The 72,089-nt window shown below is 40.2% G+C and overlaps 1 protein-coding gene across 1 annotated transcript; it reads right to left on the bottom strand.

Annotated features, from left to right (window-relative positions):
• Positions 1 to 28,749: 28,749 nt before the first annotated feature.
• Positions 28,750 to 58,448, bottom strand: valopa (vertebrate ancient long opsin a). Its single transcript, XM_039784914.1, has 5 exons — positions 57,691 to 58,448; positions 52,001 to 52,211; positions 40,776 to 40,893; positions 37,821 to 38,054; positions 28,750 to 31,689 (listed from the first exon to the last, which is right to left on the bottom strand). The coding sequence occupies exons 1-5, from the start codon at positions 58,052 to 58,054 to the stop codon at positions 31,453 to 31,455; spliced, it is 1,164 nt and encodes a 387-aa protein (XP_039640848.1). The 5' UTR covers positions 58,055 to 58,448; the 3' UTR covers positions 28,750 to 31,452.
• Positions 58,449 to 72,089: the final 13,641 nt, after the last annotated feature.

The raw sequence follows: 72,089 nt of genomic DNA, 5'->3' as shown, positions 1-72,089 counted from the left end.
CAAACATGATGTGCACAGAGAGAGTGATGAAGTCAGAGATTTTTCTTTTCCAGCTCAAATTTTTGCTGCAAACTTTATTATAATCAAATGAATAACAAATGTTTTACTAGGTATAAAATTTACTTTGTATTCTGCAATCTCTTAATTGGAACATTCACAATTACATCCAGAACATTGTAATTGATCCAGTAGAATGCTGTGCCAAAGGGTTTCCCACCTCCTAATCTCTCAACACTAATTATAGGAGCCCAATTTAGCAAGTAGTAAAATTCATTACCTACTCCAGCCAAAAATCTATCACTGACTAACTTGGATTTATTTTTAGTTTCCATCTGAATCACCCAAAGGTAGCAACAACATGGCTCCCTTTCATTCAGGCTGGTTCACAATTTTTCCTTTTATTCAGGGATAAAATATTAACGCTTAAGCCTTGATAAAATGATGACATCTTATCAATTAATGATGGATTTAAAGATGCGGGGGAAATAGAAAGTCCTAATGTCCTTTTTCATCTTGTGAAAAAAAAAAGATGTGGAATATTTATACACCAGCAATTAGACCCCAGCCTTTTATTAAAGTGTAGCAGCTCGTGTGGCCGGGTTAGCTGAGTTGGTAGAGCAGGCACACATATATAGAGGTATATTCCTCGATGCAGAAGGTCCAGAGTTTGATTTTACCCCCACTCTCTCCCCTTTGATATCTAGCTGTCCTATTAAAGGCTGAAATGCCCCAAAAAAAAAAAAAAAAAAAAGAGTACCAGCTCCTACAAATCAATTATCATGTGAAAACGACATTCATAGTGTTGTTTTGTACAGCTGGGCTACCTCCGTTTCTGACTTATGGTAATGTCATAATTTGCACACAGAGATTCCCCTGCCTTCTTTATGTTTCACATATCTTTTTTTTAAGGCACTCACCCTGAATTAGCTTCAGATTCATAATTGTATTTAGATGTTGTACCAGAATAGTTTTATGTGGTTTAATTTAAAAAAACACCATATTTTTGTTGTACTGCACATTGCTGCAGCTCCTCATCTCACCCTGTGTGTTGAGCTCTCTGTTTTAGCTACAGAGTGAGGCATCTCACTTCTGTTCCATCTTTGTTGCACATGCGCAGTACCCAGTGTTGGGAAAGATCACTTTCTACATGAACTAGTTCAAAGTTCAGTACAAATTTTAAAATGAACTAGTTCAGTTCATAGTTCATACTCATACAAAAATGAACTAGTTCATAGTCTTTTTTCCATATGTTGCTGCGAGCCATTATTTTTTTTTAAATGATTGCCACAGCACATATAGAACCACAGACAACAATTATTTTATCAGTTTTAACACTGAAACTATGCGTCAGATTTCATCTTCATATCCAATCAGTTCAATGCGCCGTTTCAGGTTTGCTGTGGATGTGACTGAAGTGCGGATTTTCTTTTTGAAAGCCGGTGGGCAAAGTTTGCACAGAAATGTAAGATTTTTCCCAACCTTGTCATAAAACTCTTTAAATGATCATACGACGCCTCCTTGCTGCTGTCGCCTCCATGCTGTTTTTTGTTTTGATGGCGCATGCGGCGGTGCGACACTGGTGGCTGGTGTTGCCAGATTGGGTGTTTTTTCCGCTACATATTAAGGCCTGTTTACGGTGGGTTTTGGCCTGGAAGGCTCTATAGAAATCTGGCACCCTATTGAACGAAGTTAAACTGACACCAGAATGAACGAGTTCACAGTAACGTTCATCAGGCAGTAATACAGTAATATGAATGAGTTCATGAACACTGGCAGTACATAAAGACTGCTAGCTAGTCAGTTGCAGAGAAAGAGGGCGTGCCACGCTAGCAGCTAGGCAAGCATTATAACGTGTGTTACAAAGTGACGCATGTTCGTCACGGAAGTAAAGGCTGGACTACAATTGAGCTGTTTGGAGCAGTTTGTGAATAGTGTTTTCTGTTGGAGAAGGTAAATCCCTTTGGGGTGGACTTTGGGCTTTTTTTACTTTGTAAACCTATAATGTGCACAAAAAAGATATATAACACAATAAAGGAAAGGGGAAAAGCCAAAAAGCATAATATGAGCACTTTAAATCATCCAAAAAGAGAACTTTGACATTAAATGCTGTGTCTCCACCTTGTTGCAATACCCCCAGGTGGCCAAACTTAAGTTAATGCATGATTAACAGTTCTGCTGTTAACATAAAAAAAAGCAGGCACAACAGTTAAATGTTACTGCATCTCCATAGGCATGATGAAGGCAGCTAATCAACAAGGGAAGAGAGATTCAAGAGTATACATCGCATAAGGAAATACATAATTTAGTCCGTGTTACTATGAATTATGTAAGTTATTCATTGGGTTCTGTTTATAGTGGTTTTTTTGTCTTTAAAACTCTTATTACTTATTAGAGCTCTGAAGATCCATTTTACACCCATTGCAGCTGTGTTAAAAAGGCTGACATGGAACTGTGCCAACCAATTTGATGGGTGTTATGTTCATTGTGCTGTGTGTTGACAGGGTTTCAGCTGATACATTAAGCCAGCATTTTAATTGGGTTAACTCTTAACTAAAATGGAAGGAGTATCTTTCTGTATGTCTGTCCTTCGTTTTCTTGACAACCGTTCATCCGGTCGACTTCACACTTTGCGGGTGTAGAGCTCTTGTGATGTGCGGAACATATTTATTAGTAGTGCGTTATGTACTGTGGAAAAATGTAAATTACCATTACAGTACATAATGTGTAGTGTACTGAGAGGGATCCCCTTCTAACTGTTACACCGCTGAGCGACATCCTGGGTACAGCTCGCTCTCCATCGCTCGCTACAGTACATTTAAGAAGAGATGAGTAAAGTGAGACGCAAACTTTTCAATTAAAAGAGACTTAATTTAAGAGTAAATTAAGTTTAATGAACATGGTGCAAGATAGGTTTATATGTTAGAGTCTTTGGCGACTAGACTCCATCGCAATGTTAAATTATAGAGGTATAGAGGCCGTGGATGTATAGGAATTACGCCACCGATGGAGTCTAGACACTGGTGGTGGTGATAAATGAAGCCTGAAGACTTGGTTGGATGTGATGTGGAGTGGGGCTTCTGATGGAGGAACCCTGGGCGCTGGGAAATGATGAAGGAGGAGGGTTGCATCGATTTGCCTGTAATGACAACTGACAGCAGCAAAGAGTCAAACAGATTTAAAGTTTGAATGCAACAACAGGATAGCTCACAGAGATTGTGTCAAGTCTGGATGGTTTAACTGAAAGAGTAAAGGCCCACATTCAGCTGATGAGGATGCAGCAGATTAGTGTGGGAGAGAGAGAAGTGTGAAGCATAGAAGTCTTCCCGAATGAACTTCATTTTAAGCATCAGCAATGTAACTTTTGGAAGGAACGCTTTTGTTCCTGAAAATAGCCTGGTCTCAAATAGCTAGCTGTTAGCAAATGACGTAGCTAGCATTGCTAGGGGACGCAACTATGTCACTGCAGTTGTATTGCTCAGGACCCAAGGAAGCACAGTATCGAGTGTGAAGTTCTTGAGAAAGCTGCAAGCAGCAATACCACAGGCCAAGCCATTGGCCGGTCCCGAACAGGAACTGCATCAGTTCCTTTAATAACCACTAGTCCTTTCCAATTATACCTCAAACTGTACAAACTCAAACTCTGGATCATTTTGATCCAGAGTTTAAGGATCAAAATCCATGCATCACTAGCTGATATTGCACTGATCAGTCTAGTGACGGGCGGCCCATTACATAGTCGTATTTGTGATACTTCCGTTTTGAACTACACTAACAGACAGAATCATATAGAGTTGACCCCATACATACCCCTTTTACAGTAACTGTACTGCTCTATGTATGCATATCATTTTAGGGAACAGTGATCCATAACATTAGACATAATCTACAAGTGCTTGACAGAATAAATGCAACACCTGTTCAATAGAATGCAACGTGCAGTACCCCTGGAATAAATACTATATTTGTGAAGCTCATAATTTTCAAGTTTGTGTCAGGGAGGTGCTGATTAAATATTTGAAGCCGTAGTTTGTGATGTTTGTTGGATTGTACTGTACTGTACGTAATACCTGAAAGAGGGATGGAGTTGTGTGCACAAAGAAGAGAAAAGAGTCTATTGTTATGTACAATGCTTGAATAAACATTGAAGTTACCAGTAAAGATAATATCAGTGTGTGTCTCCCTAAAACGGAAGTTGAAATATATCCCCTCGAAAGTAGCTCTTTTTTCAGACTCAGTAGTTGTGTGTTTATTCAACTGAGGAAGGATTTCAGGTCTTCATGTAGCTGATAGCCAGATGTACAAAAGTGTAGCTTTTGAGGAGGAATTTTTGTCTGTCTGTAAATACCCAATAGATGATGATCAAAGTAAAGACTGACCGAATGTTAGACCTGAGCCATCCATACTAAGCGTGATGCTTCTATTTCAGTAGCTTTTCCTCTGCACTCCTAAGTACTATCCTGTCAAATATTCATGGTGCTAAAGACCAAATTAAAGGGATACTTCACCGAGTTAGCATTAAGATCAGTGACGTAACGAGCCAACACCAGGCCCCTATGCAGGATTATCAAGGCTGGCCCCCCTACTAACATGTGATGACGGCGCAATGTCCACGAGTAGGCTACCATGAATAGGACAGGATAGGATCATAGAGACACGGCATATAAGAGATGAGATGAAAATCAGGAGTAGCCTACGCGCACCACAACAACAACAAAAAAACACTGGTGAATGCGCACCATAACACATGAAAAAACACACAAGGGCAGTCCTTCCAGGATTTCGCGGCCTTTTTTTGAGATTGTTGTGGCCCAAAATGCTTGATTTCACGGGAGCTTTTGTAAAAATTTGCAATAAAAGTTGCAATGTCTTTTTTATATTTGCTGCAATGAAGTTACAGAAGACAGTGAAAGTTGCAAAAAAAAGTTGCAATTTTTTTTTGTATCGTTCTTTAACAATAAAAAGGAAACTTGTTTTGGGGAGAATAATAATTATTACTATTAATTAATTACTCTGGCTGAGATTTCCTAGGAACCTTACCAAAAAGGCTCAGGATGCTGCAAATCATTTACTGTTTGATTTCATTGATTAGTGCCCAGGTTTTGCAGCACCATCATACTGTTTTTCTCTCTGACTTCTCCATGCTGTCCAATTAGGTCTCATGGTGGATGATCAATCACAAAGTAGGTAGTAGCTTGTGTGCAGGGGGAGTCCCATTGGTTAATGATGAGGTATTTAATGTTGTGTCTTGACAGATCCATGAGTGCATTCAAGGCAGGCAGTGATTAAAGATGGAATGGTCAGGGGCGCAACCTTTGGCTGCTACATTCCCAATGTTAATAAACGCTAGCTAGTCTGTTAACATGAATATTTGCTAGCCTCCAAGCACAGATTTAAATCCTACCTGTTGCCTTTCACCATCCACTTATTTAACTGCTGTCCCTGTCCATCCCTTCACATTCCACCTCCTTTTCCCTCTTTCTTTTTCTATTTTTAGCACCTCTACAGCTTTTTTGCTTTATCCATCTTTTTCCATAGACGGGAACTCACTACTCGTACCTGCTCGCTCAGTGCTCACAGCGCCCCCCCTCCCTCTTCTATGTCAATATTCTATGATGGAATCTTGTGAGCTAGAGCGCCTACTCAAGCCTGTTAGTCCTCTAAAATGTTATATAGTCTAGATGGAAACAGTGGTCCACGCGCACCCCCCGGCTTTTTTTATGCCACCTGATTTTTTTAAATCCTTAATGTGTCTATTTTCAGAATCTGCCAGGTACCAAGCTGAAATAATGTCCCAAAGGCTTCATTTTTAACCCTTTGCTGCACCCGACCGGAACCCGAAAAATCTAAAAATTATATAGAAAGTGGCATAACATTTGAAGTAAACAACATACAGAGACAAATGAACACATTTTCTCATACAATTCTGACCCCGGGAATTTAATGGGATGTTTATTTTTAACATTTGACAACATATTGACCCTATTTCTGGACTGGTTTTCTCAAGCGCATAGGGTGATATATTTTCACACCCTGTTATTTCTTTATCATTCAAGTGTCTATTTTAAGATTAAATTGGGTACCAAGCTGAAATAATGTCCAAAATGCTTTATTTTTAACCTTTGCACCAAACCCGAAAAATCTAAATATGATATAAAGTGGCATAGCTTTTGATGTAAACAACTTACAGAGACAAATGGACACATTTTTCTATACAATTCTGGCCCAGGGAAATTATTTGTTATAATATACAACATCTTGACCATCTATGGTCAAAAACAGCAAAAAAAAGCTAATTTGACAATGTTTTTAAATGAAATGGGGTTTATTTTAACCTTTTACTGCAACTATCCCGAACCTGAAGAAATTGAAAATTGCTTTACTTTTGAAGTAAACAAAACAAAGCAAATTAACTTAAAAAAAAAAATGAAAAATTCCAAAAAGGTCCAAAAAGTTGATTAAGCATCAACTGCCAGTTTTGGAAAGTTGGGGCTTTGCATTTGGCAGTTGGTGGCCGTCGATTGGTACCTGCAGATCGCCATCTCCCACTGTGTGTGTGTGTGTGTGTGTGTGTGTTTATATATATATATATATATACACACATACATACATACATACATACACACATACATACACACATACACACACACACACCTTTGTAGTCATAACTTAAAGTAATTTTTCAACAGTTTTTACTATAATCATAGGCTTTCGGAAATCAAATCTGTATTCTTGACTAGCAGTGTTGGTAGCTTAGTTGGTCGCTAGCTAAAGTTTTAGTTTTATTTTCAGGCTCAATACTTCATACATACTTACCATGGAGAAAATTAAACATTATAAAACTGCTATAAAACCTTTACAGGGAAAATAGATTGTTTACAAGTGTCAAAGGCTTCTAAATCTGGTGAATCATCATCATTGAAAAAGGACTCTCTGCGCCATGTCAAATCTCTGTCAATTCAATCTGAAGGAGCTCCAAGAAGGTATTCCTTCTTTTTTCCCAATCAGTGCATTTTCTGTGACAAAGCAAAATCCAAGTTCAAGGGCAAAACTGAAGAGCTTACAAAGTTTCAGAGTTGGAAACACAAGAAATTAGCCTGTAAAGTTATTGAACCTAGGGCACAGGAATTTAAGAAAGAGGCTCTTTATCGCAAGGTGCAGGGCAAGGACCTTTTTGCAATGGAAGCTAAGTATCAGCAGACAACATTGACAGCCTGCAGGCCCAGAAGATAGCAGCACATAAGTCGTATTGTGTGGTAAAGGATTACATTCTTAGGAATGTGATTGAATGCAAAGAGGTTGTCCAGCTAAGATCTTTTATTTTTATTTATTTTTATTCAACCTTTATTTATCCAGGTAAACTGTTTGAGAACAACTTCTCATTTACAAACATGACCTGGCCAAGAGGCTACAGAAATAAATGGTAACATACTCTACAACTATACATATACATGTCATACACATAACACACAGAACAAGCAATTAAAAAATAAAAAAATAGACAGCCAAGAGAAAAAATAAAATAAAATGCTTAAGTATATGTGTATAAATATGGTTCATGTTTATCAGCAGGAACAGGAATCGACTATGTTGTTTTGTAGGTTAAGCTTAAAGGTGGAAATTGGGATTAGAGACGTAAGTTTCAGAGTATTTTGTAGTGTGTTCCAATCATGTACTGCTGCAAAGCGGAAAGCATTGCGTCCAAAGGTAGTAGAAGTAGGGGGGGGTGCTAAACTTAATAAAATTACTTGATCTTGTGTGATAGGTGAGCAACATGAAAAAAGATGACAGAGAGGTGTCTTGCCCAGGATTGTCTTGTATATGAAGCAAAACCAATGATGGAGCCGCCGTGTGTGAAGGGAGGGCCAGCCCACCAGTTTATACAGGTCACAGTGATGAGTATGAAAAGGTGCATTAGTGGCGAAACGGATGGCTGAATGATAGTGTGTATCAAGTTTTTTTAGGGCTGTATTTGGTGCTCTTCTGTAAATAGTATCGCCATTGTCCAAAATTGGCAATACTGTCATCTTAACAAGGATGCATTTGGTAGCATGAGTAAAGGAAGCTTTATTGCGGAAAAGAAAAGCTAGTCTAGCTTTGACTTTAGTTTGAAGGTTCTTGATATGTATAATAAATGACAAAGATGAATCCAACCAGATACGTAGGTATTTATATGTTTCAACATACTCTATAGCCATTGATTGTCAATGGAGTCTCAGTAACAGGTTTTCGGCTAAAAATTATCTATTTTTTCTTACTAATGTTAATACAGAGGTGAAGATTGTCAAAGAACTGTTCTATCGAGGTGAAGCTTAGTTTAAGATTGGAAGCTGCAGAGGTGAGAGAAGAACCAACTGCGTACAAAATGGTATCGTCTGCATAAAGGTGAATTCATGAGGTGCCAGCAGCTCTGGCTATGTCATTAATGTATATAGAAAAAAGGATTGGGCCCAAGATGGAGCCTTGAGGCACCCCTTTAGAGATGGTAAGTGGATCTGACATGATGGTTTCAGCCTTCAATTGCTGAACACGGTTGGTGAGATAACTGGCAAACCAATCACAGGCAGAGGTGGACAGACCAATACTGGAAAGTCTATGCAAAAGTATCCTATGGTCGATGGAGTCAAAGGCCTTGGTGAGGTCTATAAAGGTGGCAATACAGATCTGCTTACTGTCTAATGCTGTAATTACAGCATTAGACAGTAAGCTTCTCAAGAACTTTGGCAAGGCATGGTAAGATAGAAATTGGACGATAACAATTTGGGTCAGATTTAGAGCCCCCTTTGAAGAGTGGAAAAATGATGGCTGATTTCCAGTCAGTGGGGAGCTCAGAGAGCTGTGTGGACATATTAAATAATCTTGTGAGAGGAGCAGCAATAAAGCGGACTGCTGCTTTTAAAAACATGGGATCAAGACCATCAAGGCCAGCAGATTTATTTGTATTCAGCTTGATAAGTTCATCCTGGACTTCAGAGATGGAAAAAGGCGTAAAGGAGAAGCCACTGTTACTTGGTGGGGAAAATTGAAGATCTGCTGAAATTATAGCTGAAGTGTCCATTGAGACTGGGTTAGGATTTGAAGTTGACACTGTATGTATTGCATTAGTAAAATGAGGGTTTAAAAGTGAGGCCATCCGAGACTTTTCAGTGATAATATTGTCATTAAATAACATAGAAGTTGGTAAATTGGAGGAAACAACTTTATTTTCCATTATCTTGACTGTTTTCCAGAATGCCCTAGCATCACTCCCACATGTGGTGAGTTTCTCTTTAAAATAAGAGATTTCGGCATTTCTAATAGCCTGTGTTGCTTTATTTCTGCATTGACGGAAGGCCAGCCAGTCAACTGGAGATTCGGTGGAGCAGGCCTTTCTCCAGAGGGCGTTTTTACGATGAATAATCTCAGCCAGATCATTAGAAAACCAAGGACTATATTGATTTTTAATTCTAAATTTTTTCAGGTGGGCATGCTTAGTCATAATCGAGCTAAAAGTATTCCTTCCAGGGAGAGGAAGGAATTAATACTGTCCCAGGACACAGCCGCAACATCTTGGAGAAAAGCTTGCATGTCAAGGATTTTCAGGGAGCGCTTGGTTACAATTACTGGGGGCCTTTTAAATGAAAGGCCAAAGCGTATACATGCAATAGCGCAGTGATCACTTATTTGACTGAAAACTCCAGCTTTATAATTAGATGGGTTGTTAGTCAAAAGGAGGTCAATCAAAGTGGATGATGAGGGAGATTTAGGGTTAGGTCTAGTGGGCTCAGTTATAATCTGAGTAAGATCCATGTGCAACTTGTAAATGAAGACATTGGAAAATCAAGGTTTTCCTAATCCTGAATACCGCAGTGAGAAATTGGCAAGACGGTTACAAGGAGACACAGACATCTTGTGTAATCGAATAGACCAGCCTCTGTGTCTTCTCGCACTTTTCGCCATCAAATGTTCCAGTCACCACTGAGCTCAGAAATTGTATAAGATGCTCTGGAAGAAGCACGTCCATCTTCATAGCATCTAGCGCCTGTGCTGTCGGAGGCCATGGTAGCTCCTTTGACTCGTTGAATGCCTTTATAATGTGAGAATGGAGGGTGAGTGCTGCTTCTTGAAGTTGGTCAGCTGTTTGTACGCACATCCAACTGCTTCATCTACAGTAATGCTAGATCTGTATATGAGGTTCGACTCAATACACCCACGGTGTTGCACCTTGGAGAATGTGAGTTCATGAGAGATGTCTTTGTCTCCTTGTAACCGTCTTGCCAATTTCTCACTGTGGTATTCAGGATTAGGAAAATCTTGATTTTCCAATGTCTTCATTTACAAGTTGCACATGGATCTTAGCTGGACAACCTCTTTGCATTCAATCACATTCCTAAGAATGTTATCCTTTACCACATACGACTTATGTGCTGCTATCTTCTGGGCCTGCAGGCTGTCAATGTTGTCTGCTGCCTTTTCTGCCCTCTCCCTTCCACGCTCATGGGTTTGGTACTCTGTGTTGAAGTTGTTTCTGCATGATGGATGATACTTAGCTTCCATTGCAAAAAGGTCCTTGCCCTGCACCTTGCGATAAAGAGCCTCTTTCTTAAATTCCTGTGCCCTAGGTTCAATAACTTTACAGGCTAATTCCTTGTGTTTCCAACTCTGAAACTTTGTAAGCTCTTCAGTTTTGCCCTTGAACTTGGATTTTGCTTTGTCACAGAAAATGCACTGATTGGGAAAAAAGAAGGAATACCTTCTTGGAGCTCCTTCAGATTGAATTGACAGAGATTTGACATGGCGCAGAGAGTCCTTTTTCAATGATGATGATTCCCCAGATTTAGATATATATTTATATATATATAAATAATATTAATTATAGTTTTAAATACTTACTGAAATTTTTCAAAAACAGAGAACAGTGGGAGATGGCGATCTGCAGGTACCAATCGACGGCCACCAACTGCCAAATGCAAAGCCCCAACTTTCCAAAACTGGCAGTCAACTTTTTGGACCTTTTTGGAAAACATTTTGTAGTTTTCTTTTTTTTAAGTTAATTTGCTTTGTTTTGTTTACTTCAAGCAATTTTCAATTTCTCCAGGTTCGGGATAGGTGCAGTAAAAGGTTAAAATACACCCCATTTCAGGCTGCTATTAGTATAATAAAAACATTGTCAAATTAGCTTTTTTTTTTGCTGTTTTTGACCATAGATGGTCAAGATGTTGTATATTATAAAAAATAACAATTTCCCTGGGCCAGAATTGTATAGAAAAATGTGTCCATTTGTCTCTGTAAGTTGTTTATCTCAAAAGTTATGCCACTTTATATCATATTTAGATTTTTCGGGTTTGGTGCAAAGGTTAAAAATAAAGCATTTTGGACATTATTTCAGCATGGTAGCCAATTTTATCTTAAAATAGACACTTGAATGATAAAGAAATAACAGGGTGTGAAAATATATCACCCTATGTGCTTGAGAAAATGAAAAAATAGTTGATCCTCTACACATCTTTGGCCATTTTTTGCTTTTTTTGTCCTGAAATAGGGTCAATATGTTAAATGTTAAAAATAACCATCCCATTAAATTCCTGGGGTCAGAATTGTATGGGAAAATGTGTTCATTTGTCTCTGTATGTTGTTTACTTCAAATGTTATGCCACTTTCTATATAATTTTTAGATTTTTCGGGTTCCGGTCGGGTGCAGCAAAGGGTTAAAAATGAAGCCTTTGGGACATTATTTCAGCTTGGTACCTGGCAGATTCTGAAAATAGACACATTAAGGAGGCATAAAAAAAGCCGGGGGTGCGCATGGACCACTGTTTCCATCTAGACTAATATAACATTGAGGAAATGCAGAAATGATTTAGAAACGCACAACAACAGCAGATACATAACAGCAGAAAAAATAATTGCTAATTTTTATTTCCATTTTTTACCATCGCTTTGGCGCCCCCATGGTGCACCCTATGCGCAGCATATAGCACATGCCCACTTTTTGCGCCACTTGGGATGGTCACCTATGTGCAAGAAATGAGAGAATACTTGCGTATCAAATGTTTTGACCTGTAAAAAAGCCAAGCCCCTGCACATGTTTTCTCCCCATATCTCCTGTACACAGCAGTGAGTGAGCCGTGCAGTGTTGTTAATTTGGCGACTTTGACACTAGGTTTAGTGACTTTATTTTTAAAAAGTGGCTAGCGACAAATTTAGCAACTTCAGACTAGCAAGGGAAAAGTGAGATGTATTGTAATTTATTTCCATACCTTTGGTATTTCATGACTTTTGGGGAATTACGGCATTTCCCCTCCTCATGCCCAAACTGACAATGCGCATAAAAACAGGTGATCGAAATGCACCTTTTTGACTAAATGAGAGTATGAGCAGTTATAATGATTCATCAGAGGGTTAAAAAGCTCCCTGTAGATAAATTATTTAGAGTTTAGTGGAGAAGAGGGTCACTCCTACAGTTAACTATCGTCATGAAACTAAATAGGTATGGATGGCATTGTTTTGTTTTTTTAACCTGTCCATGTTTATATTTACATGTGGATGACATGCCTGTCATAGTAGTGTCATTCGTTTTATGTACCTTGTCTCCACTGTCCCCTCTTACAAACTTTCCAAGCCAAAGCACACACTGTTTTAAGCGGCTTTTAAAAACCCATCTTTATAGGCAAGCCTTTTTATAGATCTTCATTTCTGTTTGTTTTAGCTTTGTCATCAATCATTGTGCAGTGTTTTTATCGTATTATATTTTTATCATATAAAAACTGCATTAAAGATTCACACCAGCATGTCTGTACTTTTAGTTTCAGTGGGGTTATACTTTTTTTTCACAAGTCAAAGAAAGATAATTTGAGATTTTGTAATTCCGTGCTTTTCAGTGTAGGATTGTTTAAATGTTTAATTTATTTTCACATGAGAGTCAAGCGGTAACCTATGTAAATCACCAGCTAACATCTGGAAAGCCCTGTGATGTTGGTCCTACTAGACCTCTCAGTTTTTAGGCTACATCCGCCTTTACCTCTGGGACCGTAACCTCTGCAACTATGTTGTGTGTCATCCTCTTCTTTCTTCTGCTCTGTCTTTGCCTGCACCAACACTTTCATCTCAGCTGTCATCCATGGCTTGTGGTTTGACAATCTTTGTAAATATTATATATATATATATATATCATCTGCATGATGGATATGGAGTCACTGGTGTCACTATGGCTTCAAAGGAGAGATTGAAATCTTCCAGTGGGTAGGGGAGGGAGAAAAGACCACTTGAGAGCAGCAGAGTTGCTCATCAATAAAGCCCCTTGAGCAAGGCACTAAATCTCAACTAACAGCTCAGTCAGTCCACAGAACAGCCCTTTTATCTGTGCGCCAGTCTAGAAACATAAAACAGACTTAATCCATAAAACAGACTCAATCCACAATTACTTGAAAGGAGAAAAGAACAATAACCCGGGGACTAAAAAATAGAAAGCAGAGAATTCTTGAAAATTTTACCATTTGCCATTTACCATTGTTCTAGGCCATAGACTGTATAAAAGAAGTGGTCCGTAACCACTGTGACGTAAACCATTGGTTTTAAAGCCTCAAGTTTGGCATTTTGGCCGTCGGCATCTTGGTTTTTTGACCATATTTGGACGAGAGGGAGGAGCTAGGGAGGAGTGAGGGGTGGATCTGACTGAGAACACAAGGACACCGTTGTGGTAGTGACTTGTCATTCACAAGGTAGCCGGGCCCAATGTAGCCAGGCTCAAGTAAAAAGCGTAAAATAAATGATAAAGCATACCCTGCTTTATCATTTATTTTATTTTTAATTTTTTTAAGTAAAATTTTAAAGTTAAAAGCACATAAATAAAGCTACAAGGACAGCACTCCAATTTGATAGAATGTATTGCCACACAACACACATTTTAAATTAACCACTTAAATTGACAAAAGGATAAGTTCTAGCTGATTTTGTGCCACAAAAAAGACTACTGGTAAGAAGCGTTTAAACATACAATATGTAATTTTCTGCCGCTGCGTGGAATTATGGGAGTTTTTATTGCTAAACACTATTGTCGATTAGAATGCATCTGTTCATGGAAGAGTTTACCCATTCAAGTTTATTCACGTTACGTTTAGTAACATTTATTCATGTCATGCTAATAAAATAGCTGCAGTTTCCCCAAGATAATTAAGTTTTGATTCAATCTGTATTGGTAGTTAGCTGACCAGTTAGTTAGTGAGCCAGCAAGCTAACATTAGCGGCTAACGTTAGCAGGTTTTAGCTGCTGGCTAATGATTAGCGAAAACCACACTATCACAGTATATTTCACATGCCAATGTCACCTTTTGAATTTTACCGGGCGGACGGGGTTTGTTGTAACGCTAGCTAGCTACTCAACAAGGCTGAGAGATGGGTGCGGGTTAGGGTGACCAGATGTCCCGGCTCGACCGGGACAGTCCCGATTTGACCGGGACAGTCCCAATTTGACCGGGACAGTCCCGATTTTGAAATTAATGTCCGGAGTCCCGACAAAAGCCTGTCGGGACGCTAAAATGTCCCAGTTTACACCAGGGGCGGCGTGACCCGATTTGGCCGGGGCTTCAGCCCCAAATGTTTTGAGTGTAGCCCCGAATGTAACTTTGTCCAGTTTATTCTTCCGAGGTGAATACAACGGGCAGCTACATGCGGGGTCCGACCATGCTGTATTTGTTGCTTTCACTTAGCAACCGTCTCTACGTGACGAAAGCTTCTTATATACTGTCTATGGACGAAAGCTGTGAAAGGTTAAGTTTTCGGAGGAGTCATAGCCAAGTCAGTGTAATACCATGCCATCAACACAAAGTTTAGGAGTGCAATACTAATGATTTAGTTTGAAGTTCCTGTGACGTGACGTTTCCAGTCTACGGTTCAGACTCAAACACACGGAGCTCTGAAGCAGACCTGTGCGTCGCTTAGTGTCCACTCTCTCTGTAAAATGCAGGGCAGCTTCAGGTTTATGGACGCGCTCAGCTGTGGACATGCTGCGGTAGATGTGTTGTGTTTGTGCTCCGTGTATTTCTGCAGTAGTTTCGGGTTTCCACCTTCGATGTAGAGCAGTGTACAGGAACTTCTCTAGCTAAACTCTTTGTCTCATTCAGACACCCAAACGGGGCTCTGTGCCTGTCAGAAAGTCTGAGATCTACCGTATCAGCAGTGCAATCACGTAATGCACAGCAGACTATGGTGCAGGTAGCATATAAATTATTTTCTGAAATATAGTGACTTTATTCTTGTAATAACCTATTATAACTTTATTTTTCTCAAAATATCACGACTCCTCCAAACCTCAGAGAACACAGATATACTGTATTTTGAATGTGCACAAAGTTTTGGACATTGCTCAAACACATCTTTAAATATTACAGTCCAGGGGTTTATTAATACATTAACAACAAAAGACGGCAAACAGGAGGGAGGAGTAAATTATGCTAGGCTAAATGTGTGCTGACTCAGATATAATTAGAAAAGTCGATCTACAGGAGAATACATAGTTGAAAGCAATACAGAATGCCTGAGAGCCTTACAAACAAATTCACCAGAATGCAGGAAATTAAGTGTTTAATGCTCAAAATTTTCAATAAATCATTTTAGTTCTTTTGGAATAAATAACACTTCAAAAAATCTTTTTTTTAGAAAAAAATCTCAACATAAATCTCAAAATGAACTGAAAAAGGCTGTTGCTGCAATTTTGTTAATTTTAACGGAAAAAATACTTATTATTAGATGAGGAGCCTACGATCAAAATAATTTACTGTTAAGTTACTGTCTGTGTATATGTCTGACCTGGGCTGGCACATGTTCATGTTAAAAAGCGTGTGCGTGCACAAGCACTACGGTCACGCGCAAAGTGTCCCAGTTTTAGCTCCGGGAAATCTGGTCACCCTAGTGTGGGTGGGGATTGCAGGGGGAATCTCCAGGACGGCGAGGATGTTCTATTGCTGTTGTCAGCAGCAGGAAAACATCTCCCAGCTGCCTGATCTCCCCCTTCACTTTTCTGTAATCATAACTATTCGTTTTGGTGCTTAACCCACCTTTTGTCGGGTTAATTTAGCTAACTGTAAAGACAGCTAAATGCGAAGGGGGGAGAAATTCGGCAGGGAGGAGATTTTTGGTACAAACACCGGTAGTGCTAACGAAGACGTAGCTAGCTAACATTATGGATGGCCGATGTTGTGACTAGGATGCCTGGGTCTGATATTCTCTGTTTCCCGACGCTTCATTAAACTGCCGTTAGCGTCGTAAGCACCCGGCACCAGCTGGGGCTAACGGTAACTAGCGATTGCTACATGTCCCGGCTGTGTTGTCAGCTATCATCCCAAATTAAGTCTCTTTGTGCCGGGGGAGTGAGGCAGGCAGACCGGAGTGTGCTAGCTGGCTAAATTAGCATTAGATTAATTGTCTATCTATACAGCTAACGTTAACGTTACTAGTGAACTTATTCGTGGGTTAGCGCAGTGCTGCTTTTATCCATGGTCAAAACAATCATACTACTAATAACTTTATGAGGGTGTTGAACGATGTTGTAACCAACAAGCATTAGCTAGCATTAACGTTAGCTACTTGTCAACCAGCACATACATTGTAGTAACATTAAGCTGGATTAATATTGATATGTATCAATAAATAACATTTCTGCTGTATTACAGTGTTGCAAAGTGGCATGTAATTAATCACAAAATGATGCCTTTTGGCAGAAAAAGCAGTGTTACCAGTATTTTTTTTTGTGACATTGTATGATTTACAATAACTCTCGAATGTAGCATCTGGGTGCCCGTGTTTTGATGGAAGTTACAAGTAACTAGCTAGATGGTGAAAGGTTAAATGACGCCACTGACAGGCGACTCAAAATAAAATAACAGATTTCTCTGGGTTTGCCATTTGATGGAAACCTTTGGGATAGTGTAACTACACAACTCAAAAAAATATATAACATAGGTATGGTCATTTTTAGACATTTTAATGCAGAAAAGTTACATATTGTAACTTTAAAAGGTGCTTAACAGCAAAAAGGGAATGCACACAGGTCAACAAAAATTAACCTGGACTTCAAGGGTTAAAGTCAGATAGATTAAGTCAAAAATGAGTGTCAGTCAAAAACTTATCATGAGTAATTTAAATAATATCATGTATAAAACAATTCTCAAAAGACAAAAAACAATCCTTAGTGGAACAGCTTCCATATTCTTAAAAAAACATGAGGCACTTTGCTCTTTCTAGTTTAGAGAAAGTTGTGATTTTTTAAGTGGTTACAGTACAGTATGCTCCAAATTTCACCTTTACATATATTTATATATATATATATAAACAGGCGAGAAGGTCACATGTTGGTTGTTGCTGTATGGATTTGCGTTGACTGTGCTATTGTAAGTCTAAATACACAGATCTGCTTCTCTTTAGAGTTGGAGAATGTGTGAACAGTGCTGCTTTACTGTGAGGACAGGCTCACTGTTGTGCTGCATGCACTCTGCCAGACTTAAAAGGTCCCATATCATGCTCATTTAAGGTTCATGCTAGTATTTTGGGTTTCTACTAGAACATGGCCACATGCTCTAATGTTAAAAAAAAAACTTATTTTTCTCATATTTTTTTTTTTTTTTTTAAATATACCTGTATTCACCTAACTTAAAGGTGCTCTAAGCAATGGGTGATGTCACTTCTTGTTGACGTTCGAAGTATTGTCAAACAAGCTCGCCCCTCCCTCCTCCTCATCCCGTCGCCCTCCCTTCCGCACATGAACCCCCCAACCCCCACCCCCAAATCCTTCTTATCGGTTATTGTCTGGAACACTGTTTATGTTTCGTGGTGCAGGTTGGCCCAGTTTGTTTTTGTTGCCGTTTGTGGAGCCTGGTCTGTCTACAGAGACCACTTTTTTTTTACAGTGTGTTCAATGGACAGGCATCTCACGGATAGTGAGGAGATGTTTGCTGTATGTGACAAAAAATGTTGTAGCTTAAAGAACGCATCACATCGCTTAGAGCACCTTTAAAGCCCCATCCCGAAAAGGTTTTATAGCATTTTTTTAGCATTATCTGGTCTTCCGCATCGGTGCTCTTGGAGTCTCTGCACCGTCATTGCAGACGGGGAATGGCTGTAATAGCACTGTAGCGGCGCTTTCTACCTATATATAGTATAGCTGTGACATCACAACCATGCAGAAGTCCTGATGGCTCGTTTAATGGTAAGGTTTCAGATTAAATGTCTGTGGATTGAACGTTTTGATACTTTCACAGTATATGACCTCAACCTGCTTGATCATCAAAAAAGACATGTAAATCTCACTTTTTAAGGTATTGGACCTTTAAGCTAGCTTGTGATGCTTGATAAACCATAATGTCTTGTTTTCTATCTCTAAATGTGTTAAATGTTTGTGAAAGCAAGGGTGTATAGGTTTGGTTTGAATTTAATTTTTAATTTAGGTAGGAATACTTTTTGTCAGATGGCCAATATGCATAGTTATGTTTGTGTGTATTTGTGCCACTCCTTTCATATGCACACACGCTTACACACACAAATGGCTTGACTCAAAATGTACTTTTACATTTATTATGTATTTACTACATTAAAAAAAAAAGCTCTAGTTCATGTGTTTGGAAATAAATCAAAAAACTGTAAGATATCTAATCAATTCTAATCAGGAGTTGTGCGGATAAGATTATTTTGTACTAGTAACCCAAGGACTGCATTGTGGGAGACGCTTTTCTGTTTTTCACCGTGTTTTCCTGCCGAAACCTCCGGTGAGTTTTTGTTGTCTCAACGTGCTCATGAGCTTACCATATTGCTAGCTAACATGAGGTGATGCGATCAGTAAACACTATGAGGTTTTAAGATCTCATGCTATTATTAAAAAAAACAATCAGAGTGACATGAGAGTATGGTAAGATGTTTATATTGCACTTACCTCATGTGTGAATTTTTGTTTTACTGAACTGAGCATTCAGCTAAGTACTGTGTTCTAAATGTGGTTCACTGACGTAAAATGACTAATGGGGGAATAATGCATTTATTTAATGTTGTTTAATAGTTTAATAGCATACAGTTCATTATATGTTATGATTTAAAAATGCATAAATCTTGTAAGGAACATAATTTATTTAGGAAAAGAAATGCTATTGTTTAATTTTGTACCATGTTTTGACTTTGCCAATGCAAACTATGGTCTCTAGTCAAACAGACTTGTATGGGGCATAGTCGTAGTGTGATTTGAACAGTTCTTTATAACCTTAGCTAATAGGTTTAAATGTGTAACTGGTTTATCGAGAAAAAGAGTAAATAAGGTACCATATATGGAAAGAATTATTTATCTATTCTGTACTGCCACGTACAGATTGGTTTTTATTCTGGATTTAGTTTGGTTCCAAACCATACCGACTTCGATGGCGAGCCTGTCCCAGTGAGTGATACTCCACTGAAGGAACGTTTGGACGCAGTGTTGCCAGCTGTGTCGGATTCTCTTCTGCGGAATGACTGAACTGATTAGTATTCAGAATTCGGATATTGGATTCCATGGATTCCAGATAAGGAAACTTGAAGGTTTTTGGTTTACTACCCAGGTAGAGTGACTTTCTATTTTGCCAAGGACTATTTATTTTGTTTTCCTAATTTTTTTAAATGAAAGAGCTCTATTTTATTTTGGGGTATTTTCTAATGTAATGTAAAATTCTGTGAATAGTGTTACACTGTGATTGTGTAATAAACCTGCCAGCTGTTCTGTTTAAAAAAATTAAAGTCTCCTTGTGAGTCTTGTCAATTACTGCTCAGAACCTAGGTAATACATATATAGCTATCATTCTAATTCCAGTTAGAGGTGCTACACTTCCGATGACGTAAAACTACGATTTTTGCCTCAATCGGAAGCTTTTTTGCCCAGAGGCAATGGACTACAGCCAGTAGTAGTGCTACTTCTGCATGTTTTCAACCCGCCCATAGGGGGTTGGACTGTCGTCTTTACCCGAGGGTTGCCGACGCAAAACGAGCGTCAGCCATCTTGAATCTTCGCTAAACAAGCTTCTCAGCAGAACATTTTTACAACAATTATGTGCATTCAAACTACCGCACGTGTACCACCGGGAAACTTTATTACAGACGGAGTACTCGACACACTACACGAGCTTCGCCTGCTACCGGACCAGCATCTCAGCCTGCGGTGTCGCCCGATGAAAATAGCCGGGAAAAGGGACAGCGGTGAAACGCGGAAGAAGGGCTGGACGGGGCTGGACTATGAGCTAGCTAGGTGGAAAGCTAACGCTAGCCGGCCACCTGTTCCATCAATCCTGCTTGCAAGTGTCCGCTCATTAGACAACAAACTGGACTACATCCAACTTAAACAAAACTCCCAACGTGAGCTCAGAGACTGCTGTGTTTTTGTTGTGGAAACATGGCTGAACAACAGTGTACCGGACTATCCCGCTACCAGGCCTGCTGCTCTGTCGCCGGGTAAGACTAGTGGAGGTGGGCTGTGTTAACACGGACTGGTGCAGAAATGGGGTGATTTGTATCCAACTAACTGCTGGTGTAGTTTGACTGTTAAAAGCCAAACCATTCTACATTACACGCACATTTACGCCTGTGTTAATACTCTGTGTTTACAGCCCACCAAGCGCTAGTATGTGTTAGCTGAACCTTACGGTGCCTATAATGTGTGCACTAAATGTAGCCTGTTTCGAATGCCGTTTATATATAGTTGTTTTTATATATTTTAAATGTGTAACACCACTTGAGCCGTGGTGAAACGTGTTTTCGTGGTAGAAATGTAAAACACTTGAGTTGAATGCTGCCTCACTGTAAACGGTAGGCGTGGCTTGGGAGTGGACTGTAAAGCCGCAAAGCGAGTGCATTCTGGGATTTGGTGGCTTTCATCCATATGAGCCAAAATACACATTTATGGCTTATAAGTTTCACATTACTACATAAGTGACCCAATTTAAAGATACATTTGTCTTAATGATACCAGAAATTTAGTTCTCCACTGACAGGGAAAAGGACCACGACAACTTCTAAAATTATTTATAACAAATAAAGCAAAACGATAAAAATAGATAGCAAGATTAAAAGAAATAAAAAAAAAGACAGTAGATTTTAGTCCAATCTCAAGCCGCCATTTAGGTCCATTGGCTTCAGTGTGTTAGTCGAGCAGGCCACAGGAGGGAATGCTGATTCAGATGGGGCAGTCTGGCCTTTTCGTCCCTTCACGCCACTCCGTGATCTGATAGAGTAACCCCCAGAGGCACCGTGGCTCCATCCGGTGCTTAGCTCTACCCAACACTATTGTGATTGGTAAACCAGAGCACGTTTTTGTCCTATCCAGGAATGTTGTGTGAAAGGGCCAGACCTTCCCCCGCAGCGCTCTGGAGATAGGTCCGGCAATGCGAGACTAAGGCCCCGTCCACACGTACCAAAACGATCTTTTTTTTACCCGTCTTCCCTGGATTCGTTTCAAGAAAAGTTGCGTCCAAACGAATCCACTTGTAAATGACTCAACACGCTACTTCATATTCCAGGCCTATAGGCGGCGCTGTTTCTGCTACAGAAATTCACAAAAAACGGAGAAGAAGAGCATAGTCATTTCCACTTCCTATCATAACATGACCAGATTATAACGTTCTCTTAATACATCCGTGGACTATAATCACTTTCACCACTGCTCATTTTATAAAGGCTGCCGCAAGAAAACGTGTCTTTGTTTACATTGTATAATGTGCTGTTGGATTGCCTTTTATTTTGCATGATTGCAGCGCGCTAGTAGTGAGCGTACTACGGCGCTAGCTAGTTCTTCAACATCGGCAGTCAAACAAACATCAATGATCCATGAATGACGTTGGCTACATAACGTTAGCAATATATCTTGTGTAGAATCCAGAGGGAAGGGTCAGGGAGCAGAGACACAGTATTTAGATGAAGTGAGCTGGTTTGACCATGGAGATGGGATGTGCTGGCTTAGCTTTAACGCAGTTGTGTGCGTCAGCGGCCGTGGGAGAGGGTGTAAAAGAGGGGTGTGGTGATGACATCATCGATACGGATCCGTATTCACCATCCATACGAAGCCAAACGAGAGCCGTTTTCGGATTTTTTCACCCTGAGACCAGGTTTCAAAAAAGTGCGTTTTCAGGCAGTGCGTTTGCAGGATTCGTCTGGACGGTCGGCCCAAACGATGCAAAACATGTGCGTTTGCACAAAAAAACGTTTCCGTGTGGATGGCCCCCTAGTCTAACACAAAACTCAGTGCTCTCACACACCCACGAGTTGCAGGATAACTTTTCTTTACTTAGTTCAAATCAGGCGTTGAATCGACCACATGAATATCTGCGTCCCTCTGCTGCTCCGCTGTAGCCTACAGGACACAAAACCCTCAGATCACAACACACCGAGGGGTGAATCACACGCATTCAAACAACAGTAAGCAGAGCACTTTCCTTCATTTATCTCCATTAATGTGTTGTACTCAGGTCTGCGCCCACTACCTGTCAAACTGTGCTTGCTTCGATCCATCGCGGCGATCGGTGTTCTGGCCCATATGTTCGGCCAGCCCACTCTCACTCAAAAGCGTGGCTCACGGTGTCCTCTGCCCTCCTGAACGCCTTCCTTCTTCTTCCCCCTGTTGCTGCTCCTTGCTTTCTCTTTGATTGCTCCTCGCTTGTCTCTTTTCACTCACAAAGTCACGTTCCACCCACACCTGTCCTTAATCAATCCATTAGTCTGGGCAGCTGCCACTGTCAGAGAAAAGGGGTGTGGTCAACTTATAGTTGTTTGTAAATATTTAGCCCCACAATTAAGCGTGCAATGGCGCAGAAATCGATTATTAAAAACACACATGCAATTAGTAATTAAAAACACACGAAAAAAAAATGAAAAATCACTACACAACAATACACATGCAAAGATGAAATAAATAGATAAATGGCACACAGGGCGTTCTACTATAGACAGGGAGCTGTTCCACATTTGACATTTACATAACACACTTATTACAAAATGTAATAAGGGTTAAAGGTAGTCATATAATGTTTTTTAGTTGACTAAATTAAATTAAATTGCCTTTGACAACAAGGTCACAGATTCTGATTGATGTCATTTAAATGTAAATGGACTGTATGTATATAGCGCTTTTACATAGTACAGGAACCATTCGCTATTCACACACATTCATACACTGTGGCCGAGGCTGCCGTACAAGGTGCCACCTGCTCATCAGATAAATATTCACACTCCGATGCGTAGCATCGGGGGGCAACTTGGGGTTCAGTGTCTTGCCCAAGGACACTTTGACATGGGACTGCAGGGCTAGGGAGCGAAAAAATAGCCCCTCCACATCATCACATACCCTTCACCATACCTAGAGATTGGCATGGTTTTATTTCAGTTAGCTTAATAGCTGGTTTGATTTGCATTGATAGATGATTTTATGGAAAGTACCCCATGCCAATCTCTAGGTATGGTGAAGGGTATGTGATGATGTGGGGCTACTTTAATTCCAAAGGCCAAGGGAACTTTATCAGGATGCATAGTATCCTGGATCCATTAAAAATGACTGACCTGCCTACCTCTATGGGAATTTAATATAGGGGTGTGTATACTTATGCCCCCTGTATTTTAAGGAAGAACATTTATTTATGTATTTACATTATTCATTCACAAAGAAAATTGGTGTCCTTTTATTTTTTAATTAAGGCATTAAGATCAATTTCCAAAAGATAATTTTTTAGTCAACTTTAGCATGGGTTCATAAACTCATGAGCAGCACTGTACACTATGGCTATAGGGATGGCTCAGGTTGCACGGAATGACCCTCTCATAATGGCCAAGTTGCACATGGCTGTCTCTAGGATCTTCACCACCTTGTTGACCAAATATCAGAGAGATGAGCCTGTGATGCCATTCATCAGTAAAGATCTGGCTATTCTCATGAAGGTAATGTATAATATGCCATGGATAGATAAAGTGTGTGAAATTTCAATTTTAATTCAACAATTCCCCTCCAACACTTTTTTTATTTGTATTGTTATTTATATATGTTGTACTGTACTGACATGTCAGAGCCTGCTGAAGAGGTTCATCAAGGCAGAGATCCTTAATGACATCACAGCACTGCAAATGGTCAAACTGGACACAACTGCCAAGGAAGCAAGGGCTCACCTAAAGGATGTGGACATTGGATTAGGAGCAGAAGTAGTCCTAAAGGTAAAGGCAAAGGTGTCAAATATTAAAGAGTGGTTAGGGTACAGGAAATCAAAACTTTATGCATAAAACATTTAGTCAGTCTCAGAGGCCCTCCTCCCCTCTTCCTGTTAGGAACTCCAGAGTAGCCCCAACAGCAGAGTAGGCGAGCTCAGTGTGTTGGCATTTAGAAAGGACTGCATGGACTGTTTGACTAACATTGTCAAGAAAATGCAAGACAAGAACCCACTGAAGTACACCATTCTGAGGCAGATGGCATGTTTGGACCCAACGAACATGTTCTCAGACCGAGACTTGTGCTATGAAAGAATGAAAGGAGTTGTTCAGAGGTTTCTGCATGATCACCAGCTGTCAGGAGGCATCTCTGCTGGTACTTAAGATTTAGAAGTCTAGCAGAATGTACATTGTCACACTTACTTAATGTGTTTTTTTTTTTTTTTGTGGTTTGTCTGTGTAAACGTTTTCATTACACAGATTTTCTGTTTCACGACAGGTGATATGATTGTCCAGCAATTTGGACATTTCTTGTCTCTGGAGGCAAAAGATGAATCATCATCAAGACTGGATGTTTTCTTGCTTGGGCTCCTCCATCAATCCTACCCTGAACTCTGGACTTCCTCCAGGAAACTTCTGCTCCTCTCCCATGGCCAAGCAACGGTTGAGAGGGGCTTTTCGGTAAACAAGGAGATAGAGGCTGATAACATGAAGGAGGACACAGTGGTTGCTCAGAGGATGATATGTGACTACGTCTCTGTCTGTGGGGGGGTTCTCAAAGTACCTCTGACAAAGGAGCTTTTGGCAGCTGCAGCTTCAGCGAGGTCTCAGTATCGGCTACACCTGGACCAGGAAAAGAGAAAGCATGCGAGCAATGCACAAAGAGAAAAGAGAAAAGTTGCAGAAGACCACCTTGAGCAGCTCAAAAAGAAGAAGATGATACTGATTGAGGTAGCAAACAGCCTAGAGAAAGACGCAGACAAACTGGCAGAGCAAGCTGAGGGTCAATCAGGCACACTCATGGCCCAGCTAATCACCAAGTCAAACATACTCAAAAAAAGATGCAAAGAAAAAATCACAGTACTCAAAGAGGTTGAGAAAGCGCTAGAAGATAAATCAGCAGAACTCAGGCATATGCCATAATGTGTCATCAGGCATTTCCTACAGACTGCCAAGCACAGTGACTGTGTGATGAACAGCTTAAAGTAATCCGAATCATGTCTTACATTCTCATCATCGCTGTCGAAAAGCTCTTGTACAAGCGGCGCTACATTTTGTATCATACATATCGATAGGAAAGTTTTCTCTCATCCATTTTAACTTAACACTGCTATTTAGGGGAGGTGCCTGGGTAGCTCACCTGGTAGAGCACACACCCATATACAGAGGCTAGAAGTCTAAGCTGTCCTGTCAATAAAAAAATGCCTAAAAATGCCAAAACAATTATCAATAACACTGCTTATTGTGATAAAAGTGTGCATTTAGAGAAGCACTCCACAACAGTGTTGGGCAGTAACGCATTACTTAGTAATATATTACTGTAATTGTATTACTTTTCACAGTAACAAGTAGTGTAACAATTTCCAAAACAGTAATTATATTACAGTTACTAATCGAAGTAACGCTGCATTACTGCATTCCCCGAATGTGATTTTATTTTTTGTCCAAGGTAGGCTTTCTTATATGCCTTATACAGGCATGCCTCTGTTTCAAGTGTTCATATGTTCAGTTGTGCACATGCACATTGTTATAAATTGGTAATTACATCTTTTGGGAAAGCTTTCTCAAGTGCCAAAGTGTTTTGTTTATTATTATATAAAAAGGATTGTTTTCCAAGTATATTCACAAAAGCTCAGGAGTAGACATGAACTTGTGCACAAAAATTTGTCACATAGACATAAGAACACACACACACACACAAACACACACACACACACACACTTATTCCCACACACCTCCGCAAAACACTCTTACACACTGCTGTCTACTCTCTGTCCATGATGAGTCCTCCACAAACTGCAATCCATCCATCTGAGTTTCTCTCTCTTTCTCTCTCTCTCACACACACACACTCTATTATGTAAATGTCTTCGCATTTTAAAAGCAGCTGGAATTGTCATTTATTTATTCATGTTATTTTATTTATTTTGTTCAAAAGGAACTTTTTTATATTTACTTGATTTATAAGTATTTGTTCATTGGACCTAAATGTTCAGAAAATATTGTAATAATAAATATAATTTAGGACAGTAATGACATTTTTGTGTTATCCTTTCGCATTACACACATTTAGTCAAAGTTCTTAAACTCAATTGATTATTGTCATTTTACCATATTGTTCATTTTGAACAGACTGTGTGTTTACTTGGAAAGATTACTGTATATTTCCACTTTTGATTTGTATTTCCATCGTAAGTTTGGTCTTAAATTTAATTTAGAAGTGGTATTAAAAAGTCTTAAAAAGTCTTAAATTTAACTTGTTTATACCTGTAGCCACCCTGCTTACAGCCTTTTTACAAATTATACAGCTTGCTGTTGTTTCATTTTCGGCCTGAAAATATAACCACACAACGATTCTCTTCCTCTCTGCCATTCTTCTGCTCCATCTCTGTCCTGCTTGTGTGTGTGTGCTGCTGGCTGCTGCCGGGCCTGGCTGCTTGCTTGCTTGTTTACCTGGCGCCGCTGAGTCACGTGACCGTACACCATCAAATCACAAGAGGGGGGAGGAGGAGCAAAGTGTGCCTGCTCCGCGCTGTGACAGTAGCGTCACTTAAGGCTGATTTATGCTTCTGCGTCTAATCGACGGCGTACCCCCGCAGACCCCTCTGCGTCGCCGCGAAACCCCCCTCCGAGCCCTCAGCCGTAGCTCGACGTGCACCTCCAAGAATTTGTAACTTATTGTCGAGGCGACGCAGACCGCAAGGACTGTGATTGGTCAACTCGTCCTGTGTGTTGATCGTCGGTGTGTCAAGCAGCCTACTGTGGGGAGTAGCAACATGCTAGTTCACTGATATAAGCTTTGCAAATAAACTCAGACATGTTTTGGTTCCAATGACGGGGTTATCCGTTAGTAAAGTGTCTATATGTCAGTAACGTTTTGAATTTAGCACTTCGCCAGCAAGCAGTACATTGTGGGCAGTTGTGCTGAAGTTTGCTTGCTAACATAACATAAACTCGCTGGCAGACACCTCGCAAATCACCTCAGACTTATCAGCCCCTAGCGTTATGGCGGTGAAATGCACCACGATGCAAAGCAACCCCGACGCAGAACTCTGAAAGGGTCACGACGTCGTAGGAGCGACGGCGTAGCTAAGGCATGGAGTTGACGCAGAAGCATAAAACAGCCTTTACACAGACACAAACAGCCAGCTCGCCTCTGTGATGAAACCACAGCAGTGCACACTGAAGAGAAACTTAAACTAAAGTATCGATCTCAGCGTCACACATGCAGCAGTCCCATTCACTGCCGACCGGAGGTACACATTATAACAGAGGTTGTAGTAGCATGGCCCTGCTGTGCCACGCTACATCCTGTAACACCCTGCAGTGCCCTGCTATGACATGAACTACTACGACTACCATTTTTTAGTCACTGTTCCATTATCTTCATTGTGACTGTTATTGCCACTGTTCATCACATCCCCAACTGGCACCGTCAGACGCCGCCTACCAAGAGCCTGGGTCTGTCCGAGGTCTCTTCCTAAAAGGGAGTTTTTCCTCGCCACTGTGCTTGCTCTTGGGGGAATTACTAGAATTGTTGGGACTTTATAAATTCTAGAGCGTGGTCCAGACCTACTCTATCTGTAAAGTGTCTCGAGATAACTCTTGTTACGATTTGATACTATAAATAAAATTTAATTGAATTGAATTCATTTTGGTTTTACTAAGAAATTGTGTAGCGATGACGTCAATAGCACGAACAGAGGAATAATGGTATTCTTCGGTAGCCTGAGTAACTTTAACCGTTGTTCATTTGAAATCTCAAAGACAGCCTGATGCTTTGTTTATAGACTATTTGTGGGTGGCTGTTTGCTGTTTGACCTATCAATTCCTGTCGATAAAGTATAATAGGGTAAATCCTGTATAGTGCATACACTTGTAGCTCTTATGTATCTTTGTAAGTCATTGTAAGTTGCAGTTCCACCCCCACCCCCCCACCCCCTCTCCGCCCCTCCCAGTGGGCTCCCCAAAAGGCCAAATTATAGTTTGAACACTGGATCTCATTACACTGGTATTGATAAATAGCAATACCAACGTTGGTATCGATATTAGTATTGATCCGCCCACCACTACTACCAAGTCTGTATGGATTGAGGACCCATGACAAGTGTGCACAGATCTGGAGAATCCACCAGCACTTAATTGCCAATTATACAGTGGGACAACCCTGATCCTCCAGAGATTTAGTGGGAATGCATAATCTGTGAGGGCTTATGAATTAGAATTTTACCTCAAGCCGTGCTTAATGGAGCACAGGAAGAGGTGGAGTGAGTCCTATCCAGAAATTCTAATCACACCATCAATGAAAAAGTACTTCCCATATACAATATAATTTTTGTACCAACAGCACAGTAGGCTACATCATTGCTTTTCAAAAAATATACTTTAATACAGACATTTTTATTAACCAGAGTGCATCTACTGTAAACTTGTAAACCCATGTAAATCAAGACAAAAGTACCAACGACACAAAAGAACATACAACAGAACCAGTCTTGACATGCCTTTTCTAAGTACATCACAACATACAAGTGGAGTGGTTGATATTCAGGGTTGGGAGGTGAGAAATAGAACTTTAACCCATGTATGTTGGAAGTGTTCCCTCCCCTTATCAGCATGCAGTGCAGTCTGTAATCCTTGCACCAAAATGTAACACTGGCAGGTTTGTTTGATTTATATCCTGTCAGATGTTCAAGGTGAAGTCCCTACTTCGAAAAGCCCCCACACACCTACCGTATGACAAGCCTGTATGTATGTTTTTTTGTATGTGTGTGTGTGTGTGTGAGTGTATGTGTGTCGGTAGTGGGAAGGCTTGGGATAGGTTAAATTAATTGGTATTGGCTGGCGAAGACAGAGTGTGTAGATAGTATGAGTCGCTGAGGAGTTGTGATATTGATGCACGGAGGTTAGCTTAGGTAGGCAGAGCTGTGGTTGGAGATTTTCCATTGAGACGTGGCCTTGTCATCCAGAAATGAGCAACTTTCAGGACACAAAAACACAACAAAAAAATGAAGCATCTTCTGTTCTGTTTGCTGGATTCTTCTCTTAGACTTCACAGTAACCTTGGAACAGTTTTATTTGTTAAACCAATGTATTACTGAAAGCTGGACCATGATGTGATGGACAGGGTGCTTGGAGCATTTACATCTTTTTGTTAGCTGTGTGTGTGACTCTGCTTGTTTTATTGGATGAAGCCCCTGGCTCACTGGGAGATTGGCAACCACATGACTGGTTGCCTCTGCCTCATGTCCATGCATTCATATGTACCTTCAAAAATCGAAACTATCCCTGTGATATTGAATTTGGAGGACATTTATGACATTACACTGGTTATTACACTGCAGAGGTCAGAGTGAAAACAATTTAAGGCATAGTTCATTGTCACTTTTAAGTATGGCCTTTTCTTGTCCTTCATTTCCCACACTGTTGTGGTTGTACACTGTAGGCTACCTATATACTTTATACACATATATACTGCACTATTATCTAAAAATGTTTAAACAGATTATACAACAATCCCTTGAGGCAGCTGGTATAGACCCATTTGCAAGACAAGTTGGAATTGTTTGAATGTAATGGTGATAATGCCAACAATTATAAAATATAATTAAAAAGGGAAAACATTGTCAAACAACATGCCTATGCTGGAATTTAACATTTAGTGTTTTTTTTTTCCTTTTACTTTTGCAAACAGTAACAGCTAATTGTGACAAACCTAGGATATGGCTTGAACATTGTAACATCAATAAATTAAGTATTCAATGTTGACATTGGTGTAATTACCACAAAAAGAGGCCATCTATGAGAATATTGGAAATATCTACTGGCAAGTGAACCACATTTCACATTTGCAAGAAATTTGGATTGACGCCATAAAATAGGATGTTTCTGGTAATGGCAGAATAAAGCTTAGTATGGTGTGAAATAAAATGGTCTCACGTTGTTATGCTAATTATATCAAGGCATCAGAATTCATTTGGCACAGATGATTCTTATAGAAGCAAGATTTTACTCCTAACAGACTGGCCGAACATGATTGGAACACACAGTACATTGCAAACAGATACCATACTGTTGCTATTTTTAACATGGTGAATCACTGTGCAGCATAGAGAATACAACAGTGTTTTGACAAATATCCAAATATATAACAAACATGCACCACAAAGTCAAGTAGAAGACATTTTAACACTCACTCCTACAGCTACTGTACAGTAATGCTGAAGTGTTCAACTGTGTGACAGTATTTAGCTTTGATATTGCTGTTGACCTGTGCTTATGATGGCAATACTCATTGCTTTTGTACATGGCTGCTTAGCTAAGCCACTCTTGTATTTATTGTTGCATTGTATCATCACAGTGCCTATAGAGAGCGCATTACGTATAATACAGGAAGTGAACTGCAATCTGTGTGTGTGTGTGTGTGTGTGTGTGTGTGTGCATAAAAGTGTATGTGCATGCCTGTGTGATGTATCTATGTGTTGCTTGTAGTTGTGTGTATTTTTGTGTTTGTTGATCCCCTGCTGGCACTTCATATATATGTTGTCCTACATCTGCAGCAGAGGCAACAGGAGACTGGCATCTCCAAGTCCCATTGGCCATCTTCTATAAAGATAAAAGCTTTGACCTAAACTATGAACTAAAGTAAAAAGTATCCAAATTCAGAAGACTGCTCCGTCCTCTTGACGAGCGAAGACGAATGAAGATGCACTGCCAAAGTGAAGTACTGAAACAGCATAGAAAAAACAACGCTTTCTCAACAGGCACCATCACAGGGCTTCAAAGGAGAAGGCGAGGACGAGATAAAAGGCTGAAAAAAACTGGCTAGCCCTCAACTCACTAATGTCAAGGTTTGGTCTCTTTTTTTCATTGGGATATGAAGGCAAAAGCTATCAAGTCTAATCAAGTGCCCTGACACATTAGCAGATATATATAAACATATATATAATGTTTAAAGATCTGTCCAAAATGTTTTTTGAAACACAGTACATCTAGATTATAGAAGGTTATTATGGACTATGGGTGTCAGAGGATAGTGAGAGAACACCTATTGGGATTAGTTTACCGTTACATTGGACACACTTTGTTTTCTGGGATCGGCAGTTGGACAAACGAGCCACATTCAGTTGGAGAACCACCAGACTTGGGTGACATAGAGCCACTCTCGCGTATGCGGGCCGCAATGGCTGACATTTCTCCTATTTGACTCTCTGCAGTAATTCCAGGTCGCTCTGAGGTCTGGTTCATATTGCTGTCTGGGATGGTCACCTTGCCGCCGAAGAGCTGAATTAGGCACTTCCTGAACTGGAAAGAAAACGAGAGAATTAAAAGCAATTCGCTTGATAAAATTTATTTGCAATTACATTGATTTAGGGACCATGGTTATACAACACATTCTCACTCCCAACTCCTCAAATACTGACACTTGGTCAGGACCCCTTGGCGGCACTTTTTAATGCTGTTGGTACCCACTTCTGCATCATTTTTCAATGTGCTTGGTCAGGACCCACTGGCATCACTTTTCGACACTCTGGGTATGCCTTTGGCATAATTTTTCAACGTGCTTGGTCAGGACTCCTTGGCGTAATTTTTTAACGCGCAGGTTAAGGTTGTGAAAAGATTGTGGGTGGGGTTAAAAGATGTACGTTTAAGTGACACACGGTACACCAACAGGACACAAACCCCCGTCTCCTGGGTGAAAAGCCTGTGTTGTCATCTTACAGCGCCGCCATCGAGCAGTTGCTCTGCCCAGTGGCCACATGGAAGTGAGAACAGCTTGCTTTATTGGACATGAAAAATGTCTGTAAAGAAATAGTGCGACATCTTGGGAAATGTGCTTATGAGAGGATCGATACCACTCGCAATTTAGCGTAGCTCAGCTTGGAAGCAGTGGGGAACAGCTAGGTGACTCTCTCTAAAGTTAAAATATACAACTACCAAAACCCTTTAAGGCTCACTAATGAACACTGTGTATCACATTCAGGTAATCTGAAACAGAAATGTAAAACCTGAAAATTAGATTTTTAGAGGGAGTTACATGTAACACAATATCTACAGTAGCTTGTAGACATTGGAGAAGTCAATGGGTTTTATTCCCAAAGAAAAAGTTACAGCACGTATCTCATAAAACCACAAATTTCTGTTTACTGTTTTTTATTTGGAACAAAACACACGTTGGTAGGTATTTGTTTTTTTACTTTAGACGGAGCCAGGCTTCTCCCGCTGCTTCCATTCTTTATGAAAAGCTAAACTAATTATCTCCTTTCTTGCATTCTCATTCTCACTTGCTCAAAGTTAGCTTCCATGCCCCTTAGGGCTATTGGGTGGCATGGCAGTGTCTACGGATGCACACTGACCCACTGAATCAGTGTCATTTGTCCCTGTGTATAATACCTGTCTCTGCATGGAGCGATAAAATCATTTATTCCAGAATAAAAATGTTTAGTGGTCAAAGACATTTGACCATGCGAGACAGTGCGAAACTTTTGCATTTCTGACTTCAGCACTTTGTATGCTACACTGTGATTTGGTCACACAGCTTACCCTAAGCAAAACTTGTTTACCTCTAACCCAGCAGCTTTTTTTTTTAACTCTGCCTAAAGCATGAAAGCAAAACATGTTTGCCTGAGGCAAAACTATTTTCACTGACTGCACAGGCCTGCCATGGTTAGCACAGCAGGAAAGAGAGAGAGAGAGAGAGAGAGAGAAAGAGGGCACATTCAAAATATTGGATTTTAAACATTGGTTTACTGTCGGGCAGACACTAGAAATCTGTGGTATTATAAAAATACCACAGATTTCAAATAACAGTAAAAACATTTTGCTTTGACTTTTTCCTAAGGTTTGTAAAGAGTCAATGGACTAAGATACGGAGTGCTCTGGTCACACACTGGGACGGGTGCTGCGTCTGGAGATGAGGCTGATGAGAGTGAATCTAAACAGTAAAAAGCTGAGGGAACTGTAACATTACGTCATTTTTTCTGTTACTGATATAAATATATATGAATTAGTGCAGCTTTAAGATTGTTTTTGGAATGCACTTGATACTGTACTTCTAGTCTATATCGACGACGGTTCATTTACATGGTAGTTCCGGTGCTGCCTGAAGTTCTGCCGGATTACCCTCAATTTCCCTTTTCTTTGAGTTAACTTTAAACTCTGGTCGCATCAAGCAACGTTAACCGAAACCTCTGAAAAACGTTACAGGCTTAAATGGCAAGTTTTATGGAAAATTTGGATTGTACAACAAGGCATGCCTGTTTGGTTCGTTCGGGGAATGATTGTAAAGATTCACAAAGAATAATGGTCACGGCGTTTACTCTCTAACTGGGACGTTTTGGGACCGACTGGCGGGGATTTGCTATGGACAAAATACACATTACGATACACTGGTAAGAGCAAATGATGTTTAACCATGTATCCTGCTCATTTAAATAGCTCACATTACTGTATTGTGTGATACGTTCACTTCAGTTAATATTGTATAAGGGGTTTTCTTCTGCGGGTCACAAATGTTCCACCAAACCAAGTTCCTTCCCGAGACTATCTTGCAGAGCCACCGCTGCTGTGTCCGGAGCTTAGCACCGCCCAAGAATTTTGTGATTGGTTTAAAGAAATGCAAACAATCCCTGAGCGTTTATTCTCCTATCCAGGAATGTTGTGTGGACTAGACAGTATCTCTTGTCAAACAGGCCAGACTTCATTATCTTACATGCATATTTTAAGATCTTTCCTACTGATCAAACCTCATGTGAAACCGATTTTAAATAATACCGGTAGAAGTGATAAATGGATATTCCTAGAATGTTTTTTCACCTTACACCTTTTAACCTAAACTATACCAGCAGGCTGTCTCATGGATGTATAAAGAGACATACAGACCTCCAGGCGGAACCTCCTTTATTTCCTATGAGAATTGCTAAGTGACGCATGACGCCAAAAAAGTTCAACTTTAAAATAAAACCCAGATGATAGGTGCTGCCTCCGCACTATGGGGTCCATAGAGCAGGCGCACTAGAGACCTCTGGCTAACAGTTTAGCGCTCCGCTAACTTGAATGGGGATTATATGATTTAATCGTGCGCCCCTTCTAGACTTTCCGAATCTTATTGGATCAAATGGAACAAATTTGAACCGTGAAATTAGTCTTTTCGCTGGGGTTGTGACGCTCAAAAAAAATGTATCCACTGATTTACAGACATCTCTGTAAAAAAACAAATAGTTGTTTTGGAAGTTGTATTTCCACTGTTTGGCCGCTATGTCAAATTGGCTTCAAAGCCCAGCTACTCTAAGAAGCAGTCGCCATGCATCATGGGAATCCCCTGCTAGTCTGGTTCACCTCACCTTGTTAGGTAACTTAGAAAAAGAGAGCGATATCACAATCAGCACTACTGTAGAGGTCAGTTGACTTCTACAGTATAAGCACTTGTAGTTTGGCTGTAGCTGCTAGCTGTCCACTGGATGTCTTAGCAGAGACACATGGCTGACTGGTGTGAACAGCCAGTGCAGCTCCAAAGGGGGGCAATCAGATGAACATGCACAGTGCTTTCAGCTCCCTGGCAATGGAGGTCTAAATCTAGGTGTCGTGCCAAGCACATATAGGCCTACGCGTTGTAGGACTTCTACATGCCTATCTGAAAATAGATCACTTTAAATTGTACTGTCGGCATATTAGGTCATGTTTGTCATAACTGGCCTTGACGGTTTTAATGTTAGGAAGAAGAACTCTACTGGCCAGACTGTAAAGAATCTATTAAAAAAATAAAAACCTGTCATGTACAATAAAACTTGCCACTGACAAAATGTGGTGAAATACATGTTAACATGAAAAGGTAATTAAAGGAGTTTAGGAGACTTCAGTTTTATATGAAGTGTACAAAGGAGCTTCACAAGACAACTTGGTCACTTTGCACCAAACTTTGCTTGATTTCCTCATGAAAATCATAAAAAAAAGTGTGCCTTTACTTACAGTAGCATCACAATTTCCCAGCACAGCTTATTCGCCAACGGGAAAAAAAATCTGTTTTATGTATTGTAGGTGAAGTTACAGCAAGTCATCAGCTTGTGTGCCGGTTGATGGAAATGACAGTTGCCAGTGCAATCAAGAAATCTAATCTGTAGCCTGTATCTGCAGCTGCAATTTAAATCCACATGATTTACATTCAGCACACCACAATCAAAGTAGTGGAGAAAGGGAGACACAGTTTACTGTAGCACTCAATTGATTGACATTCGAGCAATACAGAGACTACAAGATACACCCATCTTGTTTTTTCTACTCAGTCTCAATAGGATGTAGTCTAGGTGGGACATCAAGTCTCTACTATCAGACTATGCTGAACTTGAACATGCATTTATCTCATCTCACACTGACTATCGTAACGCTCTTTTCCCCTCACTTAGTATGTATGCTCTTAGGGCCTGTTTACAGGAATACCCTCGCGGCTGAAAATGACAAAATATTTTATCAGATATTCCTTTCATTTGGATGACGATGGCATTTTGGGGCTTAAAAACGCAAAAAAGTGAAACCACCTTCCAGAGTGGAAATCTTAAAAACACTCCACCGTTGTGTTCCCATCTAAAGGGTAAAACTGCACTGTCCGAGTGTGTGTGTGTATGTGTGTGTGTGTGTGTGTGTGTGTGTGTGTGCCGTGTGTGTGCGCCGCATGTGTGTGTGCCGCGCGTGTGTGTGTGTGCGTGCAGTGTGTGTGTCTGTGTGTGTGCATTGTTTAGGGCAATAACTCCACCTCCTCGTCTGTCCAGACAAAATTGTCAGCTTTTGTTGTGCATACTACATCGAATTTCACACGCTTTTGCGTCACCATATACAAGCAGATTTCCCCCCCACAACGCTCGTCCAAACGCGGAGTAAAAAGTGAGAGCGCAACGCCACTTTTGCGTTTTCTCTTCAGATCGTTTCCGTCTAAACATAGCCTTAATCACCTTCACTGCCGCAAGACTACTCACTAGGTCAAAACTACAGTCTCACATTACCCCTGTTCTGAAGTCTCTTCACTGGTTCCCTGTTGCATATAGGTTTCAGTTTAAAAATTCCCCCTTTTACATACAGAGAATTACGCGGTCAGGCTCCTGCATATGTGGCCGAGCTTCTTCAACGATATTCCTCAGCTCGCTCCTTTAGATCTAATATGTTAAGTTTACTGTCTGTGCCCAGCCTAAGACCCGTGATGATCAATCTTTTGAGTCTGCAGCATCAAGACTTTGAACGCTTTGCCGCCTTACTGAAGACATTTGCAGTCTGCATTTCTGTCTGACTGACTTAATAAAGACCTACCTTTTTAGACCAGCATTTGGTTGACCTGTCTGAATTTTATTTTTTATGTATTACTTTATAATTTTAATTGTGTATTGTGTTATTAATATGTATCCTATTGTGTGCTTTTATGTAAAGCACTTAAACTATTACTCTTAAAAAAAAAGAAACTACTAACTTACTTACTCTTACTTCACAAAATGTGCACTCACTGTGAATACCCTAAAATTAGGAAGTGCTATATAGGATGACTTAAATTAGTTTGTATTTGATTAAAAGTGGCCTTCATGTCATTGGACATTGCCTAGATTGAAACACTACTCAAGCTCCAGTAGCAGATTTGTCTTCTAATGTTACCATTGCCTGACCTTTTTAGCGCACCTGCCTTGAATAAAGCACTAACTAAGTCCCCCACAAGGCACATTTGCAAATTAATAGGTTGTTAAATCCAGTTATTTAGATATTCGGTGGAACACTATAAATTACCCAGTAGTGAGCATAGGGGAAAGTGTCAGCACAGCAAAAATGCAAACTTGCTTTGAATAAAGATTTCTTGTTTTACAGAGAAACTGCCCAAAATGGCAATATAGCTTAAACTTACAATGAAAGTTATTCAAATGGAATTTATAAACGTGTTTCACGTGTGTAAGAACTGCACATAATCACTCTTTTGTGTGGGCTGCTGTCATATATGCTGTAGTCGATCTTTATACAGTCAATGATGATTAGCCACAAAAAGTGTGTCTCAGTTAACCTGAGAAAAAGACCTGGACAGCACAATGTAAATGGCCTGAAACATTGCAAGCCTTACAAGCATACCATAGGTGGCTCATGTATTTTTTAACATAGCCACGCACGGAAAATTGTACCCTCTGGATTCCATGTTTCATTTATTCATACATCATGCATTATTGAGAGACAGGCTAACACCCAACAACAACAGAAAAAAAAAATACATCTCAGTATTCTGCAGCAGCTTTCATCTACTGCATACAGCGAGGTGTCTCGACGCTGGCGTAGGAAGGAATATGGCTACCTTCCCTCTATGCTGCTAGTTTGGTACTGGACAATGCTAATAAATACTGGAATAAACCAAGCAAACAGGATCAAAATGGCTGAATCACGTTGTATTCCTTCCTAACATGAAAACTCTCAGTTACCTGTTTATTCATGAAGACATAGATGACTGGGTTGTAGGCAGCAGTGGTCTTGGAAAAGAAGGCGGGGATGGAAGCCAGCCCGGGGTCAAGTTTGATGGTTGGATGAATTGTGACCAGTATGGAGAAGGCTGCGTACGGCGTCCATCCCACCATGTAGGCCACAATCATCACAACCACCATACGGGTCACCTGCCTCTCTGGCTTCTTGGCTCCAGCCACACGACCATGAGATACCTGTAGGAAACAGAGAACCATGACTAGCTTGCCAGTACTTTGTAATTTAACAGACGGCCTATTAGGATGTAGTCTACAGTATATCCACGACGTTCCACTTCCGGCATTGCTCTGTTGCTGCCGGAAATTCCGCCGGATGTCCTTCTTTTCGGCCGGATGTCCGTCACCTTCCACTTTCTTTGTGTTGTAATTTTAAACTCCGGACGAATTATGAGGACTATGGTTAACTGCTCCTCAGATTTCTGCAGGGTAAATCCAGACAGCTAGCTAGACTATCTGTCCAATCTGAGTTTTCTGTTGCACGAGTATAACAACTTTTGAACGTACGCGTTCCACCAAAACAAGTTCTTTCCTTAGGCTATTTTGCAGCGGCACCATGGCTCCGTTCGGCGCATAGCGCTATCCAAGATGATTCTGATTGGTTTAAAGAAATGCCAATAAACCAGAGCACGTTTTTCTACCCTTTCGTTCCCACTGTCTTTACACATCCACGCCTTTGCCCTGTCCTGTGCACATGCATGAACGGAATAGATGTGTGTCGCTCAGTCCGGGCTACATAGTTTGTTTTCCATTTAAAGGTGCCCTGCCACACGTATTTTATTACTTTGTGGTAATGTCTGAAGTTCTACCATGGACTCTGTAACATTTTGTGGAAAAAATGCCTTGGTTACCTTGTTTCAAGCCATTCTAGCGTGGTATAGAAAGCCTGCAGGAAGACTCAGCTCGATTTGTGCCATTTCTCATTAATATTCAATGAGCTAAACTGCTTGACTCTGATTGGCTAACAGCTAGCCAATGAGAGCCTGGCTATCAGCATCCTTTACCCAGCGCAACTGGGCCAGCTCATGAATAGTAATGAGCTCAGGCTCAGACCAGCGTTTGTAATTGGCCTGATTTCTCTGCTTATTTCTTTTCATTGGCTAGAGCTGACAGAGGAGGTAGCAGTTCATTCTCACATTCACAACATAACACAAACACATATGGACCTAACAGATGGTGGTGCGGCGGGGGGAGTATCAATGAAACGGCGCATTTGTGTGACGTCCTGTTGTGTTCTTGACCCCCCCCAACAAAGCACAAGTACACTTTATATTTCACAATTACTGTTCAGCTATTACACAACTCCCGGGCAGTTCAGTGCTTGTGTTTCGTGTTTTACCCTCCATAGTGTTTTAAAACTTTCTTGTGGTAGCGATTGAGGGAGTGATGTTTCCTGTTTACAATACGGGACTCTCACACCGCCTCAAATCATAGCTCAAAACACACTGACAAGTCTGATATCCGGTTACATGATTGGCCACCGCAGCGTGACGTGGGGTTGCCTTTTCCAAAAGTTGAGTCGGTTTCAACTTTTTGCCGCAGGCCCGCTGTGTTTTTTTGGAGTGTCCCCCGGCGGCACCCCCCGCCGCATCCTAAATGCACTACCCCCATTCAAAATTAATGGAAATACCTGCATTTTTGCTGGACCGTTATACGGCCGACGCAGGCTGTCTGAACGCGGCCAACAGATTATTTTTCCGGACGCACACAGAACGAACAGTTAGTGGGCAGCAGCTACCAGTGATGTGACCAATACCTGATATTTCCCAGTGGTGTAGTCTATGTGATACACAGGTATACCCAGTATACCCACTAAGAAAGCTCCAGGATTTCCATATACCCACTTAAAAATGCCCAATGACACGTAACAACATACTTTGCATTGTAATTTTGATATATTTTGAATTGTCATCTGTTTTTTCTTCTTCACATATATAAATAAAACTAAATAAAGGTTTTTCCACCGTAAATTGGTGCATAAAAGTGTGTCAGAATGCAGGAAATGAAGTTGTTGATGCTCAAAACTTCCCTAGGGGAGGACACCCAGACACCCCCCTAAAGGCCCATTCTGGCCCGTACATACAGTGTAGGCCCATACATATACAGTACAGTATACCCACTACAATACATTAGACTACACCACTGATATTTCCTGTAATAAAATCCCCAAATGAGTGTACTATTTTCAGTAAACTGCTGTAATAATCCTCCCATCAGCACACTACTAAAGGCCAATTTCTTTCACTTTCCCTTCCTGGTCTCTGCTGCTGACTTCAAAGTTTCTGTCTCTCTAAACAGATGTACCTTTATGTACTGTATGTACTGTACATACCCATCATTTAGCACTAACACTGGTAATCTTTACACAACATATTTTAAACAATTATGAAACTACCCATTCATATCACCAGCTAGAGCTGGGCAATAGGGAAAAAAATCAAATATCAAGACATTTTTGACCAAATACATCAATGTCGATATTGCGGTGATATTGTAGGGTTGACAATTGATACTTTTACAAAATATTTTCACAATGAGAGTAGATAAATAATCATCAATAATGTGAAAACAATGACTAAGTGGGTAAAGGCAAATAATAAAACAGCTACTAAGTATGGTAAGTTCAGAAAATGACATCACTTTACTATACTGCAGCCATTAAAACCAGGAAAAGACAATAGACAAATAGACAAAAGATGATATTACGATATCTAGCCTCATATATCAATGTCGATATGATATCAATATATTGCCCAGCCCTACCACCAGCCCCCTTGATGTTTCTGATGTATTTAAAGAAATAATTTAGGTTAACACATTTTTTCTTAACATGACTGAAAGTCTGAGCTGCATTTTTAAATGAATGATTTCCATGTGTGTTATGTCAAAACTCATACTGACCTTCCTGAGCTTCTGCAGGAGCTTTCCATAGCAGTAAAATATTACTCCGAGAGGCAGAATGAAACAGGTGATGAAGAAAACGATGATGTAGCTGTGATCGATCAGGCTGGTTGAATACCTGTTCAGAGGTGGAGAACAAAGATGTTTAAATTCACTTTAAACTGGGTAAAAAACATACATGTTAACCTGACCATAATACAGTTTTTAACCGATAATTGTTCGCTTCCAATAAATGTAGTGACACGTAGTGAACGATCATTAACATTAGATATAGATCAATCAATAGATTGATGCAAACAGCAGACCATTTGTTGGAAAACACGTGTGTCCCTTTAAGAACAAAATGGTTAACAATCCAATAATTTCCCAGCTAGGAGGTAAATGTCATTTTGACATTCAGAGGCTTTTATCTGGCTAAAGAGAAAGATGACAGTTTTGCATCTCATTTGAGCTTTAGTTAAAAGGGAAATTTCACAGCTGAGACAAATCTGTGACACAATTAGGGTCCCGGAGGCCACTAATTCATTCTAATTATGTAATTTCCATGAGAATACCTACTGCCATCGGATGAAACAAGCTCCAGATTAAAGGTAGACAGTGGCGTGTGTGTACACAAGTGTGTGTACCTATATAGTCACGCACCGCAGTCCTTGCTGAACCAAGTGTGGCATGCGTACACCGATTCACATTGATTCACACCTCATTCCTCATGATTTTATTGCCATTTGGTGACACACATGCAAAATAGTACTTTATAGTGCATTAAGATTTGCTCGGTTTGTTCAAATTGCTTTTTTGAACAAAACAAATCACTGAGGCCAGTGGGCAGTGCCATGCTGTGTTTAAAAGACAGCATAGTTGTGAGGGATTTGTTATGTATATGTGCACAAAATAACTCTGAACACACAGGGTTACTGCTAGAAATTCTGGGTCTGTGATAGAAGCTCACACGAGGCTCTGATATTGGAATTATCTGTAATCCCTAATATGTTAGGACCCATTTGCACCTCTGGGCCCATGGAATCATTCAGCTTTTCTCCCTTCATTCAGTGCCCCTGAAGGCAGGACATGAAAATACAGTGCTTTTTTGTTTTCTAATTGCACCCCTACAGACAGCCATGCACCATTTGGTTGTGCTCAAGTGGCTCCCCCTGGACTCAACACGTCTGCCCTCTTTTTTATTAAAAGATACTTTATTCCTGTGGCTACCTCCTGCCATTAGGTTTGTTTCTATGGCCCCTTCTGTGTGCAGAAAACACCATAACAGGTCTTTGATCTGTAGATGTACATAGTTGCATTTGTTCATCTAAGGTGACATTTCAGCTGTATGACTGAATAGGTCAAAAAATGAAACATTCGGTTCCCCCAGCAGCTCAGTCCCGGCGTCAGGATGAAGGGAATCTGGGGACAGTTAAAAATGGCAAAAGTACAGTAGGTTATCATCCTGCTATGCCTATTTCTGCTTTTTTTTTCATCCTGCAGTTGGCAGTATAGTGCGTTTTGACTAGATGCGAACAGTTCCCAGCCCTACGTTGTCCATGTGTTTTGAGCATCATGGCCATAATATGAAATAGAAATAGGAATATTTGGGGCAGATTGCCAGGTCAGTGTAGCCTAGAAATCTAGACGCACCCTAGCGGCAGAAAATTTTATTTGCAGCCAGGGGGCTTATGGCTACTGCTACTGCTGGGAACAGCGGTCTTCTGGAAGACTTGGAGATAAGCTTTTCTTTGAGAAAAGAACAAAGAACGGCACTGAAATCATTCTTAAAAAAGGAAGATGTGTTCTGAGTTTTTACGGCAAAAATTGAATCTATCAACTAGCTTCGCTACCTTCTTCGTTTGCTCTGCCTGGTTGTAGCACTATCCTATTGCGTGCAGAGGGAATTTGAAAGACAACCGTTTGGCCCGCCCCTCGGATTGAGCCCTGTCAATGGTGAGCTCCTAGACTCAACATCTTGATGTGGGTCTGGCTTGTCAGGCTAAGGTCAGTGAGGTCACCACCTGAAATTTGTCTGGTGGTAGGTTCAATGAAATTGATTGATTTAAACGTACACCATGTCATTTTCTGCTGCTAGGGGTCTATCAATCAAAACAATAACAAAAGACGTCATTGCAGTCAGGTTCTCCTGGTTAGAACTCCTTCAGTGTTTATCGTTCAGGAGGTTTTTACAGGGAGACAAATTATGCGCAGAGATCTCCTCCTCTTCAAAACAGTCCGAGTGATATAAATCGGTAAATCAGATACAAGTTTAACAATGAGTGTTTCTCCAACGCTGTTCGGCTGGTCCGCGGAGGGGCTGGAGCCGAGCTGCTGCTAGCTCAGCATGTTTCTCTGATAACTAAAACTAAAAACGTCCAATAACTAAAATCCTTTATACGGTTAAAATATATAGGCAAATACGACCAAGACCAAAAAATGTAGCACAAAAATAAAAGTCAATTATGGTAGCTTCTGGCAGACCCTAACGCTGAACCTGCTCAAAGGGATATGACGCCATTGACAGACGACGACTACTAAATGACACGGACTTGAATAAAATTACAGATTTCTCTAGGTTTGAACATTGTTAGAAACATTTGGCATAAGTACGCAGTTCAACAAAATATAAAATATGGGTGTAGTCATTTTTAGATTTTGTTATATATTTATAATATATTTAACCATGCAAAAGAGTCTATAGGCTAAATAACAACAACACAAGAATACTGCTTCAAAATCAAATAATACATGTATTTCACAGCAGCAATGAAGCCAGAATTAAACCTAAGTGTACTTTTGGGTATCGGATCATTAGCAACGTAGGTCTACAAGACGCAAAATAATTGAATTCATGAACGAAGAGATGACTGCTAAAATCATCAAAATAATAGCCAACAGCGTTAAGGGCATTAGGTACTTAAAAAAAGATAGTTCAGATCATTTTGTCTTTTTTTTCTGCTAATCCCAAGTAGCTCTCTCGCTGTCCCCCAGAACTGGGGGACAGCGCTGTGCGGCCCTAATCAAATAGCCTAAATGTATCTGTGTCCATCATGCCAAACCAGATAACAAGCTTCAAATATTCAATGGGAGAAAACGTTAAAGAAGGTGTATCATGACACTCGTATCTCTGCCAATATTTCTGTTGTTTTTGCTATTTTTCTAAATGGCATGCCCGCAGCAGCTCCACCTTTTGGTCAGAAGGCCAAAGTAATTTGACATTCAGTGACTTAATGAGCCATTTTGGCATTTAAATCGTCTCCAAGAGTGCTGTTGCCTGCCAAACTGTCATTTTTGATGAGGTGTATCACATGAACCAGTCCAGCCGATTTATGCCAACAGCCTGTCAAAGTAAAATCTCCTCATTTAAACTGGGAAGCAACACTGACTTTTTTTGTTTAACACTACCACTGGGCAACACCGAAATATAAAATGTTAAAATCCTTTCTTTGGGTGCCCAGATAGCTCAGTTGGTAGAGCGGGAGCCAATATATAGAGGTTTACTCCTTGACACAGCGGCTGCAGGTTTGACTCCGACCTGCGGTCCTTTGCTTCATGTCATTTGCCCTCTCTCTCCCCTTTCATGTCTTCAGCTATCTTGTCAAAAATAAAATGTTAAATTGTTCGTTTTTTAACATATATATATATATTACAACCTTGTATTTGATCAATGCTGTTAAGCTGCATAAAATTTACATGAGCCACCACTCTTACTTCTTACAAAACAGTGGAAGTACTAAATAGGAGTAATATTTAACTAATGCATGGCTCATGATGATTTAATGCGTGAATCACTGCTGACTGTCATTAATTCCTGTTGCTTACTGTTATGATATGATAGGTTTAGTTGTAGGGCTGCAACCTATTTTCATAGTTGATTCATCTGTTGATTATTTTCTTGATTATTCGATTAGTTGTTTGGTCTATAAAATGTCAGAAAATGGTGAAAAATGTGGATCAGTGTTTCCCAAACGCCCAAGATTACATCCTCAAATGTCTCGTTTTGTCCACAACTCAAAGATATTCAGTTTCCTGTCACAGAGGAGAGACGAAACTAGAAAATATTCACATTTAAGAAGCTGGAATCAAAGAATTCTTACTTTTGTCTTAACAATTACTCAAACCGACTAATCGATTATCAAAATAGTTGGCGATTAATTTAAGAGTTGACAACTAATCGATTAATCAGTTAATCTTTGCAGCTCTATTTAGTTGTGTTATTAATTTGAATATGCCAACCCAAATTGTTAACTGTAATAATACACATAGCCATAACACCAGATTTGCTAGTAATGGTCATATTGTTGTACCTAGCCTAAAAAAAAACTGTTATGTATCGAGCCATAACAAACTGGAATAAGTTACCCCTGAATATTCGGTTAATTAAATATAAATCATCTTTCAAAAAGTATATGTAGAGGCATCTATCTGGCATTCAGATGAAAGATTGAATACCGGAAGGTAACTGCATTTGTCTTAAATTGTTTTATTTATTTTCATTATTAAACATTTCATCTCATAATTTGTCTCAGGATTACTCATACTCCACTAAAAATAGTCAGGAGAGGTGATTGAATGATGAATTATAGTATGCTCCTTTTACCACAGCTTGTTCCTAAACCAATCCGTTCCTGAATGCATCAAGTTTAAAGCCACGGTGCTGAGGCAAAGGCTTTCTGTGCCTCTATCGCAGGTTTGACGCATACGCCAACGCTTACGTAGATTTGCGCATGTGTACCGCTCCGTTATTCTTTTCCTAAACCCAACCGCCCCGTTCTTCCTGCGTGTCATGGAAATGTAAGCCACATAAGCCCACCCATGACGCGTTTAGATATGACGCTAAGTGTCAAGAAACAACGACAAAGGCACCTGCCCAAGATGGGAGTGAGAATCTGTTGTTCTTAGGATGGAGAAGGCATGTCCCACCCTACTCTGCCTCTGATTGGCTTATCTTGGTATTCTTACCCTAACCAATCTCGTCATTCCTCATTCCTAACCAACCAACTAACCAATCAAACCAACGAAGGCAACGAGTACTAGCCAATCAGAATATCCTTAATAACGCAAATTCGCACCCTGAACTTCCCTGTAATGGATATTTCATACTTTAAAGTGCTCATATTATGCTTATTTTCAGGTTCATAATTTTATTTAGAGGTTGTACCAGAACAGGTTTACATGGTTTCATTTTCAAAAAACATCATATTTTTGTTGTACTGCACATTGCTGCAGCTCCTCTTTTCACCCTGTGTGTTGAGCTCTCTGTTTTAGCTACAGAGTGAGGCATCTCACTTCTGTTCCTTCTTTGTTGGGAGTTACACATGTGCAGTAGCTAGGTAAGGACTAATAGCCAGTCAGAAGCAGAGTATGAGGGCGTGCCACGCTAGCAGCTAGGCGAGCATTATAACGCGTGTTACAAAGTGACGCACGATCGTCACGGAAGTGAAGGCTGGACTACAATAGAGCTGTTTGGAGCAGTTTGTGAACAGTGTTTTCTGTTGGAGATGGTAAGTCCCTTTAAGGTGGACCTTTTCACTTTGTAAACCTATAACATGCAAAAAAAGAAAAAGCCAAAAAGCGTAATATGAGCACTGGAAAAAATTCTAAGTGCCCCCTTTATAATCTATAGTTATAAACAAATTTGACACCAAGATGTCCCTCTGTTTTTTTCATCCTGGTGAGCCGTCACCATACACTGTGTGGTGTGTGTGGTTATGGTGCCATGCGCTTTTGCGCATGTTGTAGAAGTGTATATATAAACTGGCTCTCTCTCTCTTTCTCTCTCTCTCTCTTGACACAAAGGCTTTTATTGTGTTGTGTGCTAGATGTGTCCATTGATTAGGTTTGATAGTCAGATGTGGAGCTATTGCACAGGCTGTCCATGCGTAATGAACCTAATTTGCGTAAACGTAAAATGTGTTAATACATAGGTCACTGCCTATCCGGACAAATAATCCACTGCACGTTACTGGTCAGAACTGATTTGACCGATTTGTAAAACAATTAGGGGGGTGTTGTTGGTGACTCAAATTAAGCCCAGAGGCGGCAGGTGTGTGAGATGCGATCGGAAGGAGAAGTTGAGAGCTTGAAGCAGCAAGACGAGAGACAAGACACTATTTAAAAAAACTGTTTTGTTTAGCCGACAACACGACTATTTGTAAAGCACTTTTTAAAACTGAACTTCGAGGAGTGGGCTGGTGCGGAGCCCCGACGACTATGGAGAAGACGCTATAAGGTGGAACAGCTGTCGTTTCCGAGGAGGAAGCCACCGATAACCGAGTCAACACAACACAACCCCTCATAATCATAGGGAGGTGTACGCTCATCCAGGCAAACTAAGGTCTAATTCTCACGTTAAATGCAACACGCAAGGGTGTCGGACTGGGGTTAGAAATGGGAATGAGTACCCAGGGCCCTCATGTGAGGAGGGCTCAAATAGATGCTAGAATGAATAGGTGTGGATGCGGGGAGGGGCCCATAGAAAACACCTGTCCACACAGTAACAATAACTAACCACACCTACTCCCATAAAAGACCTATTATATCATAACACTCACCATTAACAAATGATCAAGTCATCATGACTGATTATTTCACACTTTACAGATCATCTTTTTTTTGTTTTGTTCTACTTGTTTTGTTTTGTTCGTTTTATAATCTACCCTGCCCTGTAAAGCGACTTTGAGTCCATGAAAAGCGCTATATAAATTCAATTTATTATTATTATTATTATTATTATCAATTAAGGAATGTTAATTCACCATTACTTTATGCAGCCAAATTAGCTGGATTCCACTTACATAAAAGTGTATTTCAGACAGATGCATTTAGGTCTCCCTGAAAGCAGGCTAACTATTCTTATAGAAATATGACAATATTTTCTTTTTTCTCAATTTCAGTCCATTCTCCTCTAATTTGTCAATTGGCACCTGTGCATGACCATTTCAGTAAAAAAAGCTTCATATTTCTGTATGTTACTTTGATTACGTATCAATTAATGTATGAAGTAAGTACCACATGAACTCATATTGACTTGATCATTTGTTAATGGTAAGCAACAGGAATACATGGTACATCCTGCATTAATTCATGCATTAAATCACCATGAGTCATGCATTAGTTAAACACAGTGGTGTAGTCTAATGTATTGTAGTGGGTATACTGTACTGTATATTGGCCAGAATCTGCCTCTGGGGGAGGAGCGGCCATATCATAGAAGGGGGTCTGGGTGTCCTCCCGCAGGGAAGTTTTGAGCATTGAGCATGCTCATGCATGATTGATTGATGCACATTGAGTAATGACTTCATTTCCTCCATTCAGATACACTTTTATGCACCTTTATTTAGCCTATTTGAAGAAAAAAAACACAGATGATTCAAAATATATCAAAAATATAATGGAAAGTATGTTGTAGCGTGTCATTGGGCATTTTTATGTGGGTATATGGAAATCCTGGAGCTTTCTTAGTGGGTATATTGGGTATACCTGCGTATATCATACACTACACCACTGGTTAAACATTACTTAACTATATGAATTGTACCCTTACTATCGAGTGTTACTTATTTTACAGACTTCCTACACACGACTGCAGTGTTAAACCTTAATCTCTGTGTGTATCTTTGTAATAAATGTCTGACAACCTGAGCACGGGAAGGGATTTGGAGGAAAGTCAGCAGCATAGTAGATGCGGTAGATTTCATCCACACCCCTAACCATGGATACAGCCACCTACTGACAATTCTCCTGCAAAATCCTTCAAAACCTTGCAAATATGCTTTTAAAATTCCGAAGCCGTCCAGTGCTGAATATTTCCATGTATCCAGAGATAAAAAGATACACATAAATGAGGTTTTTAAAAATGCATCAGGCTGGGCATGTGGCAACATTCTGGACCTGGAACACCTGTGCTGGTAATGCTCCTGCTGTTAACCAAATGTTTTCTGACAGAACTCATGCTGAGGTGGAGTGGGTCATCTATGCGCTGGGTATCTCCATAAGGTGATCTCTTAATTGTATTATATGAACCCTTCACGCTCACGTGCTTCATTTGAGCAATGGTTCCCTTACAGGGCTTGAGGCAAACACTCAGTCCTCAATCTGCACACCTTTGATCAAAGCAGCTAAATAGCATTACCCAGATGGCACCCTGAGGGCCAAGGTCAGAGCCCAACTCTTTCTTGAATTTTTCCGTAAGACATTTTCACACAGTGTGAGCTAATACAGCTTAAGCAGCAATGTAGATCAGAGCCACAGGACTGAGTGTGGAATGTCTAAAAACCTTATCTGTTTGTGTGCAAGGTGTGTGTGTTAAAGGTGCCGTGGGTAGGATTGTGACGATCCAGAACATTGACAACTTCTCAGCCCCTCCCCCCTTTCTGCTAAAGCCCAAAACTGTCTCCTACGCCCCTCCCCCCACAAGGGAGAATGAATGTGTGTGCATGAGCAGTGATTGACACGCAGTTAGACACTCCCCCTGGCCCTGATTGGTGCATCTGAACAGGGAGCGGTGGATTTTTGCAAATCGCACTACAGGCTGTAGGTGGTGCCAGAGGAGCCGGATTGTTTTTTAAATGACCTGCTTCATGTAGTTCTACTGGAACATAGGGTCAGTTTCAGCAAATATGACAGAAAGTTAGTTTTATAACTACTGCAACTTTAACAAAGACAATATATATAAGGCTGCAACTAACAATTATTTATTATTGATTATTTTCTCAATTGATTAGTTGTTGTGGTCTGTAAAATGTGTGTGTGTGTGTGTTGGTGTGTGTGGAAGTGTTGATCAGTGTTTTCCAAAGTCCAAGATGACCTCAAATGTCTTTTTTTGTACACAACTTAAAGATATTTAATGTACTATCGTAAAAGAGTGAAGAAACTAGAAAATATTCACATTTAAGAAGCTGGAATCAGAGAATTTTTACATTTTTACATCAAAAATTATTCAAACTGATTAATCAATTATTAAATTAGTTGCCGTTTAGTTTAATAGTTGACAACTAAACTATTGATCGTTGCAGCTCTACAGGGGTATTTATAAAGGTAAGGTTGAATCACCAGGGTTAGCACAAGGTTAAAGTCTGGTATAAAGATTAGTGTTAGGAGTTAGTTTAAAGCTGCCGCATTCAATATTTTTATAGTAACAATGGGTCAAATGACTGTAATGTAAAGTTGTCGCTCATAGTGATGAACCCACAGAGAATTACCAAACAACTCTGCAGTTATGATCTGCTCTACAGCTAACAACTTCACTGTTTTGGTTCAGTGAACAACAGACAAAGTTAGTGACTAGATGATGGACAAAGTGGAGCATTCAGCAGCTAAAGAGCCAAATATTTCCCTTATGAGTTGGTGGAGACCAAATGAATGCTAATGATGCTCCGTATCTACTGGATGTGCAAGTAGACTTACAGTAGACTTAAACCGTTTGCTACCATATTAGCCGTATCAACTGGCGGTGGCCAGTAGATTCCTCAACTTTGCCACAGGTTTGTTGTTGTTAGTTCTTTTTGTGGAACTTAATACGATCACTGTCCACAATAGTGATGTTTAAGGCCTCGTAGCTCGACACCTTCTATGCTCACTTTGTTCTCCTCAACAAAGGGTTAGCTGCTTGGCCTTAGTAAACAGGACAAACATGCACAACAATAAAATTAAGGATGACGTCATTTTGGGATATGTGTTATTGTACTTTTTTTTTTTTTTTTAAAGGTTGCATCTACCTCAAATAATCACTGATTTAATACTCCACCTGCATGCTAAGTGACCCAAGTCAAACACATCCATAATGTTGCCAGGTGCACGCTTGGTCTGGCTAACTTCTGCAGTCAACTAGAAACTTCTGCCTTTCTGCTGTTTTTGACAACACCTATTGCATTGTGACTGCAGAGTCTGATGCAGCTCAAAATGCTTGAAAGCTTTGAGGAGTGCACTGGGAGAGAGGCTGAGTTAATGTTGGACAGTCTGGCGAGGTCAGTGACTCGAGTCTGTTCGGCGTGTTCCGTGCCGTCGTCCGTCCGAGGGGCCGTCGGCCTTCATTTTGGCCGATTTGACATGTACAATCGGTGGGGCGGGCTCTGCCGGCAGTCGGACTGAGCGTGACTAGAGTCTAAAATCTTTTAAACTGACCTTTGTTGATCTGAAATGAAGACAGTCTATTTCGCACTTAAAATGTTTTCAGAAACACTTTTCAGTGAACTATTTTAGTACAATATGAGATCGTATTCTGAACAAGCCGCCATGACAGTCTGGCTTTGAATTTCCAGAGAAAACAGACTCACATGACGCGTTCGTCCAATCAGCTGCCAGTTTTCATTTTTTGGGCAACAATACAGATTAGCGCCGCCTGCTGTTATGGAGACGTATTACGTCTCGTCTCTTCGGTGTGTTCTGAAGCATTTTTTTGACCAACTCGGGGAGACTGATCAGTCCGACTCGCTTTTCTGCCGACGGTTGGCCGTCTGGTGGATGTGTAAGCAGCTTTAGAATGACTAAGCAGAGAAGTTTAACCTAGAGCAAATTGCATGTATGCATGGTTCAGTCAGGTGAACACAACCGTGTGTGTGTGTGTGTGTGTGTGTTTGCGCTATGCAGTGTGTAAAAACTGTGACGTGTCTCTTTTAGCTTTCATGTGTGTGTTGGTCACGGCAGTCACTGTGGAGTTACTATTGTGTATCCATCTCATATTTAACATAGATTTTTCCAGGAGTATTTTCATTTAGATTCAGAATCTCTTTTACTCTTGGCCAAGACAGCAACATAAATAAATTCACACCAAAGAAAAAAGCAACTGACTTTAAACAAACAGCAAATTACATAAAACTATAAATTAGCAGTGTTGAGAAACATGACATTTAGTAGACAAATAGTCCTTCATACTGTTTGTATAGTCTTCCATGCTTATAAAGCACTCTAGTTCAAGGTGACTCTGTTGCAGACACCAAGGTGAGGCCGCAAAAACTTTAAAAGCGCTTTCACCATAAACGGTGCAAGTTTGAAGAATGATGTGTTGTCTGCCTTGGTGATACTTTATTCTGCTGTTGATTCAATAAGACGTGTCAGGCTATTTAACTTATATAGCTTAATAATGCTTGCTGCACCTGCCGCAGAGTCCATTTTGAGTTTTGTCTTCTATTCTGGTTAATTTTCATAAGAATACCTCAATTTATCTCTGTTGTCTAATGGTTGAAACAGTCATAGCTCTTTGTGGGTTACAGACAGAGATAAATAAAATGTTCATTTCTCACCAGTTAGGCTCACAGGTGGTTCCGATCTTGCTTGTAGTGTAACTGTTCCAGCCCAGCACTGGAGGGATGGTGCAGATGAAGGAGAAGGTCCAGACGAACACCAGACCCAGGACCGCATGCTTCGTTTGCAGTCGGATGTTTCCCATAGGCCGGCAGACCACGAAGAATCGTTCGAAGGACAGAACAGAGAGGGACCACATGGCCACAATCCCTGAAACAAACAGCAGGATGCCAATTTGTAGGAGCGCAGTTTGACAACAGCTGTCACAAACGCACACCACTAAGTCCTGGAATTAGTTTTTTGTAACTATGAAAGTCACAGCTCTGTGCTTTTCATTAGCTATGACAGTAATACACCTGAAAACAAATGTTTTCTGGAATGTCTCCGCATTAGAGCACATACAGTAGTGTGTGAATTTGCACGCCTTTTACATTGCTTTCCTCTTTCAAAGTGTAAAATTCCATTTGTTTTTTTAGGATTTTGGAACTTTTCCAGCTGGGATCTCCTAGTTAAAAGGTCCCCTATAGTGTAACCACATTTATTAATTGTTGACATATGTCACTTCGGTACTGTGCAGAGGTAAAAGTGGCAGTATGTTGCTAAAAATGTTTTATGATTGGGTAGAGAGTGGTGAGACATTAGGCTACCTCTTAATTGGCCCAAAAGAGCCGACTGTAATTATGGTAATAAGTCTCTCTCGCAGATTACCTATCTCTTCACAGCCAGGTACTTCTAGTACTTCAACTGGAGAGGACAAAATAAGAGCGGTGTTTAATTATGTCACAGACATTTAAAAAGAGCCTCTGCAAAGGTTCACTAATACAATTAACACCAGTACTCCAATGCTGTATATGTAGCTTTTTAAAGTGGACTAAAACTGACCATCAAAGGGTGTATTTTTCTAGAAAACCGTCTGTTGTTTTTACCCAATACGCTTTAATGTACTTATCTGTAAAGCAAGCTGCAAGTAGATAAAAAAAAAAAAAATAAGCAGTAACTGAAAATACTTTCACCCTGAGCAGAATAATAAGTAGAGCATCCATCCTACTCAGCTTAATCACTTGGTGACTTCCTCACATATACGCACGTGCACAGGTGATACCAATGCAACACAGCTGTCAATCACTGAAACTGCTGTCAAGACTTTAAATTGAAGTGGCTTTCCACCACAAGCCCCTTGAAGATGTAAGCCTCACTTCAGCGGGGCTATTGATTGGCGTCCTCAACCATAATTTATCACGTCAGATGGTTTCTTTTAGCGTCGCGCCGGCTTCTCATCCTACTAACAAAATGTGGTTTTGTGTTGCCATGTGCTAGGGCGCTCTTTGCCCTGCGATATTGGTTTTCATACAGTCCTTAATCATGAATAATAGTACTAATAATAGTATTTTTGTGCGATGATTCAATGCATCACAACACCCAACACACCAGGATCCACCAGGGAATATACCCAATATGCCCATTGACATTCAGATCCATACACCATGTTTATAGTGCACTTAGAGAAATTTAGAGAAATTCATTGTCTTGATGATTTCAGTATCAGTATCCGCATGTTAAGTGTAATATCCCAGGCTATGTGACAACTGACACGCAATGTAATGCAGTTCTGGCAAAGATCCATATGGGATATTGTAACTCATAATAAGGAGCTGTCTGATTAAAATTAATGTTTTCTTGTTGTTGATAAATATGGCAGTTTGTCAGTCCGTAATAAAGACATTCTGTGACTTCCTGTGTCACTCCTCTGTAAGATGTCTGAGTTGCCAATATGAGATCGTGCAAACCTTGTTACTAAATCCAATAAGGAGCCTTTGCCTGAATTAATCAGGTGTTGTTATTTGTCTTGATCCAATGTACTGCAGGCCACTCACCAGACGCCCAGGATCCCACTTTGGGAACCTGATCCGTTTTAAACAGAGTTTCAGCAGAGACCACAAAAACAATCCACTGACTTATGCCAAACGACTTTTCGAGCTATTCCACTGTCACAAACAATTTTTTAAATATCTGAATGAAATCATGAGAATGATGCTAGAGGCGCCCTCCCATCGCCTCTCGTTTAGTATACGGGGATCATAAAACTCAGTCCAAGCTGTCTTTAGTCAGTCTTTTTCCCATCTTGACATTCCGACAAAGTTTGATTTTGTCGTACGTCTCTGTAGTTAAGTTCAGTACTGGAATGTAACTAAGTACATTTACTCAAGTACTGTACTTAAAGTGATGGTTTGGAGTAATTTCACCCTAGGGTCTTTTGCACCATGACCTCGAGCCAAACACCCCCCCCCCAGAAGCTTTTTTCACCTGGGTCGAACACTTGGAGAGTTAGCGTAGCGTAGCGTTATCAGCTGCATAGCTTAGCGCAGGGGCTAATGGATCCAGTGATGTATCTCGTAAATGACCCCACTAATAATGCCCAAAATGATACCAAACTTCTACACTAGTACAAATAGGTTATGTACTCATAAAACGATGGATTGGAAAGTTTGTAAGTACACCAGAAGTTTATGAACACTTGCCTGCTTTCTTCTGCTCTCTGTTGCTGCTGCTGCTGCTGCTGCCTGCAGTTAGACGAGTGCTTAGGGCCGTCTACAAATTACAACACCGAAAAGAGATGCAACAAAAATATTTATTAATTTAATGATTAAATAAGGTAATGTCTCCAAACTTACCTCAATTATAACTTGTCTCCTGCTAGTTATACTACAGCACTTACTTAAAAGTTAAATTAATAAATATTTTTGTTGCATCTCTTTTCGGTGTTGTAATTTGTAGACGGCCCTAAGCACTCGTCTTACTGCAGGTAGCAGCAGCAGCAGCTAGCAGAAGACAGCAGGCAAGTGTTCATAAACTTCTGGTGTACTTACAAACTTTCCAATCCATCGTTTTGTACTAGTGTAGAAGTTTGGTATCATTTCGGGCATTATTAGTGGGGTCATTTACGAGATACATCACTGGATCCATTAGCCCCTGCGCTAAGCTATTCAGCTGATAACGCTACTCTACGCTAACTCTCCCAATGTTAGACTCAGGTGAAAAAAGCTTCTGGGGGGTTGTTTGGCTCGAGGTCATGGTGCAAAGGACCCTAGGGTGAAATTACTCCGAACCATCACTTTAAGTACAAATTTGAAGTACTTCTATTTTACTCAAGTCTTTTCTTTTCATGCTAATTTCTACTTCTACTCCACTACATTTCAGAGAGAAATGTCGTACTTCTTACTCCACTACATTCATCTGACACCTTTAATTACTTGATACTTTACAAATTAGGATTTTTGCGCACAAAACACATGTAGTTTATAAAATACAAGGTTTTATTATAGATAAAACTACGTAATAATATATAGGCATAGCTGCTATGATTAGCTGATTAAACACAGAACAGTTTGGATCATTTCCAGTTTCAAAATGTGAGGATTTTTCTGCATTGAGGACTTTTACTTTCTATACATTAAGTACAATTTCCTGATGATACTTAACATACTTTTTACTTAAGTAACATTCTCAATGCAGGACTTTTATCTTGTAACAGAGTATTGTAACAGTGTGGTATTAGTACTTTGACTTAAGTAAAGGATCTGAATACTTCTTCCACTACTGTTGAAGGTAAATAGTAGGCTTGCATATTGTGACCCAACAACATCCCCAGTCTGCAAAAAAGGGTCTGTGACTAAGAAGTGACAGATTGGCTTGTCTTGTCAGAGCCTTCTATTCTATGGTAGGGATCAGTTAATTGAAGCTAGTTCAGTGAGTGCCTTTTTTATTTCTCACGCATCTGCATTCCATCCTCACACACATGCTCACGCATTATTCCTTGCTGTCATGTCCGGGGCTGTCTATTATCTTATCAGCTGCTCTCATCAGCTGATCTCATCTATTCAATAGCTCAGCGAAACGCCTACATTGTAAGCCTATCATCCTGCTGCTACCTCTGTTTAAATAGGAGTCTCTCTCTGACTTCAGTGCAGTCATGCTGCTGTCATGTGCATGTTGCGTTCACAGCTGTTTAAAATCTGTTCTCCTCTCTGCTGCTGTCAGCTGTCATTTCAGTACAAAGCGTCGCAAATGGCAAAGCCCCCCTCCACCTCCCCATCACCGCCAGTCATCGCAGATTAATCAGCTCCATCAGCTCCATTAGCTCCATCAGAATCATCGGTCGCTACCATCACCAGTGTCTGGACTCCATGGGGGGGGATTTATTTAGCTGCTGGCCCTCAGTTACAAAACTCCCTTTAGATTTCTAAGCGCCGAAGACTTTCTACCAAGACTTAAATAGCATGTAGTCCGTTATAATAAGCATCCATCTTTACTTCATTCACTCGTCTCTCCTGATTGAAATGTTATTGGCGGTCACGGTGCTAGTAACCTACTTATGGCAAGTCATGCACTGCAGTTTGTGAGAAGGCTCATGAGCATGCTTTGAATTCTGCTTTGGAAACTCCCACTGGGCTTTTGTTATTGATCCTACAGTCTGTTTTTATACAGGTACAATTTTCAAAAATCTACACCATAGGCTCGAAATAAATACAGGTGAGTTACCCCTGAGTCGGCCACTGTAGTGACTTTTTCGACTGCTGCCTGAACTCAAGGAACTTTCCTGTCTTTTATCTTCACAATTTATACTCAGAATTGACTTTGCACACACTAACGTCCATCATCTCAATCCTTTAGTTCTAGCTTTAGTTTGCATGGGCATTATGTAAAGCAGATTACACTCGCAGAGCTCCATTATGGGTGATGAGCTTGAAAGAGTGCCTCATACAAGCTGAAATAGATTTACAAAATTAATTTCTAGAGCTGATTAAACAAGAAGATTTTCACATTTAAAAACATTTTGTATAATCATTCATCTGTTGTTAATGTTTATGCTGCACTCTATGTATACTGTATAGGGCTGCACAATATATCGTTTGGTTTATCGTCACCACGATATCAACTGGCGCAATAAACACATCGCAAAATATCGCGAATGACACTCAGAGATTTTTGGTGTTAGTTGAAATACAAAAATCAGTAGAAAACTGCACATTATTATGTAACTGTCATTCTTTTTTAGTGGTGCCTTTTTATATTCAACTCAATGTGTTCAAAGTTGTTCAATAAAATAAAATTGGAAATGATTTCCTTTCGTATGATTTAAATTCAACAAGCAGTTTGTTGTATTTTAGCAGAATACTGAAAGCAGCAGTAATGCAGAACTGATTTAATATCTGTTTGTTTAAGGTATCATGATGTTCAACATTATGGCATATCGCATATTTTCCTATGGTGCAGCCCTAATATTGTATATTGTGAATTTTAGTATGCTTCTCTGACATAGTAAGGATTGCTTATTTAAAAAAATATATAATAACTTCATGATATGAATGCTCAAAGAAACTGAGCAAAGTTACTGACACCCTCATCCTCAGTCCACTTTTTCATTTTGGCAACAGTAGTTGAAGTGATTTGTCACTTTTATTTTACCTCCCTCCCAGATGCTCTAACTTATGAACGGTCAGCGCTGACGGAAGTCAGAGAATGTGCCATGTGGAGCTGTTTTACAGTCATCACATCATTGCAATATGTGTATTTAAAAAAGCTCCGAGACTGACACCTAGACACCCAGTTATGGAAGTTGTCTTAAGCATGCCCTGCAATAACAGCACCAGAAAGACAATAATAAAATAAAAAAAACAGGTAAACCTACCGAAAAAAGTGACAGCAAACCCCTCCAAGACGCAAGCCCACCTCCCAAGAAAGAAATAACCTCTGGAGTTTGTCAGGAAACTTATTACTCCACCGATGAGAGAGAGCAAAAAATCTGCGATTGCCAAATTAAGTATGATATAGTTCAGAGGCTGTCGGAGTTGTTTGTACTTGAAAGTGACAAACATGACGAGGAAGTTTTCGCTCAGAGACACGGAGGTGACGAAGAACATGAACACAGCCAGGAAAGTGAAGTTCCACGGCGCGATGGTCTTGATGGGTCCTTTAAACGGGTCATCAGGAGTGAAGAGTTCAGCCGCTGCTGTGTAGGACACAGCGTTCACTGACAGACTTAAAGTATCCATTGTCTATACCCAGCGTGTAGGCCACACTAAACGAGGGGGGGGGGAAACAAATCCTGTTTCAGTTCTGTTTCTCACACTCCCAACTTCACGTGGAGTCCCTCCTGAACAGTGCGAGCTCACTAGTTTGCGTTAAACTCGCTCTCTGCGCTGCGGAGCATCCTATGCGCCCTGGGACTCTTCTTTCACAAAGTTTTTGTGGTGAAATCCGCATTGGCTGCACGAGAGAGAGGGAAATAAATCCGCGATTGGAAAGCGTGGGTAGAGCTACGTGTGAGAGCGGAGTAGTGGCGGTGCGCACGGTTCAAGGTGCGGGAAGAGGCGATGTCTTGGAAAGCGCTGGCAACAAACGCGTGAATGACCGATATGTGGCATCCTGGAAGCTCTTATATAGACGGCTCCGGCATCACTGCTCTGCTGCCCTCCAGGAGAGGCGTCAGGACGCCACGCGCCCTCTTCATGTGCGCTTCTTTGCTTTGCGCGCTGTGGAAACCGATTTTTTTTTAACAACGATCAATTCCACTTTGTCCTTAATCACACTCAGCCATGAGTCATACACAAAATGAGAGTTTTTTTGGCGCTCAGGAATTACACTTTGAGAACTGATGGCTTTACCTTTTCCACTGCGCAATTCAATAATCTTGCCTAATTAGGCACTTCAGCAGGTTGCGTGGTCACAGTGGGCATTGTTGTATTATGCAAATGAAGTAGGCTACACTGTTCAGCTTTCACACATTTCATGTACTGTGCAGCAAAAAAAAACGCGCTGCATAAAGGCAGCTTTGAGTCTTTTGAGTCATTGGGTCGAACACCTGCGTGGTCAATTGGATTGCATCGATCAAATCGAGCCATCTAATCAACTTTGCGCTTTTATGACATAAAAGTATAAAAACAAAAGTCTCGTCCGCCTGCTATATAATGTAATTAAGAGGTTAACTCACGAAACAGGCTGGGCTCACACACACACACACACCACTACCACCATAATACTCACTAATCATCTTATGAGCTAAAAGTGCATTTTCTGTCCTTTCTTTCAAAAATCTAAACAGAACAATGTTAATGTAATTGAAGGCAAACCCCAGAGTCGTCCCTAAGCACACATGAACAGTTGAAATCATGAATTATAATCATGTGCAGAACAGATGACCCATTGCACTTGTTTGGTTATAGGATGGTTAACGGAGCGTACTGCTTCCCTCTGGACCTCAGACATTGCAGCTGCACAAGGAAGCTATAATAATAATAATAATAATAATAATAATAATGGTCCTAAAAAGGTTACAGGAAACACTTTAAATGTATTGTGAAGTGTCAATCCACCGCTCTGCCCTCACACCTTATTCAGTGCTTGATTGCTGTCTGTTTATAGCCCTCAATCCACATAATTATTTTACGAAGGGGAAAAAATTGCTTTGTGTGCTCAAAGCACAAAAATTATCTGCATTCACATGTGTCATTTCACTTAACTAAAACCGCAGCACACTACTGTCTCCCTCAAACTCATCTACGGTGTATTTTAGTTTTTTTGTAGAATGAAGATTTAAACTATTGAGGTACAAACTGTCCATACAGCTTCTCTAAGACAGAATGGACAATATCTGCTACTGGAAGGTTTGATCATACTGAGGAAACATGTCTGGTCAATAACTCCAGTGGCCTGTAAAGGAGGTTATGATCCTAAGACAGTCAATGGTGGTGCATGGTCCAGTTGCACTGAAGAGCTGCAATTGACATTAAAGGCCTAATGAAGTGAAAAATGCATTTTCCAAGTGTTAAGTGTGTCCCTGTGTTAACTGTTCATTCATATCTTGTTATATGCCAAATAAATGTAAAATATTTTATATTTTTACATTATAATCACGGTCTGTTGTCTTCCTGTGAAACTGTTTCTGATGTTTGATGACTCATCCTGCACTCGGGCGTTTACAAATTTATGTCCAAAAAAAAAGTTTTATCAAGTTTTTATGTCCCTCCCCCATGACTATAAATCCTACCTGTTACCGATCGGGACTGGCTACATCCATAGGGGCCGACAACTAGCTAGCTAGCAGTCCTCAGTAGCCTACTGAACTAAACCCTACACACTTTTTTTTACGGTCCAATCAAATACAACATATTTGATGTACCGCTCAAAAAATTTCTTTCAATTCAATTCAATTTTATTTATAGTATCAAATCATAACATAAGTTATCTCGAGACACTTTACAGATAGAGTAGGTCTAGACCACACTCTATAATTTACAAAGCCCCAACAATTCCAACAATTCCAGTAATTCCCTCAAGAGCAAGCAGTGCGACAGTGGCGAGGAAAAACTCCCTCTTGGTGAAAAAACTCCACAGACCCAGGCTCTTGGGGTTTGGTGTGCTCCGTTCGGTTGGTATGGCCGAACGGTTGGGGGTGTGACGAACAGTGGCGATAGTAGTCACATTAATAATGGAACAGTGACTGGATTTCACTAGGAAATACAGAAGCTAAAGGTGCTCCAACGTCCGCTTCATGGTTTGGACCAGATGGGTCTCCATAAGCATACATTTTGCACTTGAAGGCACAGCATGAAGATTCAAAAAGTATCGGGAGTTTCAAAAAGATAATAGGAATTAAAGAATTTGTTTCAATTTTTTTTCAGATCTTATCTTACTAACACGTTATTTATGTTTTAGATTCCACTTTCATGTTAACTTTGCCAGAACTTGAAGGTGAAGTCCAAGTCCGGACAGCACTTTTCCACAGAGGTTAATCACCTTCCAGCTGTCTCCATCTCTGCCCAGGCTTTGATCTAGTTCCGTCTTGTAGAAGCCAGCTTGTCACACCTCAGTGACCATCACGTAAATGAGGATTTATCGCCGGTGCTGCCTTACCAGACCCCTGTATGACTGCTGTTTGTTTGGCAGGTGTTTTAAAGGGGCCATTGCCAAGTCCAACCTTGTGCTTTGCTCGAGAAGAGTCAAAAGGGCATATCCGGTTAGTTTAGCTGCAAACTTAAACAGTTTTCCATGATTTGCTTTACACATGGCAGCATTCACTCTGCAGCAGCATTGCATTGTATAGCACTTGACAAAATAGTTTTGCATGAACACCTACAAGCTGACATTCTGAGTCGGTGCAATGACTTAAACCCCAAACAATGCTAACAATATTGAAGAAATGGCCATAGGTTACAAAGCTACATCACTGCGGTTTTGCAGTAGTGATGTTTTCGACCTTTCTCTTTTCTCTCTCTCATCCCACATCTCTGTTACATGTTTACCAGTGACCTATGGAATTATCTGGTCTAACGGTTTCACCGAAGGCTCAGGATGGAATGGAAATACAAGCCCATGGGGGAAATCTTGAGAAGTGCAGGCACCTGAAGGATGGTCCTACAAAGACAAGTTAGTGGTCGTTCCACAATCACTCTATTACAGTGTGGAAGTAGTGAAAAAATGGGAGAAACCCATACACACTGTTTTTCAGATTAGCTGGTGGTGCATTGATGCAAGGGAAAACTGTATCAGTAGTAGTAAGTAGAAGAGACACACGGTTATTTTGCTGATAAAAAGTGTATTAATGTCACTCATAACTGTAGCACACTTAACTTATATTTCAATTTTCCTAAATGTAATCCTACTTATATTTATCCACCCCAACAGTCTCTTTAATAGAATCTTGCATATTTTTAAAAACTGTTTTTTTAGGTGCCCTTTAATGTTCTTCATTCTCTAAATATAAAGAGTTTGAAGGGTGGTGTCTTCTTTTTAGCCTTTCCTAAACTTAAAATACCAGTGTGTGTGTGTGTTGTGTGTGTGTGTGTGTGTGTGTGTGTGTGTGTGTGTGCGTGCATGCGTGCGTGTGTGCGTGCATGCGTGCGTGCATGCATGTGTGCGTGCATGCGTGCATGCATGCGTGTACTCTATACTAGCTTATGATATTATTATTATGATAGCTGTGTAGTGTCTCCTAACTGTGTGGGTGCTACTATATCAGATTAAGATTAGCAGCTCTGGTCTGGTCCATATAATATTCAGATTTACACTCCAGCAACCCCAGTCAAACTCCTTATCTGAGATAGTGGAATTACTCATCATCCTAAAAGCCTTTTCTTTTGTAATGTTAAAAGGGAAACATACAGTTTGAAAATAGAAACAGTAATCTCTGTTCTCGCTGCTTGTCCAAGTCTTTAAGCTAAGCAGCCCAACATGGTTATGTTACAATGATATATGAGTCTGATCTTACATTTTACCTTATCATACTTATAATTCTAGGACTTACTAGCTCCTTACTACAATGCAAGAAAATGCCGCTTCTTTATTTACATGTCTTCTACATGGATCATCAGGAAGCTTACTTTCTGCCAGCAGCTTTAGCCTCAGTCTTTTAGCACCATAGAAAGAGCCAGGGTTCTCAAACAAGCAAGCTTGAAAAAGTAAAAGATCAACTGGACCAAACAGTCAATTCCAAGCTGCCATGGCTCAAAATAATCTTCATATAATAACTAGAAGGCCACTCAGAGAGTGCTAGACCGCAATCCTGCTGACAAACAAACAAACAGAGCCGAAAACATAACCTCCTTGGCGGAGCAAATACAAATATTTTTTTTTAATTTCAAGACGCTCAGCAACATCTCCTGTCATGCTCTCCTTTTTCCTCAGGTTTTCATATCGAGTCAGTACATTTCCACTCACCACATTCGTTCAAAAACATACACATTGCGTTTGAGAATTGTGGATTCACGGAGCTTAGACGGTGTATTTAAAGTTCTCTCACAAACCTGTCTGGTTATCAGAAGTTGAATGTCCTGAGATTTCAAATACAGTAACTACCGAACAAACAAACATTTCAGCCTTCACATTGAATTCCAATACCATCCACATCAAACATTTGAGATCACATACTCAGTCTGAACATCAATCTTAACAGACTGTAGCAAGGAGTGTGTTTTACACCTACACCACCTCTAAATGTCAGGGCTCATGCCAGTAATAACAACCACTGGAAAAATAAATGTTCTACAATGATCTCACTGTATCTAAACAAGATTTATATCTGCACCACATTAATCACCATATGTGTCACATTTCTCTAGTTTATTTTGGATTTAGCAATGCGACAACCAATTTCACTAAATGAGCTAAAGGCTAAGCAGGGATCTGACGATACACTCAACTCACTTTTCGATACGATTCACGACTTCAAGTTCAGGATTTTTTTAATAGAATGAGCTGCAGACAAGTGACTGAAACATATTCATTTCTTTATATAAACAGATGTGTCCTCTTATCAAAAGGGCAACTGAAATTGTATTTTATCTTAATTAACAAAAATTCAATAAAAAAAACAAATTCCTCATCAAAATAACTAAATAAATAGAAAAAAATCTCTTCAAATAAATAAACTAAGAAGATGTAGTGAGGTCTAAAGTATAAAAATGAAATCTTGAATTTTCTTTGTTTATCTCAACTGGTTGTAATCTTTATGCATTTATATAGATTTTCAACCGATTCACGATGCATTCCTACTAATAAGTGAACTCATCTGCACCATAAGGCTAATTCGCACATCTTTCCCAAATCATGCTTGCATTCTGGGCGGTTTATGGAAGCCCATTCCATGAGGATGCTGGATCTGATTTATGTGTTAACATCATTTCAATCAGGCGAGACTTTATTGCAGATATGCAAAGATCTATTGTACAGATGCATGACATGACATGTACAGTCTTTGGCGATTAGACTCCATCATTATGAAATTATATATATATTTAGTGGATTAGAAAGCCAGAAGCTGATCCCCGATGGAGTCTAGACACTGATGGTGGTGTGAGGAATCTGAATACCGAACCGAGGAGCCGATGCGGTCCTGATGGAGGAGGAATCAGGAACCGTGCATAAGGAAGACCGGAGGAGCAAGGGGAGGAGGAGGGTTGTGCTCTTAGCCTGAAATTACAACTGAGCAGCAGAGAGAGACAGGTTTAAAACAGAGCTGTCATGCTGTGATTGGCTCGTGAAATTCAAGGCCACTTCTGATTGGTTAGATAAAAGTGAACACCTCTAAAGCTGTTCAGTTTAGAAGAGAGAGAAATGTGATTCAGTTTAGAAGTCTTCCTGTCAGAATTTACGCTGCGCTCCATTTCAATAAGGGGAGACTTTGTTGCAGATATGGAAAGATGTATTGTACAGATGCATGATATGACATGTACAGTCTTTGGAGATTAGACGCCATCATTATGAAATTATATATATATTTAGGGGATTAGAAAGCCAGAAGCTGATCCCCCAAAACGTGATGAGAACTGGTGAAAGGAACGTACTACAGTGGCCCTGAGAGGCCACAGCACGCAATTAAAACACAGCACGCAACTAAAATACAGCGCACAACAAAAGCACGCACAAAATAAAACCACAACCGCAACTAAAAGAAAACACTAAATAAAACAACCGCCAAATAATAAAAGCATAAATCGACAACCATAAAGAACGCACACCCAATAAACCACAGCACGCCAACTAAAGAAAACGCCGCCAACTAAAATCAAAATCACGCACTAAAAGAAAGCGACGCACAAATAAAAGAACGAACACGCAAAAACGCCGCACATAAAACACAATACGCAACTAAAAGAAAACACGCACAAAACCACCACAACACAACGGAAGTGTTTCCAGGGGACACTTTTAAGTGATGCACACGTGCCTCAACCATTGGTGTTTCCAGTACATAGACAGACCAACAACAGGACAATTTTAACCATTTTCTCCAATTTATTCATCACTAAATTCACTTCTAAGAACGTTTTAGGCGAGAAATAAACTGTTTACATTTCGAATATAGGCAGTCTTGTGAAAATCGTTGCCGAATTGACAATTTGCCTCAAAGTTTTCGGAGTTAAGCAGGCGCCTGCCGGGGATGGCAGCTCGTCACTCGGCCAGGAATGCTCAGAGACCCCGCTCTAAGCTGGAGGTCTCTCAGACCGCTCTTGTAAATGAGAGGCTTTTATTTCGCCGTTGACGGTTCGTCTGTTTAAATATCACAACACATGTCCATCATAAGATCAACGGGAACCTTTTCGGAGTTAAACTCCACAAGCGCCTGCAGGTTTAACAACCTCGCTGGCTGGCTGGCCGGCGGATGCACACACGCACACACACAGCCACGGCACAGCAAGCGGCGGAGAGAGAGTTTCTCATCGGGAGACTTGTTTAAATTATGACATAGGCTATAGATTTGGTATTTAGTTCATACTTTTATTGGTATGTTTGTTTTCTGATTTATTAAAAGTTGAGTTTGTTTGAAGTTGAGTAGGCCTGCACTAGGTGTCCCTTATGTGGAATTATCATTTCTATATTATTGTAGTGCAGTGTATATGCCCAGGGACAACCCATGGAAATTAGCAATTCAAATTAGGTGGGTGTCTTCCCTTTAGTCTCCATAACATGCCATAGCATGTTACCACTTTATGTACCACTGTTTATTTATCATACAGACTGAAACTCAACTTCTAATAAATCAGCTGGTTGTTAAGCCTGCAGGCGCTTGTGAAGTTTAACTCTGAAAAGACCGTTAACCACAAGTCCCCGTTGATCTTATGATGGACATGTGTTGTGATATTTAAACAAACGATCCATCAACGGCGAAATAAAAGCCTCTTATTTACGAGAGCGGTCTGAGAGACCTCCAGCTTAGAGCGCTGGCTGGCTGTCCCGTCACTTTATGGAGCTTCTTAACTCGGAAAACTTTGAGGAAACACCAATGGTTGAGGCACGTGTGCATCACTTAAAAGTGTCCCCTGGAAACACTTCTGTTGTGCTGTGTTTTATTTGCGTGTTTTCTTTTAGTTGTGTGCTGTGTTTTATTTGCGTGCGTTTGCTTTTAGTTGCGTGCTGATTTATTTGCGTGTGTTTTCTTTTATTTGCGTGCGTTATCTTTTAGTTGCGTTCTGTGTTTTATTTGCGTGCTGTTTTATTTGCGTGCGTTTTCTTTTATTTGCGTGCTGTGGTTTATTTGCGTGCGTTGTCTTTTTGTTGCGTGCTGTGTTTTATTTGCGTGCGTTTTCTTTTAGTTGCGTGCTGTGGTTTATTTGCGTGCGTTGTCTTTTTGTTGCGTGCTGTGTTTTATTTGCGTGCGTTGTCTTTTAGTTGCGTGCTGTGTTTTAGTTGCATGTGTTTTCTTTTAGTTGCGTGTTGTGTTTTATTTGCATGTGTTTTCTTTTAGTTGCGTGTTGTGTTTTATTTGCGTGCGTTGTCTTTTAGTTGCGTGCTGTGTTTTAGTTGCGTGCTGTGTTTTATTTGCGTGCGTTTTCTTTTAGTTGCGTGCGTTTTCTTTTATTTGCGTGCTGTGTTTTATTTGCGTGCGTTTTCTTTTATTTGCGTGCGTTGTCTTTTAGTTGTGTGCTGTGTTTTATTTGCGTGCGTTTTCTTTTATTTGCGTGCTGTGGTTTATTTGCGTGCGTTTGCTTTTATTTGCGTGCTGTGGCCTCTCATGGCCACCGTAACATACTTACCTAAATGCCCGCAATGAATTGTAAATTGATACGCTTGTAATTATCATGCTTGTAGTGAAACTGTGATTGAATCAGCTTATAGTGTAAATTAGCTTGTAGTGAACTGAATTGATTCAGCTTGTATGTAATAGGCTTGTAAATACACAGCCCCCAAAATAAAAAAAAATAAATAGAATTATTATTGTATATGGTCCTTGGCCCAATGGCCAGGAAAGCTAATCTTACCACGCCACCACGGGTTCGCCTGTTCTTCTCCGCGGCACAGCGTCCGGGATCGCCTGATCTTATCCTCGGCCCAGCGTCCGGGTTCGCCTATGAAAATGAAAAGATGAAAATGCATGTAGATGAGATGTCAACATGGAACAGTGCCAAATCAACTCGGTGATTGCGAGATGTAATGTATACGAGATGCCACATGCAATGTGCAAAATCGACTCAATTTATGTGATAATCTAAGAGAGATCAACACCACCACCAGTTATATGTATGCTTACCAGGATTATGCCTTAGAGATCTCTGGGTTGAGAGGACGTCGCCGACATCGGGACGAATGTAAGAGGAGTAAGCAGAGGAAAACCATCTACCAAGTTGTAGGGATGTATGTGAGGTACCTTGATGAGCTGTTGAGTAGCAGCCCTTAACTGAATGAATGACCTGGATAATGCTGAGGCGAATGTAAATTTGATAGGACTAGCTTAGATGATGGCTAACCTATATTAGACAGACAAAACTCCCAGGAGTAAATAATAAAGTGAGGGAGTTAGTATGAGCCTAAGCAAGGCGTAGTTACCTTACTTAGCTGCGTCTCCGTGTTTATTTCAATCAGGAGAGACTTGTTTGCAGATATGCAAAAGGTTTAATGTACAACAGCATGTAGTGTACAATGTTTTGGAGATTGAACTCCATCGTTATTAATACATTTAATATATTAATAAATTTAATGTAGGGGTAGGGAACCAAGATGTAACCCCCCCGATGGAGTCCAGACACCAGTGGTGGCGGAGAAAGCCGGAAACTAGACCGAGAAGGCATCGGAGCGACAGCCGGAGAAACCCCTAGGACGGGAGGCAGAAGGGGAGGAGGAGGGACGATGTCTTCCTGAAATGACAGCTGATAGCACAGGGAGAGAAGCAGCTTTTAAAACAGTGATGTAACGCTGTGATTGGCCTATGGGATCCTTGGCCGATCCTGATTGGATTATCAGAAGGTGAACGCCTCCAGCACTGATTCGCTTAGGAGGGACTGATTACTTGTTAGGTCTTCCTGAAAGAATTTGCGTTGAGCTACATATGTTAGTTTTGTAAGCAGTACATCTTGAATGAGGCCAGATGTCATGAGTTAGGCGAGTTCAATGACATTGAGGATGTCACTAAGCTCTGCAATAAAATAAAGAGTTACCGATAGAGGTCATTTAACCATGCTGCAAGCAAAGGACAGTTTAAACGTGCTGCATGAAGTGACAAGTTGAACGTGCTGAATAATGAGGTCTAGTTGCCGTGATGCAATGAAGTAATGAAAAAAAGTGCTCATGATGAGGACTTTGATATGATGATATCTGTAGAATGCAGCGAATATGAGAATCCCTGTGCAAAGACGAAGTGCTGTAAAATGTAATGCAGAGAAAACCTGTTCACCTTTTGCAAAAAGAGTTTGCATTACATTTTATGATAAGAACAATAACAACACCCGTTTGCCCGTTAAAATGGAACAACTGCCACCATACTTAGGATAGGGATTCCCCCAAAAACTAAAATTAAGCGGGAGAAAACGAGAGCACGCATGCATTATGAAATATAGCGTCTTAGTACTCAGATACCCAACTGACGTTACGCGTTAAGTCAGAGAAGCAATCCTGCACATGGCAAGCATGCGAGCAAGTGAATGCCAACCACGAACGGAAACGAAATGCCGATATGGCCGAAGGTATAATCCTTAATAGTGATTAAATGTGTCCGGGCAAATACAGTGAAATACTCACCTTCAGCGGTAACGCAGAATCTAGAAAAAAAGTAAACGAAAATCAGACACGGGATACTGCTGTAGAAACGAAAAGTAAAGAAATAAGAGGTTGCGACAACCATGATACAGAAAGAGGCCACGCGACCATGACGAGGTTGGCGCGCCCATGAGAGAGTACGCACATCATGATGCATACCCAACTGCCAAGGTCAGCCATGACCGAAAATTGAATAAACAGCATAGTGATTAGAAACCCGGGCCTACCACCGTTACCATGCATCTCTACCGGGGAATAGGCCAACCAGAATGCAAAACACGCACTACCAAATGCAACGTAGAAAGCGTAGCGGAAAATGAAAAACGTGCAGTGTTGCATGACATGAAAAATGCCTGATCCAGCAGCAGCAGCACTACCTGATCTGATATGCTGAAGAAGGATTACTTTGAACATCGTTATGGATATAAAATAAACATGAAACACAATGAAGACCCACGGATAATACATTAATTAATTAATTAATTAATTAATACAAATTAAGTAGATAGCTGATGCGAAGTGACTGCCGTTGTATGAATAAACCAATTGTGCTGAGAATACTTAGCACTGACAGGCCATTTAAATGCGATGAATATGCACTACCTGCCAATAAAGGAACATAATGCACGAAACAATAGGATGCAGGCAGCAGATGACAAGTAATATCTATCTATCTATCTATCAGTGTTTTTCTGCATGTCCACCATGTATGTCTTTGTTATTGCGCCCTGTTTGTTATCTGGTCTGACAGTTCAGCTGTGTGTGTATTTGTGTTGATCTCACCCAACTGTTCTTGTTTTCATGTGATTGTCTTTTAGCATTAGTGTAACAAACCTTTATTGTATAGGGCCAAATCTGTATGTATTATTAATAGCTTAATCGTTTTATCTCATTTTAGGGTGACCTCTTACCACCAGTCCAGGGACAGCGGATGTAACATAGCCTCCAGGCTAATTCTGGCACATTATTACTTTTATGTATTAGTAGTGTGCATTGTCCCAGACAAACAAACCTGACATAAATAAATACAGGTACAAAAAAAGAATCAATGTCACAATAGTACTAAATTTTACATAATGTACAACTCAATGAAGAACTGTTGAGTGCACTGTGAAATTAATTGTGCGAAAGCAGCAAGGGCCTTTGTTTATCTTTAATGCAAAACATCCACCTTCTTGTAATCCTTAACAAAACCAACGTCTGACAAGGCATCATCCCTGGGAACAACGGAGATAGGTTGCCATATTACTTTTGGAGATAGAGTGGTCATGTATCACTCCTTTACAGGTTGAACAGCTGTGTTGCCAAAGGTGTTTCTTAGCCAGTGTTGGGCAGTAACTAGTTGCATGTAACGGTGTTACGTCATTTAATTACAAAATAAAGGCAACTGTGTAACTGGGTACCACTTTATAACAAGGGTACATCACATGAATTATCATGAATTCATGCATGACTTGGCTTATAAGAAATGTGGTTCAGTTTCTGAGAAACCGCAAAAGTACCTGAAGAGTACCAATCACCTTATCACTGGTCTCATTTACGTAATTATAGAGTTAAAATTAGATTTTGCTTTTCATTTGATAACATATTAGAGTCTCAACACACGACCACCTTTTTTCCTCCAGAGGCAGATGAATTCTATGTGACAGATATGATGTCCCTATCTTTGGCATATAGCTGTCAAACGGAGGTCACGCTATTCAATCTTTGTGAAATACAAATCAGGCAGATCAATAGTTGCCACCAGCGACTGTGGCCTCGGTGCGATGACCTCTGTCATTTGCCCCGCAGCTCTGCACTTTTCCAAGAATGCAGCTCTAAATTGAGTTTTGAGTAATGACTAAGTGAAAGATCTTAAGTTCATTATTATCGAGGCTCCGCTACACACTTTGCTCTGTAGACTAAAAGCAGCAGACCATCTGCAGGGCTCAGCAAGGAACTGAATTTCCCCCAGGACAGGAGAACACACGATTACACACAAATCCCGTTGATTACACACGGCAATCCTTCGAGCGTTACCGGTTTGATTTAGACACAAATGTAATTAAGTGCCACTGTTTGGAAGAGGGGTGAGGCACACTACAGACATCTTATCACCATGTTTGTGTGCGAATGTTCATGCATCTAACCTTACTAAATATGTATTGCAAAGATATTTAATGCAACAGTAACTAGAATTACCGCCTTGCGGTTGTATGCCTCCGCCAACCAGTCAAGTTGCAGTCTGTCCAGACTCCTATAAAATGTATATATATATACATATATATATATAAAAATGCATTTCCTGTAGAAAATGCTTGTGAATGCTTGTGAATGCTTGTGAATGCTGAAAAGATAAATTGCTAAAGCTAAACTTGATTGCTACCATAATTGCATAATAAGAAGGTGAAGTAGTAGAATAGTTGGAAAAGTGGGAATGGTTTTAATTAGTATGAAATTCATTGAAATGTTGAATAATACCAATGGTGTATTAAACAAAAGTGGAATATTTTAAGGTTTAAAAAAAAAAAGTCATAGTATAGTATGTCGAAAAAGTGATGAAAAAGTCATGGTATAGGTATGTCGAAAAAAAGTCATAAAAGTAATAGTATAGCATATGGAAAAAAGTAATAATAAAGTCATAGTATAGTATCAATGGTAATATAAATCAATGGGAAACATACATGTGTCCAGACAAGGCTAGCAGCAGCAGCGCCGCATCAGACACGTTTCTGGTGTGTAAAGACATAGAAAAATCCACACAGCTGACACGCAACAGAAACGCCACGCTCACGCCACGCAGGCAGTGTGTAGCTGCATGTCGAAAAAAGTGATAAAAAAGTCAAAGTATAGTATGTGGAAAAAAGTGATAGTATAGTATGTCAAAGAAAGTCTGGAAGAACATGAAAACTCTAAACAAAAACTGTTAGCCCAGACATGGGAATCAAACCTGGGTCAGAGTGTGCAGTTTTGACTTGCTGGTGCGGTGTTAACCACTAAGCCACTGTGCCACCAGTGCAGCATATTTAAAACAGTCTTAGGATAGTATTTCGAAAAAAAGCCATTAAAAAGTGAGGTATGTTGAAAAAAGTCAAAGTGTAAAAAAGAGTATCAAAACTGGGTAAGAGTTTGAAGTTGCTACTTGCTGGTGCTTGTTGGAGCTGTGTTAACCACTAAACCACTGTGCTACAAATGCTGTATGTTGAAAACAGTCACAGCATAGTATTTAAAATTTAAAAAAAAAAGTATAAATAAGTCGAAAAAAGTGATTAAAAAAGTCATTGTATAGTATGTCGAAAAAGGGGTAAAAAAGTCATAGTATAACATGTCGAAAAAAGTGATAAAAAAGTAATTGTATAGTATGTCAAAAAAAGTCATAGTATAGTATGTTGAAAAAGGGGTAAAAAACAGTCATGGTATAACATGTTGAAAAAAGTGATGAAAAAATCATTGTATAGTACAGTATGTCAAATATAGTCATAGTATGTCTGTAGTTCCTACAGGCTGGTGCTTGTTGGAGCGGAGTTAACCACATGTATCGTGTAACATGTCATACCCTTGGATAAACAAGAAATATCCAAG

This window comes from Perca fluviatilis, chromosome 19, assembly GCF_010015445.1.
Source record: "Perca fluviatilis chromosome 19, GENO_Pfluv_1.0, whole genome shotgun sequence".
Taxonomy (NCBI): domain Eukaryota; kingdom Metazoa; phylum Chordata; class Actinopteri; order Perciformes; family Percidae; genus Perca; species Perca fluviatilis.
The sequence above is the reverse complement of the archived record's forward strand: the minus strand, read 5'-3'. Positions and strand labels throughout refer to the sequence as shown.

Bases quoted from the DNA above. Each gene is read 5' to 3' on its own strand.
- valopa (XM_039784914.1), bottom strand. From the start codon at position 58,054: ATGGATACTTTAAGTCTGTCAGTGAACGCTGTGTCCTACACAGCAGCG. The intron at 52,212-57,690 runs GTAGGTTTACCT...TGTTTGTTTCAG, and splicing joins GTTTGCTGTCACTTTTTTCG to GGATTGTGGCCATGTGGTCC. The intron at 31,690-37,820 runs GTAACTGAGAGT...TTTTCTTTCCAG, and splicing joins ATGTCTTCATGAATAAACAG to TTCAGGAAGTGCCTAATTCA.